Source organism: Corylus avellana, chromosome 2 (genome assembly GCF_965113065.1).
Source record: "Corylus avellana chromosome 2, dhCorAvel1.hap1.2, whole genome shotgun sequence".
Taxonomy (NCBI): domain Eukaryota; kingdom Viridiplantae; phylum Streptophyta; class Magnoliopsida; order Fagales; family Betulaceae; genus Corylus; species Corylus avellana.
Window position 1 is genome coordinate 30,226,917 of NC_142491.1, and position 60,948 is coordinate 30,287,864.

The following is a 60,948-nucleotide window of genomic DNA, read 5'->3' on the forward strand; positions in this document are numbered from 1 at the left end:
AAGCCTAGATTCTTGCTCCACATTGATGGACAGTGGACCTCAAGGTTTCGGCCAAACACATCTCGGATTCTTCGTCAATGATCCAAATTTTATTTGGAAACAAACAATCACTAGCTATGGATCATGGAGAAGGCTAGTGTCTGCTGAAACTCGTTATAGAAGGGGAAGAGAAGAAATAAATGCAGAGAAGAAGAAAAGGGTTTGAGGGAAAAGGAGGAGAATACCCAAAAACAAAGAAAAAGCAATATTGGAAATAATATTAAATAATATTATATTCAATCCAGTGTGGTATAGTGGATAGCTACAAATTGCTATTTACTGTAGCAATTAAGATATAATAGCTAATATGAAACTATTCTGTTGGAGTAAAAAAAAAAATGGTAAACATAGCTAAATGTAGTTAATATCTCTTTTTTAGCTACACTGCTGTAGATGCTCTTACTGGAAAGAAGAGAAATAGCTTATTGAATTTTAAAAAGTGGTGAAACATGTTTTTAGAGTAAGCAAAAATAAATAAAACAAAATAAGGGTAAACTTCACAAAACTCTCTTGAAGTTTTACGCGTTTTGAAAGTACCCCCTCAAAAGTTTAAAAACTCTCAATTAAGGATATCGAACTTTCAATCACTTAATTCTGTTATGATTTTCCGTTAAATTTGTCAAAATTCTCAAACTATTCCTATTTTTTTGTTATAAATTTTTTTTTAAAAAAAAAATGCAAAGATATTGCAAAAACATTATAGAGATGTTTTTTTTAAAAAAAATTTTTATAAAAAAATAAATGTATGAATCTTTACAATTTTTTTTTATTATTTTTATTTGTCAAAAAATCCAAATTACACTGACTAATTTTTTTACTTATCACAATAATAGAAAAGTTTAATATAAAATATTCACAATAGGCTCAAGTACAGCTATAACAAAGAACCATGCAAATAGAAAGTGTTGGAAATAATTTTAGACGGTGCTATATATATATATATATAATTTCATTGGATACCTGAACATCCTCTGAAAGATTTGTCATTTTTTTTTGATATTCTGATCAAGACCAAATCTGTCAAATTTAGGACTATTCCCAAAAAAGGCAACCCTCAAACGGCTGTCGGGACTATTGCCTATATTGTCAAATTCATTTCTGTTGAAGAATGGGGTTCCCACCCATCTCAGCTTCTCCCCTCTTCCAATTCTCCAGTCCTCTTTTCATATTATGATTATGTCAATGCCTGGTTTCGTTTCATGCTTTATCAGAACCCTGAGTCCAAACACTTCTGGTTCATTACTTTTGTTGAAGATTTCAATTGCCTTCTTCCCCCTTGGTTCAGACAATGGTGGGATCATTTTGGCCTAACAATTGATGTTCTTCCTGATCCTCTTGTTTATGCTTTTCACCTATTCTCCTCTCATGTTGCCTGTAAAGGCTTTGTTGCTCATTTCAACCCTATTTTCCCTCCCATGCTTTATTTTGCCAGAGAATTCAGAATTCCTTGGTTCCTCAAATGGAAATATGTCAGAAATCAAGAAAAAATCGAAAGACACTGGTTTCAATGCAAAACTTGGACAAAGTCTCCAAAAATTGATCCCATTGTCAAAAAAGTTGAACATATGACTCGCAGATATGATGCCATAGTACCATACTCTGCTCCTCCCCTTCCTCCTCCTGTTCCCAAATATTGTTCCAAAAAGAAACAATGGATTCAATCCTACCTTGATTCTATTGGTCCTCTTGATGAAAACGAAGAATAATTCGGGAACACTGCATCTTCCAAAATAACCACTGACGGTTAGCTTGGAAATCTATAACCACTGCATCTATATGCTTGGGCTCATAACGGCCCTCAAATTTCAGTTTATTATCTAGCCTCTCAAACGGCTAGTTTTCTCAGGTTTTCTCAAGATTGGCTCCATAACGGCCAGATATGTCCAAAATAACATAACTAGTTCATAACGACTAGTTCCGCATCTTTTGGTTTCTTTTTCCTTGATCTTAGACAGATCACTGTTCAGATTGTTTTGAAGTTACTGTGCAAAATCACTGTTCACTTTTACTGTTCATGTCCGGACGACACTGTGCAGGATTACTGTTCAGAAGCACTGTTCAACTTCACTGTTCATGTTTTGTCTGCCGACACTACAGTGCCGACAGCACACTATTCAATCAGGCGACTTTCACTGTTCAAGATTTGCATCGAACGTGCTTCTACTAGCGCCTGCTTTTTACTGTTTTGTAATTGATTGTAATTTGTTTTATGCTTTATGTCCAGCCTATATAACGGGCTCCCCTCCCCCATTGTAAGGCAGAGGTTTTTTGAGCGACTCTATCCTCCTCAGAAACTATCTAGCCAGTTCCCCTAGTTTCTCTTCTTGTATCCTCTCTTCCCTATCCCTTACTTCAGTAAGTCCTAACGCTTACTTCTGTAAGAGTTTTATAATCTATAACGATTATTATTTTCTTTGATTCCAACTTATCAACTGCTTTTAATTTCAGTTGTTTATTTTGATTATACAATTGTCATACCGCCATTTTGGACGGTTCTACTGCTTTGATTTGTCATTCTTGTCAAAAACATGAATGAAAGAGTGATTCTTGGAATGCCTTTTCTTGCTTTGCTTTATCCATTCTCTGTTGAAGAGACTGGTGTTTCAACTGTTAAATTTGATACTAATATTCAATTCCAATTTGCTTCTAAGTTTGAAATTGATATTAATAGGTTAAATACAAGGTTTAACAGTCCTCCAGGTTTAGAGACAGGTATAGACCCTACTCCCATTAGGACTTTATCTTGTCTAAGCACTCCCCCTGACGGTCGTGTTTGGTTAATTCTTTTTGTTCATACCTACCCCCAGCACATGGCGCATATTATTATTACTGTTTTAATCAAAATGATTTTGATATTATTTTGTACTATTTTAAAGATTTTTACATATTTATTCCTAGTTTCTTTCCTTTTGAAATTTTGCAGTGCCACCATGACAAGCAAAAAAGATAAAGAGAAAGTTGTTTCCAAAGCTCTGACCATAAAGTCAGAGTCTTCCATTGCTCCCATTGCTTCTCCTTTACCATTTTCATCTGTTGCCCTAACCAACAGATTTGCCCCCTTCAATCCTGGTTCCCAGGTCTCTTATTCCAGCACTCTTGCTGCTCCTTATGATCCCTTTGCGGGTCCTCCCCAGAAACCATCCATTAAGTACGACAAGACGTCGGAATATATGACCCTCCCTTATTCCCAAAATTTATTTTTTGTTGAATTAAATCGGGTTTCCTCTTCCCTTTCCCCCGGAGATATATATATAGCAATTGAAGAATCAAAAGGTTGATTCTCCCAAATGTCATAAATAACAAAACAAAAGTAATGACCAAATATTCATAGCAATTGAAGAATCAAAAGGCCATAAAACATATTAATAACCAACGGTCATAAACGGTAAAAGAAAAATCAATAGGTTTAATGACTCGTGGTAAAATACGTATGAAAAATTAAATGCTCCTTAATGACCAAACGGTCACAAAATTATTTCTAGAAAACCACTTGCTGGATATTAAATAAATAATAAAAGGTTTTGAAAATAAAGAAAAGAAAAACAATTGTTTGTAGCACATATATTACAATAGAAAGACCAAAAAACCGACCGAATGGTGAGGCTATATGCCGTCAATGGATGCAGTAAAAAAAAAAAAAAAAATCCTTGGAGATTTCGTTGAAGGCTTGGTAGCATTAATAGAAATCATTTCTGTTGTGAGTGTACTTGTGAGCGTTGTGTCCCACAATGAGAAAATATAAAAGGAAAGAGTGCTTAATATACCTAAGTGGACCTTAGCCCATTAGCTTAGGCTTTTGGGTTAGAGTTGTGTTCAATTATATATATTAATGTACTATTGGTAAAAACTTCATAACCACTTTGTCTCCCAACAAATGGTATCAGAGCCATAGTTACTTTCTTGGGACGAGTGTCTGGACACGTCGGGTTTAGAGTTGTGTCTCCATCCGCAACTCTTGCCGTGAGACACTCTTGAAAATGTAAAAAGACTCACAAGCGAGAAGGAGTTGGGTCAATGTGAGTGTTGTGTCCCACATTGAGAAAATATAAAAGAAAATAGTACTTAATATACCTAAGTAGACCTTAGCCCATTAGCTTAGGCTTTTGGGCTAGAGTTGTGTTCAATTATATATATTAATGTACTCTTGATAAAAACTCCACCACTTTATCTCCCAACAATTTCATTGATGAATAATGGAGGCATGACTGACTAATAATGAGAATTAGTTGACACCAAAATGATTAAGAACTTGGAAATTAGGTGTAAAGAGATACTTGAGGACACCAATTCCAAACTACCAAGTTTTCCCATATTTGTTTTAGGGCCCCAACAACGTTGGGTTACTTTCTTTCTTATCCTTACTTTTGGCCTCTCCAAATTTAAAGTATTTGGCTCTTGACTCCGGGCCTTTCTTACGATCCTTTAGGACTATGGTCTCCAAATCTCTACTTATCTCTCCTAGTTTATTTTATTTAGATTTGTTTTTATTTCTATGTTAGTTTTTATATTATTTCCATGCAACAGTCTTGATGATTTAACCTTAATTTATATTTCAATAAAAGCTGTTGACTTAGCTCTAGTTCTCCTATGTAATATGTGATGAATGATCTAGTCTTGATGAATAAAGACATGAAAAGAACTAATCACAAACCTTGTGTTTGAAAGGTCTAAGTTCCCTTAGAATCTAAGGTCTAGGTTCACTTATAATCTAAGGTCTAAGTTATCTTAGAACCTAATTTATCCGGTTGCAAACTTAAGTTCGTAATAGTATTCCATTCTCCTTAATTTTATTCTAATCTCATTTCCAAGTCAAACTATCAAAGTCTCTCATACTTCAAGTAAAGTCAAGTCATCTCCACTATCAGATGACATGAAAATAAACATTGAGAATTTTTTTTGGTCATCAGAGGAAGAAAAACTCAAAAAAATCAGGTCACAATTTCTTGTCTTTTTTGAGTTTAAGCCTCAATTTTTAATTCAAGAAATCGGAGACTCGAGTTTTTCAAGATCTTCGTCAATTTTTAATGGATCTAAATTCAAGTTTATCATTCAATTCAAGTTAAGTGAAGTCGTCTCCTAACCCTGTGATAGGAATAGATATCATTTGTATTCTATAAATTAAAGAATTTGATAACCCTAATTTAAGGAATTTATTTGTATTTTAAATTATTTAAATAAGGTTTAACGCTCTATAAATGCAGCCTTGTACTCAAATTAAATATTAACACTACAAGAAAACAGACATTTTATGTCGTTTGCACTTTTTATTTTTACATGTGTATGCTTTTGATGGCCTCTTATTTGTGATTTAATTTATCATTCTAACATTATTTTGAAACATTGATAATATTGAATTTGGTACATCTTATGGCTAAAGGAACAACGTTGATTTGGTGTTTGCTTTAGGATTTTAGTCTTGGATTTAGTTAAAACGTCATTTGATGATATTTGTTGGATATATATTATGCAATTGTTTTATCATGTGAAAACGGATTGAGATAAAAATTAGGGAAAATTAGACACGCGTATGCAGTATCTAAATTAGACACATGAAGAAGGAGAGAAGGTGATAAACCCATAATAATCTTGTACTGAATTTTCAAATTGAATGTTAGGAGCTTTTATAGACTAAACCCAAAGTCTTGGGCGCATTAACTTTTGTTAGTGGTGATGCTTAGGAGAGTCTGGGTCTGTTTGTTAATCCCATTCCCTTCCCTTTTAATACTATTCACTTATTTTTTTTAAAAAAAAAAAATCAATATCAAAATATTCTCACTTTTTTGTACTTTTTATATAACATCATTTAATTTTTATTACTATTCAAATAAAAAAAAAAAAAACTATAATTTTTTTTTTTTTTTTTTTTCACTTTCCACACTAATTTTTTACTTTTTTCTTTACCAAACATTCTTACTTTTTTTCACATCAATCTATATCAGCTATAGTAACAAAGAACAAAAGGGCAAAAGGATCATCGACCTAGACCATCTCCACCACGTCTTGGTTGTGATTATTTGAATGCCACTTCTAGTCAAGTCGTCTCATGAGTAGATTTTCAACAGCAATGGATCCCACCACCTCCCAGTGTCTTTTTTAATGTTTATTTTTTAGAAGAAATTAGCTTGACTTCTTTAAGCAATTTGATGAGTTATATAGCCTAGTAGGGCACCTAAAGCATACGAGGCAAAAAGAATGATTGAAAGATGACTGAGCCAAATATGAAACATGAAAGAAGAGAAATGCTACCTGCCAACCTTATCAAATCAATCATTAGATTTGTAGATTTATGTATATTGATGCATTTTTTGGTACAACTTGACCGAAGATGGATTGCCTGCAAAATAACAAGAGCGTCAAAGGGTCCCGGCCTTGGCCGGAGACACTCCAATGCTTAAGTTAGCATGTTTTGTCTGAAGTGAAAAATATAGTAATGAGCTTAAGGTCTCTTTTTTTAGAATGATTTGATCGATTCATTTATGCCTTGCCTTGAGTCCCCTTTTGTAGGATTTTAGGTAACTGCTCTCCCCTTGTTCTACCTTCAGGTGGTTAATAGATAGTTGGAGGTAGTTTAAAGATAATGGAGGGTGGTTGATAGATAGTGGGAGGTGGTTGAGAGATCTTGGCTTGTCCACATTTAGATAATGATGGAGAGATAATCTCATGATGCTTGAGTGGAACCCATAGTAGATTTTATTCCCAACAATGTAAATCCCACATAAGTTAATGATGAATTCTACAAATTTAAATAGTTGATCTATTGATGAAACTACATCTAAAGCATGTGGGGCAAAAAGAATCATTGATAGATGACCGAGCCAGATATGATACACGAAAGAAGAGATCGAAATTTGATATCTTTTCAAAAAAAAAATAGACATACAATTTTTTCAATTCAGAATTTTTACCCGATTTGTATTAACACATGCATGAATAAATGTTGAGGTTATATGCCATGAACATGGACGTAAAATCAACAAAACGTTTGGTCATTTCTTTCAAAAATTAAAGTAGATATAGTACCTACCTCAAAAAGAAAAAGAAAATAATAAAAAGGCAGATAAAATAACAAAATAATTTAAAATTTAAAATTTAGGTGTAAGGAGATAATTGATAGGTGAGGCCCATCAATTCCCATCAACAAAAACATTGCAATTAAATCTTTATTTGGAAAATAGTATGCAAATGGCTTTACCAAGTTATTTTTTCATATTTGTTGTATGACCCCAACAACGTAAGATTAATTTCTTTCATATCCTCACTTTTCGCCTCTCAAAGTTTAAAGTATTTTGGCTATCTCCACCCCTCCCTTTCTTATTCTTCTTCTCATTCTATTCCAATAATCTCATTTCCAAGTTTTATCTCAATAAGAAATTCTTTAATCACAATGGCTGTCATTGTCAATATAAGCTCGTAGAAAGAATCATTGAAAGATGGACCGAGCCCAACGAGTTGCAGGAAAGAAGAATCAAATAGACTTGGCTTAATTACAAAAAAAATAGACTTGGCTTCACTTTACCACATCTTTTATTGACACTAATGTCCACATGGTCCACAAATTGAAATGCAACAAATGATTCTTTGAATCAAATCATCTTTGACAAATATTTTAGAATAAATAAAATCAACATAAAATATGGTTTGGAGTTCTGACAAATAGCTCCTTGAATTTTAAAAAGTAATTAAACACTTTATAGAATAAGAAAAAAAATAACAATAATTAAGTCCTTAATTGCAATTAGAAAAAGCAATAGAATTCGTGATGTATCACTAACAGTAATAAAAAAAACAAAATATAAGATTAAAAAAAAAAAAAATTAGTGTTTTCTTTTCCGCTAGTGGGCATCTTTGGGGTAAGTGGTCATTATGCACATGAATCTAACCTTTTTTTTTTTTTTTTTTTTTTTTTTTGTTGCTTTCCCTGTAGTTCTTGTTGGATCCCCCCACCTGATCTACAAGAAATGTTGTGTTGCCGTGACATTTTGTTTGTTTATACTTCAAATTATATAATTTAAATAAAGCATGTTTTGGAACCTTATATGTTACACAAACTCTATAGACTTGCATGCCAAGCTAGGAAATCCTTTTTTGATGAGTTGGGACTAAGAAATTGATGGAACATGCTATAAAATCTCTGTTTTGGATTAGACTTTCCAGAGGTAGGGATGGCAAACATGGTAGATTTGGTTGTTTTTATTTCTACCTGAATCATTTAGGGAGTTTAAGAACAACTATCAACAACATTGAAATGAAAGGAAAAACAGAGAACAGAGAATGAGGAGAAGATTTTTTGTATATTGATGGATTGATTGATTGAACCTTTCATTTTTATTTTAAGTGAGTGACATTTGATTTGGAGATTCATTAACAAAACAAACACATGTCCCCTCCATCTGAAAATTGCTCTCTCTTTCCGTTTTTGGTTCATCCCTTGATTTTTTCAATGGTTAGAAATCAAGGCTTGAAACTTTTCTGCTTTTCCAAATTACAACTCTTCCCCAGTACTTTTTCTCACCATTTAGGCTCAATGACTTGGATGCTGTGGGCCTACCTCTATTCACCAAATCATATGTATACGAGTTTTTAGTTTAAAAAGATTAAATTTTGACATAAGTATCCATGTTTGAAATGGTGTAAAAAATAGGCATCTGCATATAGATTAGTCCAGGGGATCAAAACTGGAAGTTGATCAAAACCAGTAAGAGAGTTGGAATCTAGAAATAAATACCAAAGAGTTTCTTTTCTTAAGTTCCACATCCATTTTGGAATTTGGCCCATGAATCTTGTTGTGGGAAAGATCCAAAAACCACAACTCATCTTGGTTCTTTAGAAAATCTGGGAATTCACTTAAGTCACAGGAACCTAGATTTAAAGTTCTAAATTTTGGAAAAGTTGAGTTTGTACTTAGCTTTGTATGCAATGAAATATTGTTACTAGAAAGAAGGAGCCTAGACAGGTTTTTGAGTTTCAAAAACAAGTCAAATTCCACCGTTCCACTCAAGTGATTAGAAGATAGATCAAGATATTCAAGATTCACAAGCCTAGATATTGAATGTCGAATTGAACCATACAACCCATTATATCCTAGTTCTAGCAAGATTAGTTGGGTAAGGTTACCAAGTGAAGACGACATTGGTCCAAAGAAATTGCATTCTTTGGCATCAAAATAATTTAGGGACTTAAAGTTTACCAATTGATCCCGGTAACTCACCAGAGAAACTCGTCCAAAACAGTTCCATTAATTGAAGGTGGCTGCTTCTGTTAAATTCTGGAATAGTTCCAGTGAGGTTTTGGTTAAAACTCATATCAAGAGACCAAAAACTGGGCAGATGAAAAATTCATATGGGAAACTCACCATGCAACCAATTATTCGCTAGTTCTAGCGAGATTAGTTGGGTAAGGTTACCAATTGTGTTAGGTATCTCACCGGAGAAACTCGCCCTAGAAAGTACCAATGATTCGAGGCAGCTGCTCCTGTTAAATTTTGGTCTTCTTCTGATGAGTTTTGTATTGTCTCTCACATCAAGAGACCGAAGATTGGGTAGATGAAAAATTCTTGTGGGAAACTCACCATGCAAGGCACATTCTGCTAGAATAAGAGATGTTAAAGAAAATAAGTTTGCCAAGATATGGGTCCAATGGATGATATGTCAACCTTAATAAGATGTAGTTCTTTCAAGTTTGTTAGCTTGTGAGCTATGCTTTTGAGTCTCTATCCCTTAGTTAGAAGTCTTTTGCTGCAGTCTCTCTTCGATATGAGAAGGTGAGATCCCTGAGTCTTGTTCTGAGAGGAAAAAGGTTAGAAGGCGAACCATAGAGTCAATTATCAATTAATTGATTTCCACAAGGCGTTATACAACTACAATCAAGCCACAACATGTCAAATCAAATCATTATGGGATAACGACCATGACCACCATGATGACTTTCTTTAATCACAAAGGTTGAAAGTTCACAATCATATGAGAAAAATACAAAACTTGTGAATCCGATACAGCCTGTGCACCCACACAACCAAACTAATTGCAATTCAAGATCAACATGCATGAGTGTACTTCAAAAACCGCAGAAAAACAATAAAAAATTCTTTGACTAAAAACAAAAACAACACCTGCAAAAACCTAAAAATGAAACACATGATAAGAATAATGCAGATCCTTAAACCCCTTTGGTTGGTCAACATAAACTTCTTGAAGCACTCCATTCAAGAAAGCACTCTTAACATCCATTTGATACAACTTGAAGTTAAGATGACATGCTATACTCAGAAGAATCCTGATAAACTCAAGTCTAGCTATAGGAGCAAAAGGCTCATCAAAATCATTTCCTTACACCTAAGTGTACCCTTGAGCAACTAATCTAGCTTTATTTCTCACAACAATACCATTCTCCTCAGATTTGTTCTTAAAGATCCATTTGGTCCCTATTACATTGTGATCACTAGGTCTAGGTAATAGCATCCATACATCATTTCTTGTAAACTGATGTAACTCTTCATGCATAGCTTCCAACTAGCTATCATCCTTTTGAGCTTCCTTAACTTTCTTAGGTTCAACTTGAGATAGATAGCAAGCACATGAAACTAAATTAAGAACTCTAGTTCTCAATCTTCTCCCTTCTTCCAAATTCCTAAGAATAATTCTCTTTAGGGTGATTCATCCCAAGTCGTGAAACAAGTTCCTTTAAAAGAACTTTCGGCCTATGAATTGAATATTCTTCATTTTCAAAATCTTCAAAATGAATCTCAACAATGTCTTCAACTACCTTGTTGGAACAAGTGGCTCCAATAGTTTTATTTTTTATTGAGGATCAATATTTTTTTTTTTTTTTTTTCATATTTGGCCCATCTCAACTTACAAATTAACCGTTAAATTTGTGGGCTTATATGGACCCTATATAAGTCAATGGTAAACCCTGCAAATCTAATAGTTGATCTATTGAATTTGTAAAAAAATATGAGCAAAATATGAAGAACTTATTAACCCTAACATTTTCTTTTTTTATTTTATACCTTTTTTATTTTGTAAAACAATTTTTTTTTTCTTTTTTCTTTTTTTCTTAAAAACGCTCAAAAATTTATCTAACGAATTTTCTTTTGTAGACTCCACATAAAACACTTTTCAAATCATCTCATTTGAGGAGATGACTCAACTAGCAAAAGGTTTTTCTTTTTTAACCACATTCGAAATCTTTGTTTTTGTTTTTTTTTTTTTTTTTGATAATCATGATATAAAGATTGTTGGTTCTGTCATGGTGAATTTGCTCTGTAAGACATGCCAATCATATTCAGCACATGCAAAAATTTATCAAAAGTTCCTTAGAAAGAGACACCTGATTCCATGCGACCTTAGACCATCTACGATTGATCTCACTGTCGGACGATAGAAAGGCTTTAAGGTCTTCCTCAACTTCCTTGATAACTCTGCCTTTGGAAGCACAAATAAATCTGACAAGAAGACTTGAACTGCGAAGGGAATAGATTTTACCAGCTGAAGGCTAGCATAAGTCCAACTATACATGCAAGAGAAACTGATCGACAACAATTGCAGTCTGATCAGAAACATGACATTTGGCGGCATTTATTGAAGACACAATAGTTGTCTTTCAAATCAACCTTGGGGTTTATCATTTCCACCAAAAACTTGAGTTCAAGCAACAATATGCATTTGTTGAAGACTTGAATAAAAATAGTAATTTTGCTAACATGGCCCCTCCTTAAAACTTAAATCTGATCTTCTCATCACATATTGGAATTTGGAGTTCACAAATATGAAGAGATACTGGATTTGTATGTGCTGAATATGTTACAATGTTGGTTTGAAGAAAAACACTCGGTCATAAGAAGTTTTTTGTCAGCTGAAAATGTCCCAAATCTGCATTTCCCCCATTCCCTTTCACAATATACAAAGGTTAATCATCTTCCTCCTCCTAAATTACATCAAGGGTCTGTCTATCTATGATAAAAGGAGGAAAAACACAAAACAGATGCTCAAAAAAGAAAAAAGAAAAGATCTGTTAACCAACCCTTCAGGATTGCAAAGCCCACAAAACAGGGGGGAGATGAAAAATCAAAATACCTAATGAGAATCAAACTGATCAAAGCTTCTTTCTCATACCAGACTTTTTTGACTTGGATGATGGGCTTGAGGTCTGGTTGAAGGCAGATGGGCAGAACTCGCTCACACTGCATATACCACAGTTAGGTCTGAGGGGAGTACAAATCGTCTGTCCAAATCCTACCTGAATATATACAAATCGCAACCAACAAATGCATTTAATAGTAAGATGCCTGTGTTAGTAGTATGGAGAAGCCACAGTGCAATGTTATTAAAAATTACAGGCACATTACAGTTTTGGTGGAAAATATTTCTCAATAACTGTTTTCTGTACTTTCTTGTGCTTGGTGCAAGTGAAAATCATTAACAAAAAAGCTTTTTATGGTGAACAGAAAATTAAACATTGTTGAAGGGTGAGCCACTTTCTGAACTAAGCTTATGCTGCCACTTCAAATTGCTCCCTATGCCAACCAAAAAAAAAAAAACTCCTTTTGCCGCCACCTCCCTCCCCCAACTTCTCCCATCACCACTGCCACCACAACCATCATTGCCTACAAACCTTTCATGCATCTTTTGTTGCTCTAACGGAGATTTTCGATGCAATCAAACCCTAGAAAAGTATTTTCAAGGTTTCAATCAAATGATGAAAAGATTTTCTATTGAAATCATTTTCGCTAGGAGATATTCTCTGTGGAAATAAAGGGAACCCAAAAAGAAGATTGAATTGAAAAGAATAGGAAGCATTATTAGGTTCCTCTCTATGTTATTTGGATGTTTGTAAGGAAAAAAAATGATAAAATTTTTGAGGTGGCCAATGACCATGTTAGCTAACATTTTTGAAAAGTTTTTTATCTTTTCAAACACAAAAACACATTTCTCATAACACCTTCACCAAACAAAACGCAACACTTTATAGAAAACTTCCCACACCTTCTTAGAAAAAATTTTGAGAGAACACGTGCTCATTTTTCCAGGTGCAGAAGCTAACTTGTTACTTACAACTTTTTTTATATAAAAAAATAGAGAAGTGGACGCACAACAACCCCAATAGGTTAGAGGTGACAACGTGGCCACTCCAACATGATAGCGGCAACCTTAACAAGTCAAAGATGACAGCGTGGTCACCTCTCTATTCTTTTTAGTTTTTTTTCAATTTTCTTTAAGCAAGAAGTCAATCTCCACACGTGAAAAAATAAGCACATATTTTCTCAAAATAAACACGTTTAGTATTTGTTTCTTTGAAATCCTAAACACCAAAAAGTTCACTAGACAATTTTCTTCTATAAACGCCATAGACAACACTTCCCAAATCTGGACCCCAACGAAAACACTTCACATAAAAAAAACTTTTTCAAATCAAAACACAAAAACACACTTCTCAAAAACGTTAGCAACATGGTTGTTATCTCTCGTTTGGAATATTTAAGGAATGAAAAGGAATTTTTTTTATAAGTAAATACAATTTATAAAAAGCACAAAAGGCACAACCCAAATACACAAGTATACAAAAGAAACACCTACCTAGAACGAGAAAAACATGAAAACTAGAAATATTTGAGTCAAAGGCAACTGTCCATTGGTAGTCTTAAAAATAAAATTTCTTACATTCCCCCCATCGTTCGTTCGTGGTCTTCGAGGCATCGATCATTTCTTTCCCTCCACAAACACTAGCGGTGGCGCATGGCGGCGCTGCATGCTAGGGGCCGGCTAGTTTGTGATGGAACGACGCTTCTCCATTGAAGCGAAATCCTTTTGCTCTCGGCAAAGGAAGGGTCTCCCATTTTCCGGTTGGAGGAAAGGAGAAAAGGTTTTGTAGGGTTTACTTTTGCAAGCAGCCAATGCACTTCTTGGCTGGTGGACACGGTGGACGCAGCTTGTCAGGTGAAGGATGATGGCGCGAAGTCTTACCGTCAAGGAGATAAGGCCTCGATGGTCCATGAGGGTGTTAATAAGGCGGGTAGGTTCTTGGAGGTGTCAGTTTATGTGGAGGGTGGTCGTAAAGGAGTCATATGGCTCCCGGAGGGCCGTTATGGGCGGGGCTGGAGGCGTTTTGCAGGAGAGTTACAGCTTTTGTTGGCTACTTCTGAGGGGAAGACTGGGTCTTTGAAGTCTGAGACCCTCTCCGCCGAGGATGCAGACCAAGATATCCTGGGTTGATGCGTTTGCGGGAGGTTCTCAGGGTCATTCCTTTGCGGAGGTGTTACTATCAAAACCTTGTTCTGAGGAGGTTTGTAGGAGTTTGAAGGGGCAGTCTTCTCATAGCATGGACCTTTTTTTCGGTGTCGTCATGTTTTGAGGTGGGGAGCGGCGGCTCTGAACAGTGGCTCGCGGTGGATTGTTTTGAACTGGAGAAGACTTCTCTGATGGTGGCTGGCTCTACAAAGAAGACGAGGGGCTTTTCTGTCAAGAGATGGGTCAAACATCTCTTAGGGTTTCTTCATTCTGGGCTGTTGGAAGGCTTTTTAGTTGGTTTTGAGGGAGTTCATTTAAGGAATAAGATAAGGGTTGTCTTCAAATATTTGAAAGGCTGTAAGGGCTTCGGGCTTGGGCTTTCTCTAAAGCCCAAACTCGCTGGACGTCCTAAGCCTTCTTGTAAGGTGCTTCGGAAGGCCTAGACTAAGCCTCTACAGGGCAGGGTGTCTTCGCCGATGGGTTCGATTCTGGCAGGCCCGCACAAGGTGGTTTCCGGTGGCAACCCGTGGTGCCAAGCGGTCAGCAGGTGTCCATGGTCCGGCAGGGGGGATTGAGTTAGATGTTGATGGACCGCCCGAGTCTAAGTTGGAGGCGGATCTGGTGTCTTTGCCGTTGGATCCGATCCTAGCGGGCTCGCCCGAGGTGGTTTAGGAGTCTCCGTCGCCGGCTACAGCCTCTAGTGGCTACTCTGTGCCGCCCAGTGATGTTCTTGCCCCTGCAATGAGGAGTGTGGCGGGGCCCGAGGTGCTTGGGTTCGATGAATTTGGGCTTCCGGTGAGTTCTTCGAAGGTGCAACTCATCGCCTCTCTCTCCGGTGAAGGCTTTTGTTTCTCAATGAGCTCTCTGAGTTCTACTTGGGAGACTCCGGCGACGGGGGTTGATGCTGCTAAAACTGATCAGGACACTGATCCGGGGAAAGTTCTGATCCGTCAAGGGTTTCTTGGGCCGAGTTCTGTTTTCCATTCTCAAACTGTGGTGAAGGAGGCGTCCTCTTGATCTATGGACGACGGTTCCCTAGGGGAGGCGAAGAAGGGAGGTGCTCCTTTTTTGTCTTCTGTCTCCAGGCCTCAACTAGGGTATTCCCGGAGAGCGAAGGATAAATTAGCTAAGCATCTGCCTGCGATGAAGGAGGTTTCATCGTCAGTTATGGGTTCTAAGGTTGTCGTCGAAGAATCACTGGTCTGTTCTTCTTCGAAGAAGCACTCGGTTGAACTGGGTTTGAGACTCAGCGAACCTTTTCCTCGCATGTCGGAGGATGGTGCTCCAATTTACTCCTCTGTCTCCAAGTCTCAAATTGGGTATGCCCGGAGAGTGAAGGAGAAGATTGCTCAACAGTTGCATAAGGAGTTGTTTGCCGAGGTTGTGGCAGAAATTGCGGAAAAGGAAGTGGAGAACTATTCGGAGGTGTGCTACATGCAGTGAAATTCGCCTCCATTGTGGCATTGTCTTGTGGTGAATCTTTTTTCGAATATTGAAGAGGAGCGGGAGCTCCATACCCTAAAGGTAAAAGGGAAGAGGGAACTCAAAAATTTAGAATGCTCCATCAATTATGAGGTTGGAGGGACACTTGCTCTGGAGAGGTGTCAGCGCCAGCGAGGTTGTGTTGGGACCAAAAATGCATTTTCCTTTCCTCCAGAGGTGCATTAGGGGCTTTGGGTTTATAGGGCTGGTGTTGGGCTAGTGTGGGTTTTAGTCTTTGGGTTCTTTTTTGGGTGTTACCGTTTGGCTTTGGTTATTTGTTGGGTTTTTTGGGTTGGGTCTTCCTGGGTTTTATCTTTGGGCATTAAATTGAGCTACCTATGTATATTTTCTTGTGTACCTAGAGGCGCATTGCGCTTTTTTTGATATATACAATATTACTTATCAAAAAAAGATCATCTTTCACGTAGCAACATTCTGAAGCCCCACATTGCCCTTTCCAGCGGGTGAAAAGGTCGACTACTCGACTAGCTATAACCCAAGCCAACCCTACAAGGCTAAAAATGACATTCCAAAGGGCGCCAACCATCTCACAATGGAGTAAATGGTGGTCCACTAACTCCCCACTCTTCTTGCACATACAACATCATTCAACCACAAAGAGATGCCGCTTTCTAAGATCATCCATGGTTAGGATATTCTCTAAGTTAGTCAACCAAGCATAGCATAGCACTCTCAAAGGAGCTTTATTTCGCCAAATACTTCTCCAAAGGTAGGAGTGTTATCATGAAGAACAAGCACATTATAGTAAGATCTAACATCAAACAACCCTCTCTTGAAAGGTATTCAACAAAGCTTGTCTTCGCTACTCCGTCTAAATCTGAGGGAGTATAACAAATTAAAGAACGAGGTAAAGAGATCCATCTCCCAATCATGAGCCGCTCTGTGAAAGTTAACATTCCACTTATGAGACGCACACACACTTCTTCCTTCTATTTTTTTGCCCATTGTACTATTGTTTTTCCTTTTCCTGTCTTCCTGTTTTACCAAAATCCTCTTTAGTTTAATATCTTTGTCTATTTTTCTCTCATCTGAATTTTGTTCTGTCTAATGACCTTAGAACAGGGTAGATGTCTCTCTCTAGAACAACTCTCTCTCTCTCTCTAGATTCGGATAAATTTCAAAATTTGAATTTTTGAAAGTAGAATTTCTGCGAGCGGTGGCGTGGCTGGTGCTGCGCGTTAGGGTTCGGCATGCTTGTTATGGAACGCAGCTTCTCTTTTGAAGCTAAAACCTTCTGCCTTTCGGCAAAGGTTGGGTGTCCTAACCTTCGTCTGGAGGAAAGGAAAAAAGGATTGGTGGGGTATATTTTCGCGAGCATTCAGTGTTCGTCGTGGTTGGTGGAAACGGCGGAAGCGACGATTCAGGTTCAGGTGAAGGAAGAAATCGCCAAATCTTACCGTGAGGATGATAAGGCCACGATGGTCCACGGGGGAGGTAATAAGGCCGGAAGGTTCTTGGAGGTTTCGGTGTTGGCTGAGGGTGGTCGTAAGGGAGTCATTTGGCTTCCAGAGGGACACTTTGGGAGGGGCTGGCGGCGTTTTGCAGGAGAGCTTCGGCAACTGTTCACGGCCCAGTTCAAGTTGGATGGTACGGCGGAGTTTGGGGTTCCATCTTCGGCGGGGTTTCTCATGGATGTTCCTTCTTTGGGGGTCGACTCCGGGAGGTTTTCGTGGATGTCCTTCGATCTTCTCCGGGCGTTGAGGCGAGAGCAGTTGAGTACCCGAGGTCTTTCGATTTGCTTCCGAGGTCGTCTTGTTGGGATTTGGAGTATAGCGGTATGGGGTTGCGTTCTGCCGTGGATTGCTCTGTGTTGGAGAGCTTGCCTTCTCCTCTGGCGGAGGCGGCTGGGTCTGTGAGTTCAAGGAAGAAGAAGAAGGGTAAGATCGGTATCAGTGGGTTGTTGAGGCTTCTAGGGCAAATCCAACGCAAGTTGGACCGGGTCCGTGCTGGGGTTGTCTCGAAGCCCAATCGCAGGAGTAAAAGAGTTCGTTTTTTGGGCCTAACAAATTCTGCTTTGGGTTGCGTTTCCGGGTCGGTCTCTGAAGTGGGATTGGGTCAAAATTTGGATCCGGTTCATTACTTGGATCCGGATTACTCGGATCCAGTCCAAAACTCGGTTCCGGGTTCAGAGCTGGGCTCGAATCAAAATTTGGTCTCAATTTCTTTACCTTTGGAGTCTGTTTCTGCGTGTGCGTCGCTCTTGGTGCCTTCTCCGGGGATTCCTCTGGTCTCTAAAGAGTTTTTGGAGCCGTTGGCTAGGTCTTCTTTGAGTTTGCAGGTTACCGGTTTGGATTCCGGGGATGGGTCTTCCCCGGCGGAGTTCTCTCTCTCTCCGGTGCGAATTTTGGGCGAGATTGTTGGGTCTGCCAGTGACGGGTCCTCTGAGAGGGCTGTTTCTATCCATTCTGCGGAGGATTTACCGGCAAGCACGTTGCGTAGGGACTGGGAGGGTTCTTTTTCTTCGATGCCTGAAGCCTGCCTGGGTGCGACTATGTCTTCGGAGATCTCTGATTCGGCGTGTCTTTCTATTCTCAAGGAAGCCTTCTCTGTTCCTTGGGAGGTGGACTCTCCGGCGAGCCCTCTTTGCAGGGATAGGGAAGTTCCGTTTTCGGGGGGGGGGGGGGGGGAGGAACTGGTTGTTCGTCCTTCTTCTCCGGCGAAAGGTTTGATTCGTCGTGGGTTCTTTGGTCCGAGAGCTATCTCTCCCTCTCCGGTGGTGTTGAAGGATTCTTCCTTGTCTTCTAAGGGAAAGGACCCTATTCCGGTTCCCTCTGTGCCGGTGGAGGTTCAAGTAGGCTCTACTGTCTCGCCTACCTTTGGGGTGGCTGAGCTGGGTCTTCATTCCCCTGCTAATACCTCCTTGCTCTCATCTCAGGGCTGCACTTCTCTCTCGACTACTTCCCTTCTCGATGGGGCGGCTGAGATGGGTAAGAGTCTTAGCCGTCCTTTCCCTCGCATGACAGAGAGTGGTACTCCCATTTATTCCTCTATATCCACGTCCCAACTGTGGTATACCCGGAGGGTGAAGGAAAAAGTCGCAAAGCAGCTGCATAAGAACAAGGACCTGCTTGCTGAGGTTGAAGTTTCTGCTCCTAAGGTTAAGGGGAAGAGGGAGCTCAAAAATCTGGATTGCTCCATCTCTCCGGTGAAGGGCCGGCGTCGGCGGGGATTTTTGGGGTCGAAAAATGCCTTTTCATTTCCCCCTGAGGTGCACTAGGTTTCCACCTGAGATGCACTAGGGCTTTTCTTGGGTATTTGGTTGGGTCTCTTGTATACCATTTTGGTTGGGTGTTTGGTTTGATTGGGTTTTTCTGGGTTTTTGGTTTGTTAGGGTGTTTGGTTGGGTTCCTTTGTATACATTTTTGTGTACTTAGAGGCGCTTTGTGCTTTTTTTTGATATATACTACATTACTTATCAAAAAAAAAAAAAGAGTCGCTCGAAAGCACCAAATGGACTGGCATGGAGGCATCCTTACATCGAGCCAAACTGAACAAGTTCGAAAAAGCTATATTGAGGGCCTGATCCCCACACCACATATCATGCCAAAATCATAGAGCCATCACCGACCTCAAATCTAGAATGGCTAGAGAATACCACCAACTCCTGATATTCTTCCATAGCCCCACCCCAAACAACCTGTGAACTTCATTAGAACACAAACCACCCCCGCACGCTACGAAGCAGGGTCCTCACCAGTTCAAATGAACTGGAAAATATCCAGTTAGTTATAGTAGAGGGGTATTTTTGTCTTTTCACTTTTTGAGGGGACAAAAATACTCATCCACCATAACTAACTAGATATTATCCAGTTCAAATGAAATGGAGAGGATCTTAATTCACACGCTACCATACTTGGCATCCACTACCACCGTACCACCCTCTACAATGCTTCTCTCTTATAAACATAGTGTCCAAGCCACTTCCCCAAAAGAGCTCAATTGAATAAAAGTAAATTACAGACCCCCAACTGTCCTTCTAAGATCGGAGAACAAACCTTAGCCTAACTAACCAAATGGAATTTGAACTCTTCACCAATACTACCCACAAAACGTCCCCCTACAACTTCTCTTTGTGGTTGGCATACCAATTGGGAGGGGAAACAAAGACAAATACGCAGGTTAGATAGAGTAATTTTAATCAAGGTAACCCTCCCACCCTTAGACAAATAAAACCTCTTCCATCCAGCCAACTGACGTTTTATTTTCTCAATAATGTCATCCCATATAGATTTGGCTTTAACCGAAGCTCCCAACGCAAGGCCCAGATATGTCATCGAAAGAGAAAAAAATCCTGCAACCCAAGATGCTGGCTAGAACTTCCACATTAATGACATTGCCAACAGGAACCAACTCTAACATAGCCATATTAATCTTCAAACCTAAAACCGCTTCAAAGCATAAGAACAAGCCACGCAAGTTATGAAGATGATTTGGATTTTCCCCACAAAAAAAAATCAAAGTATCATCCACAAATAAAATGAGGGAAATGTAGAAGGCACCAACATTTCTATATCCCACTAAAAAACCTAATAATAGACCTTGTTCGTTTAAGCCTAAATCATTCTACTTGACGCCTCCATAACAATAACGAACAGTAAGGGGGACAGAGCGTCATCCTGTCTCAAGCCAAATGAACTACTAAAAAACCCATCAAAGTGTCGTTCACCAAGACAAAAAAAGCTAATAGAGACGCTATCCACTTACAACATTTCTCCCCCAAAACCGCATCTCAACGTATACAACAAAAAATCCCAATTAACATAATCAAAAGCCTTTTCAATATCTAGCTTGCACAGCACACTTGGATCCATGGTTCTAATCCTACTATCAAGGCACTTATTGACAATGATAACAAATTCTAGAATCTACCTACCCCTAGTGAAAGCCTTTTGAGGCATGGAAATGATCCTCTCCAATTTTCAACATGTTACATAGGACATTGGCAATAATTTTGTAAACTCCGCCCACCAAGCTAATAGGTCAAAAGTATTTAATATCAACAGCCCCAAGTTTCATCGGAATAAGTGAAATGAAGGTTGCATTGAAGCGTTCATCTCACATTCCTTCAATATCAGACATATGCTCACTGGTTCCAGCATTTACCATGCTTGTGAGCCACTAAAACATCTGAAAATGCAATAGTCTTTTGCTGTATGTTAAAGAAATGACCCAGCAACCAGCTGTAGCTTCAGTTGCAGTGTTTCCCAATTTAGCAACAGAAAGACAAACTGATTCTCTGAAAATAGGGCATTTGTGAATTTGCCAATGCTCAAGCAAATATTGCACACACTTATATGCTTACAAATACCAAAGATACATATTTAAAGTGTTGTGTGCACGCGCTCAACCAAATATATGCACACTTATATAGTTACAAATACCAAAGATACATATTTAAAGTTATCATTTGTGTGTGTGCGTGTGTGTACTTTCTTTTTCTTTTTTCTTTTCAAGTCAGAATAAGTGAGCCACACTTACCAAAAGAGGGTTAATTGGATCCCAATCTTCCTTTGGAAGCCATAGTTGCAACACCTTTCTTGTTTCCTCAGGTGTTGAAGTTTTCTAGAAAAGACAAAAAGGATTAGCAACCGATTCTATGCCATTGGAGAAGTGTAAAACACCATCATGATTCAAGTGAGACACAAAGAAGGCCACTGTATTATCCCTGACTTGCAGTGACTTAAGATTGTAAATATGTCTGACACAAACAGACTTTGGGACGGTAAATTATTATAAATAAAGGAAAAAAAAAAAAAAAGCAAAAGTTGAACTTAAGATATATATCCATCACACATACACATGTATCCTATTCAAGGGTCTCTCTCTTGAAGCTCTTCAGATATTAGTTTTTGTTTCATACCCCCTCCAGACAAAGAGAAAAGAGAATAAAGTAGAAATATAACTAAATGAAGGACAAAAAAAAAAAACAAGAAGAAAAAGATGCAGAACTGGGCTAAGAGAAAAATCTTCAAGCTAAGAAAAAAATCTTCAATGTACCATGGACTACTGGACTGGTAATTCCCCACATCCATTAGTTCTCATCCCTAAGAAAGGGGGGGTGGTGGATCATAAGGATTTTTGACCAATCAGTCTAGTGGGAGCTATGCCGCTGTGTATAAATTAATCTCTAAGGTGCTAGCGAACAAATTGAAATTTATGTTAGAGAAATGCGTTTATTAAGGAGAGACAAATCTTGGGTTTGGTCCGGATAGCTAACGAGTGTATCGATAGTCACCTCAGATCTGGGGTGCCCGGTTTATTATGTAAATTGGATCTAGAGAAGGTGTATGATCATGTGAATTGCGAGTTTTTATTCTATTTATCGCATAGAAGTGGGTTCGGGGAGAAATGGAGAGCTTGGATAGCATTTTGTATTTCTACAATCCGCTATTCTGTTTTGGTCAATGGAAAGCCCTTTGGATTTTTTAATAGTACTCGGGAAATACGACAAGGGGATCTACTATCTCCTTTCCTTTTTGTTATTGTCATGGAGGCTCTGAACAGAATGATGGCGGCAACACAAGCCAGTGGCCTTGTAGATGGTTTTTCAGTGAGGATGAGAAATAACTTTGGAATAAGTGTGTCGCATTTGTTGTTTGTTGATGATTCTTTAATATTCTGTGGGGCAAACGAGGAACATATTCGTAATTTGCGCTATGATTTAAAGCGGTTTCCGGGTTAAATAATTTGCCTAAGTCAAAGATTGTTCCAATTGGTGAGGTGGACGATACCGATAGGTTGACAAATATTTTTGGGTGTAGGGTGGCATAGTTACCTATGAAGTACTTGGGTCTTCCACTGGGGGCGCCTTACAAGTCCACTTCCATATGGAATGGTATTGTTGAGATGATGGAAAGAAGGTTGGTGGGTTGGAAGAGGCTTTATTTGTCTAAGGGAGGGAGGTTGATGTTCATTAAAAGCACTTTGTCTAACCTACCTACATATTATTTGTCATTATTTAGAATAGGTTAGAGAAGCTTCAAAGAGATTTCTTATGGGGCGGTTTCAATGAAGAGTTTAAGTTCCATTTAGTTTAGTGGTCACAAATATGCTCTCCCATGCAATTTGGTGGGTTGGGAATTCAGAATTTGGGTAAATTTAATCAAGCTCTATTGGGTAAATTGTTATAGTGCTTTGCTACAAAAAGGGAAGTGTTTTGGCGTTTAGTTGTAGAAGCAAAATATGGGTGCATGAAAAGAGGTTGGTGTACTAAGGCGTTTAGCTGAGGGGCCTTTTGGTGTTTAGCTGAGGGGCCTTTTGGTGTTGTAGTGTGTAAACATATTAGGAGAGAGTGGAGAGTTTTCACGAGATCTCTTAGATTTGAAGTAGGAGATAGTTCTCATATTAGATTCTAGCATGATATTTGGTGTGGAGATCGGTTTATGAAGGAAGTCTTCCCCGGAGTTATTTCGTATTGCAACGCATAAGGAGGCATGGGTCAAGGATAATATGCAGATTTCTAATGATGTTATTCAATGGAATGTACCCTTTTTACCAGCGGCCCACGATTGGGAAGTAGAGGTGGTGATGGCATTATTTGGGATGTTGTATGCTCTCAGACAATAGACAGGGGGTGAGGATTGTATTTGGTGGACTCCTTCAAAGCCAAAGAAATTTGAGGTGCAGTCGTTTTTTCGCGTCCTTTCTACTTCAAGGGCGTCTACATTGGGGGTTTCTTTCTTCCTTTGGATGAGTATATGGAAAGTTAAAGTACCATTGAGGGTGAGCTTCTTTGTGTGGACGGCAACTCTCGGTAAGATTCTAACTTTGGATAATCTGCGTAAGAAAAGAATTATTGTGGTGGAATGGTGGTGCATGTGTAAGTGAAGCAGCGAATCTGTTGATCATCTCCTTCATTGCAAAGTGGCACGAGCCTTATGGAGTGTGATATTTACTCTCTTTGACATCACATGGGTTATGCCTGGAAGGGTGTTAGATTTGTTAGTGTGTTGGCGAGGTCAGAGAGGTAATCATTCAGTTATAGATATGTGGAGAATAGCCCTATTGTGTTTAATGTGGACTATTTGAAGAGAGCAGAACACACGATATTTTGAAGATCATGAAAAGACATAGGACAAGCTCAAAAATATGTTGGTCAAGATCCTACTCAATTGGGCGGAGACTTTTAATGTTTCCTAGTTTTCTACTATCTCAATTTGTGGATTTTTGTTCTTCTTTTCGCCTTTAGTATGGCCTTTCTTTGTATGCATCATATGTACTAGGGTTGAGCCACTCTGTGCTTTTTAATGAATTAATTATTCATCAAAAAAAGTTCCCCCATTCGCTGCCCATTGTAGCTCTCCAAGGTAATTGCCAAAAATCGATTAATGCACCCAATGAGTGCGTCTCAAGTCCATGATAACATCTTCCTCCCTATCTTACGAGGGAGGGAAGGAGTCGCCAATGGAGCAAGTTCTCATTGGCAATTTTTTTTCTCTATCTTTTTTTTGATAAGTCTCATCGGCAACAAATTTGATGAGCAAGGGCAAATTTCCAGCATGTGGAAATCAATTTTCAAGAATCTACCAAAGTTGAAAATAGAAATAAGAGGTACCTGTTTTGTGCCTGGCCTTGACACCCATCCAAGCCGATTACAAATACGGTGCACATGAGTATCTACACATATCCCTTGAACATTATTCCATCCAACATTCATAACCTAAGCACCAACATACCACACAACTTTGAGATGCTAAGGCAACAATCTGACTTAAACAAATAATGCAATCAAACCCTACCAAATGAGCCATCTTAGGGCCTATCCCTGGAAGTAAGAGTAGTTCCTCCAGTGAGCTAGGAATGTCTCCATCATACTTCATGAGACAAATTTTTGCAATTTTCTTCAAGTTAGTAGCTTTTCTTGTATAAAATCCAACCTAAAAATTTCAAGAAAGAAATAGATAGATAAATAAATATAGAAAAGAGAAGTTATAGAAGTTTCGTAAACTATAGCAGAAAACTGTCATACAGGATAAATCAAGGTTTTGATAGTTGCTTCATCAGCTTTGTCAATGGCATCAGCGGTGAGCAGACCATTTTGAAGCAGACGCTGAATTGCTCCTGCAATCCTAAGACCTTTGTGAGTGAAGTTTGAAGGGCATCAACGGAAAAGCAGAACAAGATTTGGAGCAACTAATGACTACAGTATATATAGAGCACAATGCCATCTAATGTGTTCATCAACCGACCTTACCATATTAATCTCATTACAGGGAAAGATCATTCTAAAGCTGTTTAGGTTGCTTCCATGACATAGGAAGCTACCAAGTAACTTTAAACAATCCCAATTAAAAACTCAAAAGGTTACATATGTATATATATTTTAAAAAAAAAAAAAAAAAAAAAAAAAATCAATACACTCCAGTTGAACGACTGCCCAACGGTGATTGTATATGGCCACAAGCTCCTTTTTTATATTTTTCTACAATACCTTTAACCACTTGTTCACGATTGCGCTTTTTATTAGAATATACTCTTTCACACTTTTCCAAGTAAAACCTGGAAATCTACAGTTTATGGTAGCAGAAGCTTTCATGAATTACATAATTAGCAATCTGGTCGATGCTGATCAATTATTTGTACAAAATCTAAGTAACATCTAAAATGTATATTATATAACTTAGGAAAAGAATCTAGAAGAAAAAGGTTTCAATTATTGTTGAATTATCAAAAAAAAAAAAAAAAAAGTGCTCAAGGAGAACTTTAAATGCTCTCATGGTTGAAGTTGATTTTTGGACTGCCATATAGTGGTGGAACAGGTTTTGTGTGTGGAGAAAACTGTTTATCTACAGAGGAGAAACTTATCAGTGGTAGAACCGTAGAGCACAAGGGGAAGCTCGAGTGACAACTTAAAGCTTTTCAAAATATTTCTGGTGCTCATAGGGCTGTCAAATGACCAAATAGTTCATGAAAAGCTCGAGGTTTACTAACTGTAAACTTGCTTCCTAACTAATTGAACCGGGATTCGGCCTGAGTTCTAATATTCTCTATAGTCAATTAGATCAGTTGGTCTCGAATCACTCAACCACAGGAGACGATTTAAATAAATTCAATAAGCAATTTAGCTTTGATAAACACAGCAAAGAATCAAGTTAGCAGTTGATAAAGTAACTGGAGAAAGAGTTTCCAGCACTCATGACCTTAGATTGACAATAATCTACTCATGACAAGCTGTGTAAACACCAATTGGCAATCTTGGATAGTAACACAAAAACCATTCCAAGCTCAAAACTGTGGAGGGATGTGTCACTTGAATGTGTTGGGGTCTTGAAAACAGGGGGGGTGGCCATGAGCACCACCACCCCATTAACAGAGGGGTGGCCACGAGCACCACCCCATTAACAGAAGGGTGGCTCGTATTTTTTTTCTTATCTTCTTTTTAATTTTTTGTCTGCTCTTTGACGAAATATGTAAGGAATTTGACAAGAGGATCGACTTGATAATGGGGATAAACTCAAAGGAATTAAAGATAAAAATAGAAACTCAAAGAGGATCTGATAAAGGCCTAAAACTTATGGAGTGGTTCAATGATTTTTCTTCAAAAAAAATTAAAAAATTAATGGTCTGTTGACTCATTCCTATTTGGAAATGCCTCTTTCCCTGATAAGACTTCATTCTCCTAACAAAACAATTTTTCCATATGGATTTTTATCACTCTGAAGCTAATCTTATGAAGTCTTTTCAATCATGTTGTTGAACTACATTTATTTTATGTTATATGTTAAGGTTTGTGTTATTGTATTATGAGAAGGCATTATTATATACTTGCACCATGAGACGCTAATATAAATAATACATTACCAGGAGGAGAATCTTTATTTCTGGGTCTCACTTGCTCACAAGCCATTTTTTCTTTTCTCAATTATCTCACTTTCTTTTCTTCTATTACACTGTTCAACTTGGTATTAGAGCAATCAAATGCTAGAAAAATCCAGAAAAAATAAACAAGAATTTTTTTCTGTCATACAACCGCTGACATCAGCGTAGGTGGAGGAGCCCAGGACTATGCTCAGAAGCACATAGGGCATTCTTTGTGTCTTGAAGGTGGTCAACAAGCAGCGGCTAATGGTGTTCACAGTCACGCCAGAAAATTCAGCAATCATAGTTTTTTGGGTTGTTTCAGATCAGTGCCCAGGCTAATGGTGGTCACAGTCACGCCTGAAAATTCAGCAACCATAGTTTTTGGGTTGTTTCAGATCAGTGTGGGCACTCGACTTTTCTTATTGAGGGTGTGAAAAGTGTCCATCAGTTTGGTCTGGGGTGTTCTTTGAGAAGAACTCCTGGTTTCCCAGCGACAGCAGTCACTTCCAGCAACCAAATACGGCAGTGAAAAAAGGTGACTAAACAACAGGTCATTTTTCACCTGGGGAGAAACGACAGACTGCTAGATGCATCAAACAGCATGTTGTATTGGAAAGGGAAAAATAACAGGTCGTACTGACAAGGGGGAAATGACAGGTGAGCTGACATAAACGACAGGTTGTTTTAGGTGATTAAAAAAACTGAGATGACCTGTTTTCTCAACAATCACAAGGTTATATTTCATTGAAGTGCAGATAACACAGCTGACAAAGCTAATCCCAAAGTGCTTGATCAATTACAAGTTACCCTCATATTAAATTGAGACAAGCTTCAAGAGTTCAAAGATTGGCTCAGCTAGCTTGAATCATCTACTCTCCTGACCAGTCTTGACCAGAAACTAATAATGGTGCATTTCTATTTTCCTTAGTTTGCCCTCATAACTTGATACTGTGAGGTGGTTGAGGTGGTCTTCATTGCATCCGTACTTCTCCAAAAGGACAGCTCATCACTTGATCCTTGTGTGTGTGTGTGTGTGTGTGAATGTATTCCACTCCTGATTAAAAAGCTAGTAATAGTAGTCAACAGCATTCATGTGGACAGTGCATCGTCCTGATAATCTATCACTGGTTGTAACTACAACCTACAACATACCACTGATAGGAATACTACCTTGTAAGAACAAAGGGAAACAGCCTATTTAACAAATGACAATAAATATTTAACAATGCAAGCACTTGCCATGAGTAACATTATCCTTGGTTTGACTTGACAAAAGCGAAGATACTAAGACAGCAAATCTTCTCTCCTGATAGAAGAAAAATATGAATAATTAGCGTAACCATGCTATGCTTCACGCATGAAGTAGAGAATGACAAAGCAATGATATTGGAAAAAGTTGGAAAGTATATAAGCATATTAAGGTGATGCAACCCGCTACACCCAACTCAAAGCCAAGTCTGTCAAAGACCATTTGACTACTAGTCCAAGAGTCAACTGGTGCTTCTATTGAATCAAATTTGGAAACGTTAAAGTTCATAGTAGTGAGTCTTCTAATAATCTTTTTTTTTTTTTTTTTTTTTTTTTTTTTGATAAGGTGAGTCTTCTAATAATCTTACTTTTCATATCTTGGAATTCAAATAGTCTCTTTCTTGGCCATCAAATGAAATTTATTGGTTTAGAATAAAGTAATGTCCTGTTTCAGCATATCTTTTTTAAATTTAATTTTCTTGTATAGTGAACAAAGAACTATTTGGAGGAAGAGCTAAAAGAAATTCCCAAAAAAAAAAAAAAAAAGGATTTACCCAAAGGTGACCACCCAGGGCAATAGGATGAAAGGCAAGGAAAGCAACAAGGGAACAAAAGTCATCAGAAAAAAGCACCTCTGGCAGCAAGAAAACTGCCACAAAAGTCTACAAATACAGGCACCCAACCAAAAGAAAAACTCAAATATCAATCTAATGCAGCTCCCAACACATCATAAAGTCTTCAAAGGGCACAAATTTCATCTTCTGTCCACATAATGGCATTAGGCACTACTGTACAGTCCAATTTTTTTGAATTTCAAAGGGTTTTCTAAAACCCAACGCAGCTCCTAACTCCGCTTTTCCCATTAAAATATAAACATTAGACAAGCAACATGAATGTGTAATCTCTATCTTTCTTGACAAAAGGGATTTGATTTTGTCCTTTTCCTACTTTCACCATCAGGCAAGAAGTCAAATGTAATATTTCCAGTATATGATTTATCATAAAATTACTAAAAAAGAATTACATAGCAATTACTTTAACGATGCGGTTAGTAGAAGAAAATGTATGAAAGGAGGAGCTGATTTTTCTATCTTCAGCCCTGTGCTATTCATTTCATATATATGGGAGAAGGATTACAATAGAATGAGAAATATTCTTGAGAATGACAGCTGGTACTAGAACACCTATTCTGGACACCTCATCCAAGTTTTCTTCCAGAATATTACATAATGCCTTCTAACACTCCCCTTCAAACTGGAGCATATATGTCATATAAGCCTACCTTAGAATAGATAAATTCAAACCCACTAAGACAATGACTTTGTAAAGATATCAGCAAATTGGTCCTCAAATTCACAAATGGTGTGGTTATATCTCCACTCAGTATCTTATCTCAAACGAAGTGACAGTCAACCTTTATGTGCTTGGTCCTCTCATGAAACATGGGATTAGAAACAATGTGTAGAGCAGCTTAGTATCACAAGACAGTGGGATGGAGTAGGTGCTGGGAAGCCTATCTCCGAAAGTGTTGTAACCAAGTTAGCTCCTTGGCAGAATGAGCCATCACTCTATACTCTGCTTCTACACTCGATCAAGCAACTACACTTTACTTCTTACTTTTCCATGTTACAAGATTTCCTCTCAAAAAGGTACAACATCCTGTAGTGGAGCTTCTATCTGACGGTAATCCTGCACAATCAGCATCAGTGAAGCCTTCTACCATAAGATGAGCATTCTTCCTAAACAATATGCCCCATCTTGGGGCCCCCTTCAGATATTGAACAATACGAATAGTAGCGTTCCAATGTGAGTCTCGAAGCCTCTAGGAATCGACTCACCACATATAAGATATCTAGTCTTGTGATTGTAAGATAAGCCCCTGCTCAAAAATAAAATCAGAAAAATAGATCATTGCTTACGTGTGTCTAGATGCTCGTAATCGTTCTCCTGGGTTTCGAACTACATTAAAATCCCATCCCATGCGCCAAGGCCTTTCCCACAGATTCATTAATCCACCCAATTCATCCCATAAATTGCTTATAACGCCATCATCATTTGGCCCATAAACACCAGCAAAAGCCCATTTGAAATTATCTGTAACACTTCTGAAGACACGGGCTACTAAATATCTCCCTATATATTCCTCAATCTTCTCCACCACTCGCCAACGAGTGTGGCAGGTGCGGCAAAGGAAAACATGGGTTTGGCGACATTGGGTTTTGTACATGCAAGTTGAAAATGGGAAAGATGAAGCAGCGGAAGAGGATAGGGAGGAAGATGAGAGTATAGGCAATAAAGATGGGGAATATGCATTGATAGAGAGGGCCGGGACGGTAGATGAGATGGGGCGGAACAAAGATGTTGGATATTCAACCGTTGGCCAGTATGGGAGCAAATGGAGGAGCTCAAGCAATGTCTCCAGATTGGGTGCTCAAGAGGGTATTAGAATATTGTCATGCATTGGGCCTAGCATGTGATGGGCATGAGGAGGAGTTGATGGCTCTGTTTACTGCCATCGAGGCCGGTAGACCTAACAAGGCCAAATGATGATGGCATTAGAAGCAATTTATGGGATGAACTAGGTGGATTAATGAATCTATGGGAAAGGCCTTGGTGCATGGAAGGGGATTTTAATGTAGTTTGAAACCCATGAGAACGATTGCGTGCATCCAGACACACGCAAGCAATGATCGATTTTGTGATTTTATTTTTGAGCAGGGGCTTATCGATCTTCCAATGGTAGGGGGGAGGATCACATGGTCTAATCGGCGTGTGGGGTCTAGACTTGATAGATTCTTGATATCTACAAAATTGGAGGAATATTTTCCAGATGTGTGACAGAAAAGGCTTCCTCGGGTACTATTGGACCATTTTCTGGTGGTATTAGAGTGTGGAACAGGAAGAAGGGGTCGAACACCTTTTAGGTTTGAGAATATGTGGTTACAAGCGAAGGGTTTCGTGGAGCAAGTAAAGAGGTGGTGGGACTCTTATTACTTTGAAGGTTATGTGCTGGCCTGAAAGTTGAAGGCTCTGAAAGGTGATCTCAAAAAATGGAATGTGGAAGTGTTTGGAGACATAAGGAAACGGAAAAAGGAGATGGAGGAGGGATTGAGTGAGCTGGATCGCATTGAAGAAAGTAGAGCTTTAACGGAGGAGATAATTAAATGAGAAGAGTGTTCTAACAACTTAGAGAATGTGCAAGAAGTCCGGAGAGACAGTCGATCATCTTCTTCTCCATTGTGAGCTCACAAGTGCTCTTTGGCATTCGGTTTTTACTCAGTTTGGATTACATTGGGTCATGCCTTGCAAGGTGAGGGACTTGTTCAATAGTTGGTGGTCGGGAGGACGGTCCCGAAGCGCGGTGGTGTGGAAGATGATCCCTCTGTGTCTTATGTAGTGTATATGGAATGAAAGAAATGCTAGATGTTTTGAAAATTCCACTAGGACTATAGAGGAATTGACCCATTTTTTCTTCTTTACTCTTTACTCTTGGACGGCCGCTTAGCTAGCTCCATTAGTGATTAGTTTTTCTGATTTTCTTTTTCATTTCTCTCCCTCTTAGGCGCTCTCTATTTATACCTCCCATGTATGTGGGTTGCGCCCCTTTGCGCTTTTGATATATATTACATTTACTTATCAAAAAAAAAAAACTTAGAGAATACTCTTTATCAAGAAGAAGTGAGTTGGAGGCAAAAATCTAGGGCATTGTGGTTGAAAGAGGGAGATCGGAATATGAAGTTATTCCATAGGTTGGCCAATTCGCATAGCCGAAATAGCACGGTTAATGCCATGATGGTGGCTGGGAGCAGGGCAGAGGATCCAACAGTTATATAGGATCATATTGTGCATTTTTATAAAACATTGTATTATGAACTGTATCAGGCGAGACCAACCAGGCTTTTAGCTCCATTGATGGTAAATCAGGCTTTTGACTCCATAGACGAAGGGGAGAAATTTTGGATGGAGCGAGAATTTGCTGAAGATGAAGTATGGGAGGTGGTGAGGAAGTTGAAGGGCGACAAAGCACCAGGCCCTGATGGATTTACTATGGCTTTCTTTCAGAAATGTTGGGGGGTGGTAAAGGAGGACATGATGGCGTTTTTCAAGGAATTTCATGAGTGGAAAGTTTGAGAAGAGCATTAACGCTACATTTGTTGCACTTATTCCAAAAATAGTTGGAGTAGTGAAGATCAAGGATTTTCGCCCTATAAGTCTTGTAAGTGGGGTGCATAAAATCATTTCGAAGGTACTGGTTAGTCAGTTGAACTCAGTGTTGAGGAAGCTTGTGTCACATACACAAAATGCGTTTATTCCAGGTAGGCAAATTTTGGACTCTACTTTAATGGCGACCGAATGTGTGGATAGTAGGATTCAATCTGAGGAATCAGGCCAGGCCTTATTTGCAAGCTAGATTTGGAGAAGGCTTATGATCATGTCAACTGGGACTTTCTACTACACATGTTAGAGAGGTGTGGTTTTGGGGAAAGATGGCAAGGTTGGATTCATCATTGTGTCTCTACGGTACATTTCTCCGTCCTCATTGATGGAACGCCTGCAAGTTCTTTCAGTAGCTCTCGAGGAGTGAGACAAGGGGGCCCTTTGTTGCCTCTATTATTTGTGTTGGTGATGGAGGTGTTTAGCAGGATGATGAATGCAACGGTGGAGAGAGATCTTATGTCTGGATTTTCAGTGGGTTCGCGACGTTCTGAGGTAATGGTAGTGTCACACTTATTATTCGCAGATGACACACTTATCTTCTGCGAGCCAAAGGTGGAACAACTTCGTAATTTGAGATGTTTGTTGTTGTGTTTTGAAGCGGTTTCGGGGTTGAAAATAAATCTCTCAAAGTCTGTTATTGCCCCTATAGGTGAGGTGGGAGATGTGGAAGGTTTGTCAAGAATACTTGGGTGTGGAGTGGATTCGGTGCCATTTACTTACTTGGGTTTACCTTTGGGTGATCATTATAAGGACCCAACTATATGGAACAATGTCATTGAGAAGATGGAGACTAAGTTGATAGGGTGGAAGCGGATGTACATATCCTAGGGTGGTAGGCTAACGATGATTAAAAGCACCCTCTCTAACATACCCACGTACTATTTATCTATGTTTCAGATTCCAGTGAGAGTGGCGAAGCATATAGAAAAAATACAAAGAGACTTCTTGTGGGGAGGTATAGGTGACAAATTCAAGTTTCATTTGGTAAATTGGTCCAAGGTTTGCATGTCGATGAAGGTGGGGGGATTAGGGGTAAGGAACTTGACTTAGTTTAATCGAGCTTTGTTAGGTAAATGGTTGTGGAGGTTTGCCAATGAGGGTGATGCATGGTGGAGGGAACTAGTGGAGGTTAAATATGATACGATGAGGGGTGGTTGGTGCTCCAAGGAAGTAGGAGGACCCTATGAGGTAGGAGTGTGGAAATGTATTCAAGGGGGTGAGATAATTTTAAGCAGCATGTGCAATTTGAGGTAGGAGACGGTTCTAGAGTGTTGTTTTGGCAAGATGTGTGGTGTGGGGAGTCACCATTGAAGATTCTATTTCCAGCCTTGTTCAATATCGCATGCGCAAAGGAGGTATGGGTGGAGGAGAATATGGATATAGCAAATGGTGCTATTCATTGGAATGTAATGTTTATTCGACTGTTCATAATTGGGAAATGGAAGAGGTTTCGCGATTTTTTGATTTACTATATTCCCAACAGGTTAGGCATGGTGGGGAGGATAAAATTTGTTGGATGCCTTCAAAGAGAGAGAATTTTGCGAAGTCATACTATCAAGTAAGGGTTAATTCAGCACCGACGGATGGTCCTTGGAAGAGTAAAGCATCTCCGAGAGTGACTTTTTTTGTGTGGACGGCAATACTAGGGAAAATATTAACTTTGGACAATTTACGTAAGAAGAACATTATAGTGACGGAGTGGTGTTGTATGTGCAAGAATAGTGATGAATCAATTGATCATTTATTATTGCATTGTGAGGTTGCTATAGAGGTATGGAACATGGTTTTTCAGATGTTTGGTGTTACGTGGGTGATGCCAGGTAGGATGAAGGAATGTTTGGGAGTTGGAGAGGTCAAAGGGGTAATCGTACAGTTATGCACATTTGGAGAATGGCTCCTCTGTGTGTAGTAATGTGATGCTTATAGAGAGAAAGGAATGCACGGAGTTTTGAAGACCGTGAACTTGGACTCATAGAGTTGAAGAAAATGGTGCTCCAAACATTGTTCTCATGGAGAGTAATGTGGCATTCGTCGCAAGCTTCAACGTTTGTGGAATTCTTAGACTTATGTGCTTCTTTTTAAGCTTAAAAGCATTTGTATACATGGGCTCTATTGTATACTTCTTGTATACATGGGTTTCACGCCCCTTTGCACTTTTATATACATTGATATTACTTATCAAAAAAAAAAAAAAAGATAATTGAGCTCTCCAACCAATCGACCAATCGACGGTATTTGCTAGGATCTGGAAATAGGTGTCCTTCATCATTCAAGAGTTTTAATTCGAATCCATAGGAGTATCAACGGGCAAAGCACCTAGCACTCGAGTCTCTTCAAGGATATCAAGTACATATTTCCCCTACTGGAAAGAATGGTTGAGCCAGAAGCAAGAGTGAGTCATCCAGGGAAAAAGCCAAATTGGCAGACCTATTGGGTTTGCCATGGAGATCCCAACAGTAATCTGTTGAATGATTGTTGCGGTCGCAGTGGGAGCGCTTCTTAGATTCCCAACTACCAAAGTGTCCACCTCCCCATGAGTTGCGTCCACTACGCGCATAACAGCCTCCTCATGGTCCACCAAAATTGCCATGAGAGGCAACAAGGGTAGAGCGCTCACCGGGACCAGAGTCCACATCAAAAAGGGTAGTGTGCTGAAGTTGGGAATAAACCTCATGAAGAGAGGGAAGATTGGAGCTACATAAGATTTGTGCACGGACAAGTTCATACTCGGACTTCAAACCAATGAGAAAGTGGACCACATCCATATCCTAGCACTGTTTCTCCATTTTTAGTGATAAAAGTTGTGAGCAGTGGATTCATGTTCCTCTCCTCGAAGACACCCATAACTTGAGAATAATATTCCACCAATTTCCGCTTATCTTGCTCAAGACCAACGTATTGTTTGCATACTTCATACATGCAAGTGACATTCTTGGCTCCATAATAGATAAGTTAGATATGTTACATACGCTCCCAAATGGCTTTTGTAGATCTAAGGTGCAACAGGGTAGTCCCAATACTAGGCTTTGTGCTAGAAAGCATGAAGGACATGATCATATTATCCTTCTTATCCCAAAGACTTACTGAGACAGCTGAAGAAATAGAAGTAGTTGAGGCGTCTGAGCTCGTATCAGTTGCCGATTTAGAAGATTTCGGTGTGTTAGATAAGAGGTGATCAAATGAGTCCTTCCCTCTCAAGAATATCTCTATTGATCAAGGCCAATAAATGCAATTCTTACTATTAAGCTTAATAGATGTCTAGGAGAAATTAAAGTAGACATGGAGGAGATTAGCTCAGGTCTAGTAGCCATACTATCAATCAACAAGTAGACAACTCAAAATTATAGTCAAAAGATCAAAAAACGACTTCAAAGCTCTGTCAAATGGGCTCAAAAACTGCTGAATTTGCTAAGAAATAGCAAGAACGGGCCAAAGATGTACTGAATTGAACTAAACCAACATGAACCAGCTGGAAGATACTGAGATTAAGGTTGCTCGGACCAAGTCTAAAGGCAAAAGGGAGTTGTTCAATTTGAAGAGCTCCATTAACTATGGCAATGCACACAAGTCCAACCGGCGAGGGAAAGGCAAGGCTCCCGTGCAGTAGCGCTGAGTTTCCTTTTGGGCTTCGGGTGGGAGGGTTTCCGGTCTTTGTGGGTTTGAGGGGTTTTTTTGATGGCTAGTATGGTAGTTGCTTTTGGTGGAGTTGGGTTTTCGTGGATCCCTTTTCTTGTTTTTTCTTTTCTTTTGTTTTTTTGTCCTTTTGTATACTTCTTGTATGCTTGGGGAGCCTATGCTTTTACAAAGCTTTCTTGATATTACCTATCAAAAAAAATGATACTCTGAATTGGCCTGAAAATCGTTTAACTGGCCCAAAATTACTCTTAACCAGCCGGAATATAATCATTACCGAACACCGGAGTTATAAACCGGCAGAATCAGTTTGTATCAGCCAAGATGAGTCACCGGCAGTTGTTGGATTGGGCTAGACCCGATATTATTCCCAGTTGAATGAGTGACCCAACAGTGACTAGACCGGGTCAAATGATGGTAACCAGGCTCAAGCAATGGAACACGACCCAAACCAAATCAACAAACAGCCCAACTGAGAAATAAAAGAACTAAGCCCAGCTAATAAACAAAGCCCAGCCTAACAAACAAGCCCAAGGTTTAATAAACTCGAACAAGGTTATTCGGATCCTGAATAGGGAAGAAGTAACACCCGTAGCCAAACAAGGCGCTTCCCTGTCAACTCTGATGAGTAATCCCTCTACCGCTGCTCAGAAACTCCCCGCGACCACTTCTACATTACTCACGGGATCTATCGCAGGCCATCCAACTATAAAAACACCAAAACCAACCATCAATGACCGCTGTGAAATACAAGAGTTCCCAAAAAGCACCATCAACCGCCACGAAACATTGTGATTCAACCAAGAATAAACACAAAAAGTGCTGACTAACCAACACAATTGGCCTGAATAAATTTTTCATGTCAGTTAATCATCAAACCCAGCAGTCATTGAATTGGTTCTGCTGTTCCACTACCACAATGCTGACGAAAACGATGGTGATGAAGATTACCGGCCACCACGTCATCTTCATACACCTTCCAACATTATACAAATGCTAGAATCGAAAAACCCATGTCACAGCAACCCGGAAGCAACAATGATGAAAACCAGGGAGAAGAAGAAAAAGAAAAACAATAAAAAATGTGAAGAATCGGTTCACCAAAAACAAGGGAATATTCAAATTCTACACTCTAATACCATGTTAGTAGAAGATTTTGTATGAAAGGAGCCAATTTTTCTACAAAATGAGGAATATTCCTGAGAATGACGGTTGGTACTTAGGACACCTATTCTGTACACCTCATGTAAGTTTTCTTCCAGAATATTACAGAATGCATTCAAAAAAAGCAAAGCATATGGAAGAGGAACTTTTACAAACACTTGATCATCCGAAGAGGAACACTAAAAGGAAGCCTAGACGTCCATAAGTTTGATTATGTGATCAATATTGGTTGATTTTAGTTGTAGTTTTGTGTCTGAACACAAGTATTTTCTTGAGTTTTTTCAATTTTTATGTAATAAGTCATGTGACTATTTAATTAGTTATATGAACACCAGTAAGTCTTGTGACTTTTTAATTAGGCATGTGATCACTGCAAGACAAATTTAGAACCTTTAGGCTGGATTTGAAGTCTTAGCTACGGCAACAACTTATTACCTTATTTAAGAGTTGTTCTCAAGTAGTAACAGCAGCTTTTTTTTTCTAGAGAATTGAATCAATTTTCAGCCAACATTTGCGCTTTTTCTCTCCATTTGGATTAGTGATTGAGTTTGGGTGTTCTTACTAATTTGATAGTTTGAACTAGCTCTCTGATTTCCCTTCTTAAACTCTCTTTTTCTCTTAAAACATATTTGAAATTGTATCAGTTGGTATCAGACCAAGTTCTGATCCAGAGGAATTGAGTGGGGATTTGGGGTATTTTCTCTAAGGATTTTCCAGATGCCGCCAAGGAGAAGGAATCAACCTCGTGGACCAGCTCCTCCACCAAATCAGAATGCTGCATTTGATCAACAAGAGGTCGGTATGATTGAAGATTTAAGAAGGCGGATTGGTATGATGGAAGATTTAAGAAGACAAATTGAAGCTTTATCCCCACGCGTTGCGCAAAGACAGGATCCTTCTCAAGATGGCAACAAAGATGAGAGGGATGACTATCAACATGAGGAATTTGAAAATCCTTTTCATGTGAACGCTCCAAGGAGACCAGCACCTATTCCCTTTGATGAGAGGCGTCGGGATGGTGGATTTAAGGTAAAGATTCTTGAATTCAACAGTGTTCTAAATGGTGAAGGGTTTATTGATTGGTTGTCCACAGTTGAGAGTGTTTGACTTGGGGTATTCTTCGCAAGCTTCAACGCTTGCGGAATTTATAGATCTCTGTGCATCCTTTTCAGTTTAAAGCTTGTGTAGTGGGCTCTTTTGTATACTTCCTGTGTACACAGGTTGCACCCCTTGCGCTTTTTAATACATTGACTTTACTTATCAAAAATTAAAAAGAAGAAGGTGAATCTTGTTGCAGCGAAGCTACGGGGAGAGCCTTGGTTTTGTGGGATCAGCTTATTATGACACGTCAAAGACAAGGCAAACCTAAGATATCTGATTGGGAGAAGACGCGTATGAAGCTTAGGGTGACGTTCCTGCCATATAATTACACAGTTAATGTATCAAAGATTGCAAAATTGTCAACAAAGGTGCAAATCTGTTGATGATTATACACTGAAGAATTTTTTGAGCTTGTTCTTCAAATTGAGTTGAATGAAAGTGGGGAGCAAAAAGTGGCACAGTATACTGGTGGATTGTGAACCAGCTTGCAAGACGTGTCAAGCCAGCAAGATATTTGGAATGTTTCACAAGCATAACAGTGTGCTAAGGCTGCTGAAATTCAGTAAGGAAGGGGACCAAACAGGGCAGTCCACAGCCAGTCCAGTTCAGGTCATATGGTTGCTTCTGGAGGTAAATCACAAAAATCTAATGCAGGAATCCATTCCACAAGAATTGGACTTCAAAAGGACAGATCAATACACCTCAACTAAGACAAAATATTGGGTCATCCAATTCTAAACCCCAAACCAGTAGTGCAACAATTAAGTATTACAATTGTGGAGAAATAGGACACAAGTCTTCTATTTGTCAAAAAGCAATTGCTTATAGATGATTGTCTAGAAGAAGAAGAGCTGCAAGAAGATGAGTCTTTGCTATGACGAGGAAGATGAAGAGGCAGTGGTCAGAGGCAATGATGGTCCGTGCCTTATCATGCGAAAGGTTCTTATAACACCGTGATACAAGGATGATAATGATTGGCACTGACCAAGTGTGTTCCAGATCACTTGCACTATTTCCAGGTGTGTTTGCAAGTTAATCATTGATAGTGGAAGCTGTGAAAATATCATCTCTCAAGAGGCAATCACCAAGTTGAATTTGAAGGTTGAGACACATCCTCAGTCCTAAAAACTTACTTGGTCTAAGAAAGGCAGTGAGATAAATGGTATTGCCTTAGTTGACTTATCCGTTGGAAGTAGAGACTTTGATAAGGTGTGGTGTGATGCAGTATCTATGGATGCAAGTCATATCCTATTTGGTAGCCCTGACAATTTGCTAATAAAGTAATTCATGATGGCTGGAGAAACACATATACCTTCTACAAAGAAAAGACGGAAATAATTTTGGTCCCATCAAAAGAGGAAGTTACACTAAAACCTAAGCAAGGGGAGGGTGTTAATTTTCTCCCAATGGCCAAATTTGAGGAGTTGGAAGAAAACTTAGTACATGTCTTACTGGGAAGTAATCCTTTTTTTTTTATGTCGGAGAACCTCTCCAAGGAAAGGCCCTTCGGACCCATACCTGCAGAGTAAGCCCCGGTCCCGTGCACCGCATCCTCGAAAGTTTTCTTACACGAAACTGATTAAATCCCTGGCTTTTCACCAGGGGGTGTGGCCCCAGAAGATTGTTTGCACCCATGAGGTGTTGAACCTTGGACCTTGAAGGGATGATACCTCAAGACCAAGGCCTCCACCACTTGGGCCAACCCTTGTGGTTTGGGAAGTAATCCTAAGCAATGGGATCAGGTTCTCATGCAGAATTTGCTTATAACCGATTAAGGGACAGGTCATCGAAGATGAATCCATTTGAGATTGTCTAACATTTTAGATCTGGATCCCTTGCCATTGAAGGCTCATGTAAGCTGTAAAGCTGAAGAAGTGGTGGAACACGTGAAGCATATTCATGAAACCGTCCGAAAACATATAGTAGACAGAGATAGATTAGGGCTGACCAAAGACACCTAGTTTTTAAAGTTGGTGACTAAGTGTGGGCTGTTTTAACTCAAGACATGTATCCAACAGGTGAATACAAAGTTAAATGCAAGAAATATTGGTCCTTGTGATGTGTTAGAGAGAATTAATGGCAATGCCTATAGGTTGAAGCTGCTTAGTCATATTAAAACCTTCGACATTTTCAATGTATGCCACTTGATTCCATACCATAGAGATTCTACAAGCGAGGATGATGCTAACTCGAGGGCAAGTTCTCCCTCACCTGGTGGGACTGATGCAAAGCATATGGAAGAGGACTTTTTACAAACACTTGATCATCTAAAGAGAAAAACTAAAAGGAAGCCTAGACTTTTATAAGTTTGATAATGTGATCAATCTTGGTTGATTTTAGGCTTTTAGCTGTTGTTTGATGTCTTTAACTTAAGTATTTTCTTAAGTTTTAAATTTTTACATAAAAAGTCATGCGACTTCTTAATGAGTCTGTGACCACTACTAAGTCTTGTGACTTTTTAATTAGGCATGTGACCACTGCTTGACAGATTTAGAACCGTAAGATCAGATTTGAATTAGTGGTTGTGATCATGTCTTAGCTAGGGCAGCGACTTATTGTCTTATTTTAGAGTTCTCTCATGTTGTAAAATCAGCTTTTTTTCTAGAGAATTGAATGGACTTTCAGCCAACATTCATGGCTTTTCTATCCCCTTGGCTTAGGGATTGAGTTTGGGTGTTCGTGCTAATTTGATAGCTTGAACTAGCTCTCTGATTTCCCTTCTTAAACTCTTTTGTTCTCTCATTCATATTCAGAATTACATCATTTAACTTCTTTATTTAACCCTTTTTGTTTCCTTTTAATTTTTTCTCTTCGCCATTGCTCTCCCAATAGATCGGAATGATCTGGTTATATGAACTTCAAAGTTATTTTGTCAATCTCATTGCCTACATTTTCTGAAGTTGAAATCTAATATCATTGTTAGAGAATGTATCGACAGGTGATAAAGTGACACTGATGATAACTTAAGGTATATCTATCTGCTATTTTCACTTTCTCTGCCCATTACCAGGAAAGGGAGAATTATACCTTAGGAGGAAGAGAATTGCCAGCTTTCTCACAGCCCATTGTGTCTACTGGTGCATCCTCAGCAGACCTAATTTTGCGAATCCCTTCAAGGACTTTTTCCCAGTTGGGCGGTGGTTCACCTGTATTAAACGAAATAAGTCATTTACCATCCAGGCCAACAGCAATAAAAACATATTTCACCTTAAAAGCAAGATTCCATTTCTTTGTAATATGTGATACTACCATAAAAATGGGAGATGATATGACATATTTACCCTTTATACAGTTAGGGTTAGATTTATGAGGGACAAAATTTAAGATCCTCGTTCTACTTACATGCTCAACCTGCATTCCATGAGATTTTATGCAGCCCATAGATTCACTAGTATCAATTGTGGAGGCCACTGAAATTCATTAAAACGGTCCAATATCACAAGCACCAGCTGGTATCAAAAACCATGATACAAGAAAGGCACTGTTAAAGAACTTCCTTAGTCAACTGATTGTAGCCCTAAAAATTAGTTTTTGGCTGTTAACCACAATATTACAGTTTTTGGCCCATAGATTGCCTAGTATCCATGGTGGAGGCCACTGAAATTCATTAAAACAGTCCAATATCACAAGCACCAGCTGGTAGCAAAAACCATGATACAAGAAAGGCACAGTTAAAGAACTTCCTTATTCAATGCATCAGATAATAAGTATATCATCTGCGAACAGGTGGGATATTTTCAGATGGCAACGTTAAGGATGTCTACCCAGATCCTGATAAATAACCCCCAACATTGCTCTAGAGAACATCCTACTGAAAGCGTCCATGACAATCACAAAAAGAATGGTTGAGAGAGGAAAGCCTTGGCGTAGGCCCCAAGAACTACCAAAGAAACCATACAGGATACCATTAATCAAGATGGAAAAGCAGGCCGTTGAAATACAAGCAGATCAATTACATGCTTAATGAAAAAAAAAAAAAAGCTTGACTTGTAGATATATTATCAATCCATATAGAAATAGGAACTTGGAAGAATCCAGTAATCAGTCTGATTAGAATCCAGAAGTCAGGGTCTATGAACTATAGCATTCTGACAAGATTACGGATACTTGATGATGCAATTATCAAAAACATCTTTTTGGAATGATTGAATGTACAATAGGGATACTCAAAACACAAACACTTTCTAGGTGAAGTCACCTGCTACTGCATAGTCTCCCTAAAACCATTTATTTTTGAACAGAAATTACTTAATAAAAGTCTTCTCATTTAGCTGCTATTTTCAAAAGGCAATTAGCAAACTATACTGCTTTTGAACATACCTATAGGTCTGATTGAAGAAGGAACTTCAGTTTCCACCAGAAGCACGTCTGAGGCAGGAGTTGACTTCCCTGCAGAACTGTTTCTATGAGAAAAAAATTCAGTATATTTGAGTGTCCATGTGTGTGTCCATGCACGCGAGAGAGAGAGAGAGAGAGAGAGAGAGGGGGAGTTCCACATGCACAGAGTGCCCATGACAAACAAACTCATTCACACAGTCCTACATTGCACGAATTTAAGAATCCTAAATATCACCTTTTCTTATTTAGAAAAATAGCTCAAAATATATGTTAAAATTGCCTTATCAATGACTTATCAAAAAAAAATTGCCTTATCGATGAAGATGTATTACCATTCTAGAAGAATCATTCAAAAGCAGGATCCATAAAGAATATTTCTATAAACATAATCTAATCTGCCAAATCGAAATTCAACACCGTTAGAATGTGGTATGCAGTATGCTTGATACACATTGTTGGCCACTCACTAATAGCATATCCTTTTGAAACTGATGGTTCTTGACAATCATAAGCATCCATCATCTAGGTTTGGGATTGAAAATCCAGTTCCAATAAGTCAATATCTAGTGGATTACATTAAGTATAAAACATTTCATATCAAGATTATGAACTAATAATTTACTGGCATTTTTTTTTAATAAGTAAATGAATCTCATTAAAAGCACAAAGAGGTGCAACCCTAATAAACAAGAAGTATACAAGAGAAACCCAAAAAAAAAAAAAAAAGAACAAAAATCGAAACATTGAGAAAAATTAGAAAAATAAGGGCTATCATTTTTTTTTTTTTTTTGACAAGTAATAATGTATTAAAGAGCCCAGAGGGGCGCAACCCAAGTACACAGGAAGTATAGAAGAGAGCGACTAAGCTGGGGAGAGAGAAGAAGAGAACAAAAAGAGGAAATTAGGAAAATTAATCACTGTAGGAGCAAGCCAGCCTACAGTCCAAGTGAAGAGAGTGTACAAAAAGAAATGAACAAGGTCCTCAAGGTTCCTCGCCGAATCCTCGAAACATCTCGCATTTCTCTCCTTCCAAAGGCACCATAACAGGCAAAGGAGAGTCATCTTCCAAACCACTGCACTACTAGATCTCCCGCCCGACCACCAACTGGCAAACAAATCCTTGACACTTCTAGGCATAACCCAACACAAATTGAAGCGAGAGAAAATAACCTCCCACAACTTGCGCGCAACCCCACAATGAAGAAATAGATGATCCACAGACTCCCCATCCGTTTCACACATACAGCAACAATTAATCACCACAATACCTCTCTTCCGAACATTATCCAACGTGAGAGATTTCCCAAGGGCAGCCGACCAAGCAAAAAAGGCCACTCTCATAGGAGCCTTAGTGCGCCAAATACTTTTCCGAGGAAAGTGATTGGACTCTTTTGAGACAAGCATCCTAAAAAAAGAGCGAACCTCAAACTTCCCTTTTCTTGAAGGGGTCCACCACATCCGATCCTCCCCTTCCCCACGAATCGAAGACGAATACAAGAGCGAGAAGAGGGAGGCTAAGACCATCTCCTCCCAATCATGAATTCTATGGGTAAATGTAACATTCCAGTGAACCATACCATTAGAACACTCCCGAATATCCGCAATGGAAGCATCCCTATTGCTAGCAATGTTGAAAAGACCGAGATAAGCTTCCTTGAGGGACATCTCGCCACACCAAGTATCCTCCCAAAATTTGACTTTCACCCCCAATCCAGGATCAAATCTAAAGTGGCTCTGAAACAACCCCCAACCCTTACAAATGTGTTTCCACAACCCCACCCCATGCGTTCCACGAGGAACTTTAGAACGCCAACCACCCCAATCCACCCCATACTTTGCCACCAAAATACTTCTCCACCAAGCTTCTTCCTCATTTGCAAATCTCCATAACCATTTCCCCAAAAGAGCTTGATTAAAAAGGCACAAACTTCGAATCCCTAGACCACCCTCAGCTATCGGAGAACAAACCTCTTTCCAACTGACTAAATGTAACTTAGGCTCGTCATTGAGACCCCCCTATAAAAAATCCCGTTGGATCTTCTCAATGCGATTCGCCACAGAAACAGGAATGGGGAACAGAGACAGGAAATAGGTGGGGAGATTGGATAAGGTGCTCTTGATGAGAGTGAGTCTCGCCCCCTTGGACAGATACGAGCGCTTCCAAGGGGCCAACCTTCTAGCAATCTTCTCCAACAAATCATCCCAAATAGCCAAAAGCTTGAACAAAGCCCCTAGCAGAAGACCCAGATACCTCAAGGGCAAAGAACTAGTGCCACAACCCAGGATACCAGCCAACTCCCCTGTCACCACCGAACCTCCGACTGGGACCAAGACAGATTTGGCCCGGTTTACTTTTAACCCTGAGACCGCCTCAAAGCCAATAAGGAGAGCTTTAATAAATCTAACTTGGTCAGGAGTAGCCCCACAAAAAACAAGCATATCATCAGCGAAGAGAAGGTGAGAAACAGTTACCCGCTCAGGCACTCTAGCACCCACATAGAAGCCATTGATGAAACCCCTATTGATGGAAGCATTAATCATCCTACTGAACGCCTCCATGACCATGATGAACAAAAAAGGCGAAAGAGGATCACCTTGTCTCACCCCACGCGAACTCCCAAAGAATCCGGAGGAAGAGCCATTAGTCAACACTGAAAACAGCACCGACGAGATACAATGCTCGATCCATTTACACCATTTCTCGCCAAAACCACCTCCTTAGCAAATAGATTAAAAACTTCTAGTTCATGTGATCATAAGCCTTCTCCATATCCAGCTTACACAAGGGCTATCATATGCCGCTATCCATGTATGAAGAGATTTGAACATGACATGCTTTAGCTCTTCTACCGAAATCTCAAGAGAGCACCTTGCATTCCGCTCTCTCGATATACACCACATTAAGCACAAAGGTGTCATCCTCCAAGCTTCTAAAATGTTACAACTTTCCAACTTTTTTTTTACCTCTCCAATGTGCCAACTCTATTGCCCTTCTAGGCATGACCCATTCTACACCAAGAATCAAAGCTCATAATTCTCTTGCCACTTCACAATGAAGAAGAAGATGATCTATGAACTCCCCACTCGTTTTGTACATACAACACCAATCCACCACTAGGACTTCCTCTTCCTCGAATTATCCATAGTCAATGTCTTCCCTAATGCCACTATCCACACAAAGAACGCCACTCTCGAATGAGTCTTAACTCTCTAGATACTCTTATAGGGAAATGGAGAACCAACAGGAATAGACAATGCATGATAAAACGACCTTACTTCAAACTTTCACCTATTGGGTGGGATCCAACATATTATATTATCACCACTTTGTCTCAATATGAGAGAGTACATAAATCCAAGAACACAGTAACCAATTCCACCTCCCAATCCTACATAGGTCTAATAAAAGATAAATTCCACTAAATATTTTCATTAGAAAACTGCACATGATCCGCAACCCATGCCTCCTTACATCGCGCATTGCTAAACAATTTCGGAAAAGTTGCTTTCAGGGCTGTGCCACCCCACAAATGATGTCAAAACCTGATCTTGGGCCCATCTCCCACTTCATATCTAACAAATCTTGAAAAAACCCTCCACCCCGTCCTTATTTATTTCCACACACCCCACTACCTCCTTAGAGCACCAACTTCCACTCATGCTATCATACTTGGTTACCACCGCCAATCTCCACAAAGCCTCCCTCTTCATAGCATAACGCCATAACCATTTTCCCAGAAGAACTAGGTTAAGAAGAATCAGATTTCTTACTCCCAAATCACCAGTTAGCATTAGAGAACAAATCTTCGACCAATTGACTTTCTTAGGGATAAATGAAATAAAAGTTGCATTGATGCTCTTCTTTCTAGCAACTTTTAAGCGTTTATATTACTTAGAAAAGCAAAATCAACTGCAATTGTAATTTATAAAGAAAATTTATTGTTTTCAAAATGCAAACCATGCCACACCTAAGAGATTTTGCCCAAGTCTATGCAATTCATATTGTACACGTCGTAAATCTGGAGAATGTAAGGCTTAAACAAAGTGATATGCAAATTAATAAAAATATAAGAAAAGTTCAGCTTACTCAAAACAGCCAGTATATGCCACCCTCCCTTGACCTCTAAATACAATCTTCTTCTTTTTTTCTTTTTTCAATACTCTTCTAATTAAGGTAAACCCCTATCTGCAAAAGCCAAAACATTACCCCCGCTGCTGTTTACTTAACAAAAGAAAAAAGAATATTCACACACAAAATATATACATATATTGTGCCAAAACATTATCCCCACTGCCCTTTACTTAACAAGAGAAACAAGTTTTTTTTTTTTTTTTGGATAAGTAAGAGAAAAAATAATACACACACACATACACTCAAAACAAATACATATATGTGTTTGTGTGGGTATTCTTCAATTGTTTACTGTAACACCTATCATTTCTTTTTGTTCCCTTATCTCCCCATCATAATTCCCTCCTTTAATAACTTCACTTGCAACACCACTCATTTGACATGACTGAGTCAACTTCCTAGCAACTAGATAAACTCTGAGTTGATCTTCATATTAAACAATGGATAAATCCCTGTGGCACTTCAGGTATTAAATTTCTCAGACATGGAAACTTTCAATAACAATTCCAACTTGGTCATCAAGCTGGAATTATCAATGAATTCAAGATTATGACAAACTGCCTTGACTATTTATTATATCACATTAGGGAAATAGCTCATAAACAAACAGCTAGCCAATTAAGCATCAATCATGTAACAGGAGTTGAAGAACTTAGAGTGCTCGATCAACTTTGAAGCTAGGAGTCGTGGCTCTAGCCGGGGCAAAAGCAAGAAGGCTCTTCTTGTTATGTAATCTTGTTCAGGGTTTGTGGACTGGTTTTTGTTGGGTTGTTTGGTGTTTGGGATTTCTTGCTTTTCTTTGTTTTTTTCTGTTTTGCATCCTTTTTGTATACTTCATGTGTGCTTAGGGGTGCCTACACTTTTTATAAAATTTAACCAAAAAAAAAATCAATCATGTAACTAAATAGCAGGTCATCAAATATCTTTCCAAAGTCTCTTTCTTTTCTTTTCTTTTGTTGAAACTATGCTGAATACAATCAACTTAAATGGATACAAACGGTCATCAAGCTACATCTCTATCTTCCTCTGTAAGCAGGAGTTCATGCTCACAAGATAGCATAAAACATCATCTGTTATACAGGACTCAAGAAAATCAAATGTAAGGATTGGAAAAAGAGGTACTTACTCAACCGAAAAGATCCATTCGCTCTTTTGTACGCAAATTCTTCAATGTCTGGTAGGCCACACAGCTGCATAGACCAAGCTGATCAAGATATTAATAGCGCTTCTTTAAGGATTATTATTCAGAATTTTAGCATTAAGCAGATTCAAAGCTCAATATTGGGCTTAACCGTACATCACTCATTCTGTAAGTGGTTAATAATTTTGTCACAGTATAAGCAGTTAAGCGAAGTTGAAAACCAAGTAGTAGAACAAGCTCTAGTGGTCCTCAGCTGCCTAGCAAAATAACCAAGAAAATCTATAGCCGTCTAGCCAAAAGAATGAAATGACCATGCTGCAAAGCAATGAAAATAGGCTCCATCTGTTCATTTAATTTATAGAAAATGTTTTATAGAATAGTTGGATTAAGGCTTAGTAAAGTTGCGTTGCACAATTTCTGAAGAGACAAAGCAAAATTAACTGTAAGGCAAAGAAAATAAAAGATTTCAAAAATTTGAAACAATTTGGAATCATATTCTCACTCAGGGCATTATTATTGGAAAATGTTATCACTCAAGACAAATACTATCTACATGCACAGATCACCTTTAGAAGATATTAGAAAGGAAAAAAGGACACTAGACTGGTTTGGTTGAGCTACATTATATCTTCCATTTTGCTCTAAAGTCAGTACATTGTGCTATATCAGAGGAGACAAGCTTTGCAACAATTTTAATCCACATTCCTTTAGGCCTTTCTCTTGGACTTGCAGTGCCTTCAACTTAAGTCATTTCATTATCATCGAATGCAATTATTAGAAGACCTCCCACTTCATACATTTCAGAAGGGACACTTAATTGGTCAGAAACATATTTACAGCAAATAACAACTTATCACTTGTAACACCTTAGATCCATCCTAGGGTAATTCTGTGGTGTTTGTTTGCTGTCTTTGTTATTTCTTTTATTGAGTGGTAATTTGTTTGTTTAATTATTTTAAATTTCGTTTGTTTCCTAGATGAATTTGTTAGACTGAAAACGGCTTATAAAGGATCTAAAATAGTGTTAAACCAAAAAAAACTAGGAGAATCTGGCCAGCCTTATCTTCCAAAGAAGGAAAGATTTTTCTTTTTCAAAATAAGCCCTAATTTGTGCGCCAACTCCCTCCTATTTTCTAGGAGTTTGTTTCCAAAATATATTTCGAAAAGGAGAGTCAGTTTGACAAGGAAACTAACCCCATTGAAAAGGAAAAAAAAAAAAAAAAAAAAAAAAAAAGCAAACCCATTTCACATAAATACTGAATCAAATATCAAACAACTAAAAAAAAGTGTTTGAATTAAAAAAGTAAGTAATATTCTCACTTTGCCGTTTTGAGGTTTGGCTTCATGCTCCTCTTCTTGAACATCTATAGTCCTTTTCACTCTCTTTTTCCTCATAAAAACTCGAAGTTCTGGTACAGAAGAAGTGCCATTAGAAGATTCAGAACCTGGAGTTTATCCAAAAATCAATAGCAGTGAAATAGGAATGAGATTCCATTGGAATAGGATGAATAATGTACGTAAGAGAGGCAAAGTTTATATTTTTGTGAGAGAAAGTTCTTTTTTTTTCTTTTCTTGTCCACACAATGACCTGGGATTGGCTCTGAAGCGCGAATTTCAGTTTTGGATTCGAGGGGTTTGGAAGAGAATCTTGTTTTGGGTCTCGACATGCTCCTGAATAAGCTGGTTCGCTCAAAACCAACGGAAACTGGAACGGTGAAAAAGCGACAGCCGAAGAGAATAAGGGACATTTGGGTCTCGTTTGATAACGTTTTTATGGAAAATTTCTTTACTTTTTAAAAGAAAAAGCAAAGGTAGTAACAAACAACTTCAAACACAAAACATTTACAAAACACTTAAAATTACTTTCACCTTTTGTCACATCAAAACACTTTTTCAACTAAAATACAAAAAACACGTTCTAAAAAATGTTATCAAACAAACCCTTGGGTTTTTGGAGGGACAGAACCATAATGCCGTAATACGCTTATTATTATTATTTTGGGAGTAATTACCTTTTGTCCATCTGAAGTACAATGTCAGGACACTTTCTTCCTATGAAACTACTAACTATGACACCTGATCCCATTAAACTACCATCTTATAACAAAAAGTCACATTTCATCAGTCAAATAGGTTAAAATTGACGGTCAACGGTAATATGCAAGTCATGTGTCATTTTAAATTTTTTTTCTTTCACTTTTGCCCTCACTTCAAACAAATAAAGTTAATATATTTAGAGAGTATAAGCATCATTTTCTTGGTCTGAAGTGAGGGCAAAAGTGGAAAAAAAAAATTTAAATGGCATATGACTTGCACATGACCGTTGACCGTCAATTTTAACCCATTTGACTAATAGAATGGGGCTTTTTGTCATAAGATGGTAATTTAATGGGCTCAGGTGTCATAGCTGGTACTTCATGGGAAAAAGTGTCAAGGTACTGTAGTTCATGGGAGCAAAAGATAATTACCCTTATTATTTTAAGAAAACGTTAAAGAAAAAACTTTGTGATCATTTATATATAAGGAAAAATATAAAATGGCCCTCAAACTACCAGTCATTTGTAATTTAGCCCCCCAATGTTTAAAATGTAATAAAGTAGCCCCAAAACTACCAACTAATTGTAATTTGGCCACTCCGTTAAGTAGCACTGTCAAAATGGATGGAAAATGCAAAATGAAGTTGTTTTGTTGGGGTAAAGTTACTAAAATACCCTTTTTAAAAAAAATCAAATTAAAAAAAAAAAAAAAAAAAAAAAAAAAAAAACCACTAAACGTTGTCTTTCAAGCAACAAACCCCCTTCCACAAAACGTTGTCGTGTTGATTTTTTTCTCAAGCAAAGAACCCCGTTTCTTATTTAGAGTCGCTTGATCAAGTTTTGCCGTGGACTTCACCTTTTGAGAATTTGGTGAACTGTATCCCTCTTAAAGAATTTCACAAGAATCTCTTATTGGGGATTGTAGTGCTTTTGGTGGTCCCTGCTGAGTTTGTTCTTGTTCTGGAATTTCTAGGTGTGTAGATCTTGAAGCTAGCCCAGATTTTACCGCTTATGTAGAAGGATATATATGTTGCACGGCTTCAAGTTTTCCAATAAATAACCCCCCCGTCCAGCAGCTACTTCCTCTTCTTCATCAGCGACTTGTTTCTTTCATGTGCAATTTGTTCCTTTCAAGATTTCAATTCATCACGCCGTCAAATTTTTTTTTTTTTAAAAAAAAAAAAAAAAAAAAAAGAGCCCACTAAACGTTGTCGTTTTGCTTTCAAGCAACAAAACCCCTTCCACAAAACGTTGTCGTGTTGATTTCTTTCTCAAGCAAAGAACCCCGTCCAACAAATAACCCCCGTCCAGCAAAAAGAACCCCTCGTCCAGCAGGTATTGGATCTTTTTCGTTAGCAACTTGTTCCTTTCACGTGCAATTTGTTCCTTTCAAGATTTCAGTTTGATTTCAATAGGCCAACTCCTTCAGATTTCAACAGATTTCAGCAAACGAAAGAGCCCCTTCTAGCAGATTTTAGTTTGTGACGCACTTCGCCTCACCTGCAATTTATTTAGCCAACCCATTAAACTCGCAAAAAACATATAAGTCGTGGGGGAAAAGATGTCTTCCTTTCAAGATTTCGGCTACTGAAGGTTTAACACTAAATTTAATTGAATTTTCCTATTTTTTAGGGTTTGTGGAGTTCTTTCTCGATGGGTTTAGGTTCTCTTTATTGATGTTTTGATTTGGGTGAAGGGAAATTGATTTTATGGTGAAAGGAAAATGATGTGGGTCCCTTTATTTTTTGTTATTTTCAGTATATTTTTTGGGGGGTTTTGGTTCTGCTTATTGTCTTATGTGTTTCACGCATAGGGGTCGATGGGTAGGTATAGTTTTCCCTTTTTTTTGTGGTTCCGTACGTGAATTAAATACTACTTTATTTCATTAAAACCCATCAATTCATTTACTAAAACTCCATTTGTGCTTGTCATCAGACACCATCAAAATTTAGTGACTTCATAAAGAGCAAACAATGAATATAGATGTCCCTCTTTGCCAATTATAATACATATGATGTATTTCTCGAAGCTAGCATATATATATATATGAAGTCACAAAATTTTGATGGTGTCTGACGCATGCACAAAGGAAGTTTTAGTAAATGAATTGATGGGTTTTAATGAAATATATATATATATATAATATTTTATTGAGTTGTTAATTTTCTTTATTTCTTTGATTGTTTAGGATGACTACACGAGAGTTTGTATTTGAAGTGCATTACGGTGGTAAGATTAATAGGGGGTTTACATGCGGATACGTGGGGGGTGGGGTAGATGTGTATGATGAGAAGTTTGACGAGGATAAGTTGTCATTTTTTGAGATTGAGGGTATAGTAAAAAAATATGGATACAAGTCAGGGGATCTTGTGTATTACGTACACCCAGGTTGTAGTATCCAGAGTGGTCTGAAATTAATTTCATCTGACTATAATGTGTTGGAAATGGTTGATACACATGTAGGGGCACTAGTTATAACGTTGTACCTTGTTTCATTTGACGAGCCTAGAGTTAATGATGATGAATATGAAGACGATAATGATGATAATGATGGTGAATATGGTGAAAATAGTAGGATTGATCGAGATGATCCTTATTGGGAAGAGATGTTAGAACCGGACTTGTTTGATGAAGATAACAACCTTCCTAGGCCATCCATGGAAGGGGACATTGTTGAGGATGGTGAGCTATGTTTGGGAAGAGCCAGGCCCGGCACTGTAGCTGGAACGGCACTGTTCCAGCTACAGTGCCAACTGACACGTGGCAGCAGAAATTGATTTTTTATCTCTTTTTTTTTTAAAAATCAAAATATTAAAAAAAAAAAAAAAAAAAGTGGGGGGAACGCTGGGGTGGTTCCAGCCACCCCTTGGCCAAAATGGGGTGGCCGGACCACCCCATTTTTGGCCAAGGGGGTGGCTGAGCCACCCCTGGCCGATCTGGGGGTGGTCGAACCACCCCCGTGGCCAAGGGGGTGGTCCGGCCACCCCCTTGGCCAAAAAAAAAAAAAAAAAAAAGAAGGGAACCAGTGCATTTGGGGGTGGCCGGACCACCCCCAAGGGGCTGGGGGTGGTTTTGGCCACCCCCACCCCATCTTTCCCCTCTGTTTTCTTTTTTTTTTTTTTTTTTAATATTTTGCTTTAAAAAAAAAAAAAAAATTAAGATGAAAAAGTTGCCACGTGTCAGTTGGCACTGTAGCTGGAACAGTGCCGTTCCAGCTACAGTGCCAGGCCATTCTCTTGGCAAACATAGTTGTGGTGTTCAGGGTGATGAGGATGGTAATGGGGGTGAGGATGGGGAGGAGGATAATGATGATGAGGAGGAGAATGATGAGGAGGCGGATGGTGATAATCAAAATGTAAATGCAGAGAGAACAATAATACAAGTTAGTGGAATGGGAGAATGCTATGGTGATGAGGTTAATGATGATGATGCATAATCAAACATGGCACGAGGTGACATTCTTGTATCCCCTCCCAGAAGTGATGAGGAGAATGAGGTTGATTCTCTTGCCACATGTGTAACTAAGCGACCAGAGTTTCAACAAACTGACATGTACAACCCACAGTTGAGTAATAGACAAAGATTTCCCTCAATCAAAGTCTTTAGAGAAGCTATTAGAGAGAACGATATAAGAAATGGGAAGGATATAAGGTTTAAAAAGAATTACATGGCCAAATGTATTGTGGTATGTAGGGATCCAGGTTGTAGGTATCGGGTTTACAGTTGTAAATGTAAAGATGAGGAGTCATTTGAAATTAGATCAATACAGGCCAAACACACTTGTACAAGGAAGCATAGGAATTCGACTGTGAAATCATCCTGGATTGCTGATAAACTGATTGACAAGTTTAGAGCACAACTTAACATGCTGTTGAAGGCAATTCTTGGGGAAGTCAAAGATAAGTGGGGTGTTGATGTTAATAATTGGCAAATGTATAGGGCTAGAAGAATTGCAAAGGAAATGATTCAGGGCAAAGAAAAGTTTCAATACTATAGGCTTTGAGATTATTGTGAGACAATTAGACAAACGAACCGAGGTAGTTGTGTGATGATGAAGGTTGATAGACCTTTTCCTAACCATCCAGCATGTTTCCATAGGTTGTATTTCTCTTTTGTTGCCATGAAGAAAGGTTTTTGAGCTGGTTATAGGCCTATCATTGGGTTAGATGGATGTTTTTTGAATGGGACTTATATGGGACAACTTTTGCCTGCCATTTCGAGGGATGGCAATAATAATATGTACCCAGTGGCACTTGCAGTTGTTAAGGCAGAAACCAAAGACAGTTGAATATGGTTTCTTAAGACTTTGCTATCAGATCTTGGCATCTCTCCTGCACAAGGATGGACATTTATTTCTGATCGTCAAAAGGTAATATATTTTAAGTTCATTATGTTTCTTTGTTTTTGTTTTTTGTTGTTTTCATCAAAAGATAACCAATTTTTTTTTTATTATTGTGACCGACTGTAGGGGCTGCAACCAGCTTTTGATGTGGTGCTTCCCGGGGGTGACCATGGTTTTGTGTAAGGCATTTGTATGCGAACTACAGAGACGTGGGTCATCGTGGTCTTGCATTGAGGGACAAGTTATGGGCTGCGGCTGCAACATACACTGAAGCTAAATTCCATAAGGAAATGGATGAATTGAAGCTTATAAGCCAAGATGCATACAACTATTTGTCAAAGATTGACCCAAGCTCATGGTCCAAGGCTTGGTTCAATACATTCCCCAAGTGTGATCTACTTGTGAACAACCTGTGCGAGTGCTTCAATGCTTACATTAAGGAGGCGTGTGACCTGCCCATCATATCCATGCTGGAGATGATAAGGAAGAAGTTGATGAAGAGATATCAAACAAAGAGGGATGACATCCGCACCATGACTGGTAGGCTTTGTCCAAGGATTGTTGCAAACTTTGATGAAATTGGACAGGTTGCTGGGCATTGCTACAGCACATATGCTGGGGTTGGGTTATATGAAGTGACACACAATAACAAGCAGTATGTTGTAAATTTGTTGAGGAGAACTGGTGGCTGTAGACAATGGGACTTGACAGGAATGCCATGTGCACATGCAATGTCTACAATTTGGTTTTTTAATGTAGACCCCGAAGATTATGTAGATGATTGGTATACTGTTGAGATGTATAAAAAAGCATATGATGAAATTGTTTATCCAATGCTTGGAGATGACCAATGGGTGAAGACAAACTACGACCATATGGACCCTCCCCTACGTAGAATACAACCAAGGAGGCCTAGAAAATTAAGGACAAGGGGTCCGGAAGAGCTTGTTAATCAATATCGTGTGAGGAATGGTGGAGTTAGGATGAGATGCACTAAATGCAGAGGGATTGGACACAATAGCAGAATATGTCCACATAATAGAAGAAAGACAGTGAATTACAGGGGAGAAAGCAGTAGTGCAAGACAACATGAGGTGAGCTACTTCTAGAGCTTTGTCATGTTTTTTTTTTTTTGGTTATAATATGTTAATGTGTAACAATTTTGTTGTCATAGGTACAAGATGGTAGTGGTACAAGTTTACATGGTCAAATCCCAACTCCCCAGCCAACCACTGATGCCGAAACAGTAAGTTCCAAACTATTAATATGTCATTACTCATTACCATAACTTCTTTACATTCGATTTACCAGGTTTACATCATCTTTGCAGATTTCACAAGCTACTAATGCATCAACCAGAAGGGTCTGTTCAACCAATTGGATCTTCTCAGCCTCCTCAACCACAATTGGGGCTAACTACTCCATGTACATCAACGCCTTCCAGAAGAGGTAAAACTATTGTACCAACCGTGGATAAGGGAATTGTAGTAATGGAGGCTAACAAGAAAAAAAGGAAGAAGCCGGATTGGCAAAAATATTAGATCCAAAGAAAGGGATTGTAAGAGCAACAATTTGTCATGTTCGATGTGTAATATAAATGGTTAATGGAAGACACATTTACCTTGTGAAAGCAACAATTGGTTATTTTGAATGTGTTTTTGTTAACTTGTGTTATTGAGATATTAACTTGTGTTTTTGTTGACCTTTATGGAAGAGCTGGTCTCATTGAGGAGACTTGCGTTTTGGTCAAGAGAGATATAAAAGTCGTTAAACTACATGGATCCAACTTCGATGCGGTAGTGAAAACTACCGCATATATGCTGTTAAGATTTTGGACGGCTCAGATTTAATCCATGCCTTTTTAATTCAAAAACTCACGCCGTATATTTTTTTTCTTTTTTCTGTAAAACAAAATAAAACATCTATTTCCAATCAAAGTAAAAACAATAGGAGTACACAAAACAAAACATGTTTAAATTTAAATTCAAACACAACCTCCTGCTTCTCTTCTTCAGACAATGGAGAAAGATGTCCAAAGGAAGATGTATGCCCATGAGCTTTCAAATTTAGTAACCAGACCAGTGAGAGAGAAAAAATTTCCAACAACATTTGGCATGAATCGTGTTCTAAGTGCCAAAAGGCAGTAAAGAACAGTCTTTATATATATATATATATATATATATATATATATATATATATCATCGCATAATAAAAATCTCACAAATATAAGGGAGGGAGAGACTAGAAGAATAAGACATGTTTTGCTCTATCTTTGATTGGAAACCACAGCATGCCAACAATTCCCATTGCAAATCAAAGGAGACGTTTCTAGTAGCAAATAGAGGTTTGCTTTGTTTGATGGAAGAAAATATCACAAAATAAAAGAGACGTTTATTGTTTGGTCAAACGACGTGAGTTTTTGAGTTAAAAAGGCATAGATTAAATCTGAGCCGTCCAAAATCTTAACAGCATATATGTGGTAGTTTTCACTACAATCCCATAACATATATTTATTTTCTTTCTCATATGCCTTTTAATTGTGTTTTATTTTTTTTTTCCTGTTTGAAAAATAGATAACAAATCCAAATTCAATCTATACAATCCCATAATATATATTTTGAATCAAAAATTTATTCAAATACAATCTCAATTGCTCCCAATAAATTACAATTCCTCGCAAAATACAAGTCTTATAATTACATTCAAAACTCTCACTCTAAAACCAAACTTCAAAATACAAGCCACTCTCACTATAAAACCAAACCTCATATGCCTTTTAATTGCTGCATCTTTTTTTGATTTCTGCAATCATCAAACCAAAAGGATCAAAGCAAGAAACTAAATTAGTATAGGCATAAATCGTTTGTTCAGAAGTTTGGTACTCTTTTTATATTCCATAAGTTGAGCCAAACACAAAACGGCATTGCATTTCCTTTTTCTTGTTCGCTGCTACCTGTATTGTGTTATTAAGGCAACAAAATATGAAGAAATGAACCTTGGCTTAGAATGCTTATTTCCTTGACATAATTTTTGTTTTGTTTTTATTTCCTTGTTTTTGTCTAAGTCGATAGAAGTTCAAAAAAATAAATAAAAAGAAGAATATAGTATTGTTTCTGTGAGTCTTAACAGCAATTTTTTGTTCTAATTTCCTTGTTTTTGTCTAAGTCGATAGAAGTTGAGTAATGCTACGGAATAGCAAAATATGGGTAAATAATATGGATTTCTCTGGTTTAATCCAACTCGAGTTAAATCAGCCTAATAAAAATAAAAAAATTTAAACCAAAACCGCGTGCTTTTAGTTTTAGACTAAGAAATTTAAGAAAAACTCTATTTCGTCGGAAGATAATACCTAGAAAAGATGAACTAATCAATAAACATATAAATGAACTATCTGGTTCTAACATAGCTCTGATGGATCCCACAAAATCAACTATTTACTCTTTGATCTATGAGTTTGACTATAAACTGTCAATTACTTTTTGTTTATCAAACTGAAAGAAGTTCTTACCATCAATTTTGTAGGAGACTATTAGAAGATAAAATCTGATCAAGTCAAGCATATCCAAGCAAGTCAATAATCCCATGATTTCCTCCTCCATGATCTATGGGATGCGTTCCCTTCATATGCCTATATATTGTTCTCTAACATTCAAATTACCGAATCTAATGTAGACAAAAATGTAGTCTTATATTTTGTCTTTGTGTTCTTTTCTTTCTTCCCTTTTTCTTCTTTCTTTACAAACTTTCTTCCCCTTTCTCTATATTTTACATGGTATAGTAAGCTGATAATTGAAGATCAACCCAACAACCAGATTCTAAGGAGCTATTACGGTTGTGTGAGACAACCGGACTTCAAGAGAAAACAATGTCACCTATCACAGGAAACATGGGGCCTCAATCCTCCTTAATTCAAGGCTTATTTCCTGGGTGTACAGCTGCTACCTAGTTGTACGTCCTCCTATATATATTGAACTAAGTCTGAATGCTAAGCAAGACATTACAACCAAAACTCTCTTGGTGTCTTCAATCTAATATATACCACTGCACCAAAAAGGCTCATTACTGGATATATATATTTTCAAAGTATATATTCCCATATCAATATCCTCTCCAATCTCTCCCATAGCATTATGGCTGAAGATTTGAGGTTTTCGGCCATCCCCCAAAAATCACCAAATCAAAACTCCTCTCGAAACCCAATTGGTTTGACAGCCCAGAACATTTCAATTCAACCACAAAACCTCCAAAATCAAACCCCAAAATTTGCAATCAATTAATCAACTACAACTGAACAAGAACACCTAATCAACCCTTCAATCACCGAAACAAATACCCAAATTGATTTTAGCTTCATCAACCACAATCACCCGAAATCAATATGAAACAGAGACCGAAATAACGAATCTAAATCACAATACATGTCAATATAAGACCCACAAATAAATAAGTACCAAATCACAAAACACATCAAATGAAACCCTATCTTCTTCCAAAACAAACCGAGAGATGAGAGATAGAAATACAAATAGGGAAAAACGAAAACAAAAACAGAGAGATGAGAGATAGAAATACAGAGAGAGGGCGAGAGATGAGAGATAGAAGAGACGGATAGAGAGATACCTGGAATCGAGAGACTGAATGGCCGCGATTCACAAATAAACCCTAAGAAACTTATTTCGAAAACCCCTAATTTTGAAAACCATCGTTGACGAGCTATGAGTCGGAGAGGAGAACGTTTTGAGCTGGAAGTGATGAACTGGAATATAGAAGATGAAGAAAACGAAGTGAGAAACAGTATGGACGGAAGTACGATATGTTGTCGTGCAATAGATTCTTTTGAAAGCAAAACGACAACGTTTAGTCGGATTTGTTTTTAATTTGATTTTTTTAAAAAAAAATTGTATTTTAGTAACTTAACCTCAACAAAACGACATCGTTTTGTATTTCCCATCCATTTTGACGGTGTTAACTAACGGAGTGGTCAAATTGTAACTAGTTCGTAGTTTGGGGGCTACTTTATTACATTTTGAACATTGGGGGGCTAAATTACAAATAGCTAGTAGTTTAGGGGGTATTTTATATTTTTTCCTTTATATATATATATATATATCACTGAAGAAGTAATAACTTTCTATGTGATTTTTTTAATTTTATTTTTTTTAAAATAGATGTCTTTTTCTTCGGAATAATCATCATTTAAAAAAAAATGATTTTTTTTTTAAAAAAAGGACCAGTATGTTATTACTTTAGGAAATTTTTTTATTTTCTATTTTATTTTAAAAAAAAAGACCACATGAGAGAAAAATTTGGCCAAAGTTGTGTCTCAATCATTTCTCTTATTTTAACATAATTTGGATATTTTGTTAGTGTTTTTCTTATAAAAAAAATATATATTGGCAGGTACCATTTGATTTTTTTTTTTTTTTTTTATATATAAGTTACCATTTTGAATTTGAGGAAAGTTTTTAATAAATCCCTGAGTCAACGCGTGAAAACAAAAAAGATCTTGAATTTTTTTTTGAATTTTTAGTCCCTAAATCAATCGAAAAATGTCATAAGCCATTTCGTTACATTTTCTTCAAAATTTCTAACATCTATCATTCAATCTCAAAACTCACTGTTTTGTCACATCAGCTTTTTTCCACATCACTTTAAAATAGTAATTTAATTAAAAAATCAAATTTAAATAAAAAAATAAAAATTGAAGGGGTGGCCAACAGTGGGGCTACCACCCCTGGCCACCCCAACACTCATAGGGTAGCTTTGCGGCTGCCCCATGTGGGTTTGGGGTGGCCGCAAGCCACCCTGTTGGGAGGTTAGGGGTGGCCGCAAGCCTCCCCAATGGGTGTTAGGGTGGCTTGCGACCACCCTATAGAGGATTGCTGGGCAATGGCAAGTAACAGCGATCCACGCTCCACCAGGAGGCCACGCTCGTTATAGAGGAGAGCGTATCGGCGCTTTGCCTTGACAACCTGAAACCGAGTGTTGTCGAAGAGCAAGTCAAGATCGTCATCTATCTTCGTATTGGCCTAAGTGTCAAAGTTGGTGTGCTCTGAGGTGTGAGTCAGGGAAGACTCCTCCATCGAGTTATCCTGCTCCATCTCCAAGGCCTCTTGGGCCTCGATTTGAGCCCTCCGCCATGTGCAGGGTCAGGAAGATGAATAGGCTACGCTAGCCTTGGTGCGTGCCATAGCCCAAATCTAGGAAATCACTATATGAAGATTCACATTTACAGACTAGACGATACTCACTCCTTGGAAGACCTCTAGATTTAGTAAGAACAACAAGCTTACCAACTTGTCTCCATCGTGACCACCTTCATGCAGCGCATCTCCTTATCGACCATTCGGTAGACTTCTTTGCGATTGAGTGATGTGTATGGTGTGGTTTGAAATCAAAAACAAAAACCCCAAGTGGTGGAAAGCTTCAAGCTTTTTAGGAACTCCACTTGGTACAAACACTGGTGAAGGGCATCACTTCTAAGAGTGATAATAGCAACCCTTTCTTCATCAGGAACCTCCAAACTCAGAAGAGCATAAATGGAAATTGAGAAGTTCAAAGAGTTCTGCAGAAAATGAGACAGGTATTTATAGATTTGAAATTTTACTTATTTCCGTCTTAACGTAGATTTTTTTCCGTTCTAACGGGAAGGCCAAAATCTGTATTTTGAGCCATTCCCGTCATAACGGAAGTTAATCCTCGTTAGAATGCAAAGAGTAAAAAGTATATCTAAATACCCAACATGAGCACGTCATAACACATCCTCAAACGAAAACAGTAGCTTCAACTTTGTTCCCGTCACATGTCCCGTTCTGACGAGGAAACAATAACCGCCCGTTACATGTCCCATCCTAACGAGGTTCCTGACGAGGAACCAGTAGCTTCTCATTACATGTACCGTTCTGACGAGGTTCCTGACGAGGAATCAGTAGCCTCCCGTTACATGTCTTGTTCTGACGCGACTTTTGATGGGGAAACAAAAACTTCCTGTTACATGTCCCGTTCTGACGGCGCTCCTGACGGGAAAC

The 60,948-nt window shown here is 38.4% G+C and overlaps 2 protein-coding genes across 5 annotated transcripts; one reads left to right on the forward strand and one right to left on the reverse strand.

Moving 5' to 3' along the window:
* Window positions 1-11,751: 11,751 nt before the first annotated feature.
* On the reverse strand, window positions 11,752-49,290 carry NTH2 (endonuclease III 2). Of its 4 annotated transcripts, none has more exons than XM_059576534.2 (11): window positions 49,131-49,290; window positions 48,863-48,951; window positions 47,528-47,591; window positions 42,252-42,320; window positions 40,959-41,077; window positions 27,807-27,873; window positions 24,736-24,827; window positions 24,506-24,643; window positions 24,322-24,426; window positions 21,246-21,329; window positions 11,752-12,220 (listed from the first exon to the last, which is right to left on the reverse strand). In XM_059576534.2, the coding sequence occupies exons 1-11, from the start codon at window positions 49,288-49,290 to the stop codon at window positions 12,026-12,028; spliced, it is 1,182 nt and encodes a 393-aa protein (XP_059432517.2). In that variant the 3' UTR covers window positions 11,752-12,025. The 4 variants fall into 4 exon arrangements, with proteins under 4 accessions (XP_059432517.2, XP_059432509.2, XP_059432534.2 ...); XM_059576526.2 differs by having other exon boundaries at window positions 48,863-48,987; XM_059576543.2 differs by having other exon boundaries at window positions 12,045-12,276; window positions 48,863-48,987.
* Window positions 49,291-53,002: 3,712 nt separating this feature from the next.
* On the forward strand, window positions 53,003-55,373 carry LOC148587604 (uncharacterized). The gene is made up of 4 exons (XM_088512717.1): window positions 53,003-53,947; window positions 54,047-55,014; window positions 55,095-55,166; window positions 55,251-55,373. Exons 2-4 carry the CDS (start codon window positions 54,211-54,213, stop codon window positions 55,371-55,373), a joined length of 999 nt encoding a protein of 332 aa, XP_088368843.1. The 5' UTR covers window positions 53,003-53,947; window positions 54,047-54,210.
* Window positions 55,374-60,948: the final 5,575 nt, after the last annotated feature.

Coding starts and splice junctions, on each gene's coding strand:
- NTH2 (XM_059576526.2), bottom strand. CDS start 49,290: ATGTCCCTTATTCTCTTCGGCTGTCGCTTTTTCACCGTTCCAGTTTCC. Junction 27,874..40,958: donor GCAATTCTCTTCCTCCTAAG/GTATAATTCTCC, acceptor TTCTTCTATCAG/GAGAGAAGATTTGCTGTCTT. Junction 24,828..27,806: donor CAAGGATAATGTTACTCATG/GCAAGTGCTTGC, acceptor TTAGGATTGCAG/GAGCAATTCAGCGTCTGCTT.
- LOC148587604 (XM_088512717.1), top strand. CDS start 54,211: ATGGATGAATTGAAGCTTATAAGCCAAGATGCATACAACTATTTGTCA. Junction 55,015..55,094: donor GTAGTGCAAGACAACATGAG/GTGAGCTACTTC, acceptor TTGTTGTCATAG/GTACAAGATGGTAGTGGTAC. Junction 55,167..55,250: donor CAACCACTGATGCCGAAACA/GTAAGTTCCAAA, acceptor TCATCTTTGCAG/ATTTCACAAGCTACTAATGC.